This window comes from Ascidiella aspersa, chromosome 6 (assembly GCF_963924565.1).
Source record: "Ascidiella aspersa chromosome 6, kaAscAspe10.2, whole genome shotgun sequence".
In the NCBI taxonomy this organism is placed as follows: Eukaryota; Metazoa; Chordata; class Ascidiacea; order Phlebobranchia; family Ascidiidae; genus Ascidiella; species Ascidiella aspersa.
Genome location: NC_139452.1, coordinates 27363219 through 27424686, shown reverse-complemented (window position 1 = coordinate 27424686; position 61468 = coordinate 27363219). Strand labels below are relative to the sequence as shown.

The 61468-nt window shown below is 35.9% G+C and overlaps 2 protein-coding genes across 2 annotated transcripts; one reads left to right on the top strand and one right to left on the bottom strand.

The window, feature by feature from the left end:
• The first annotated feature begins 2208 nt into the window (after nt 1–2208).
• Nucleotides 2209–7383, top strand: LOC146141065 (tetraspanin-18B-like). Its single transcript, XM_083392801.1, has 8 exons — nt 2209–2271; nt 3027–3224; nt 4010–4084; nt 4248–4343; nt 4702–4950; nt 5994–6089; nt 6872–6943; nt 7327–7383. The coding sequence occupies exons 1-8, from the start codon at nt 2209–2211 to the stop codon at nt 7381–7383; spliced, it is 906 nt and encodes a 301-aa protein (XP_083248927.1).
• Nucleotides 7384–11255: 3872 nt separating this feature from the next.
• LOC146141064 (beta-1,3-galactosyl-O-glycosyl-glycoprotein beta-1,6-N-acetylglucosaminyltransferase-like) lies at nt 11256–26321 on the bottom strand. The gene is made up of 8 exons (XM_083391181.1): nt 26011–26321; nt 25128–25194; nt 24322–24474; nt 21463–21623; nt 17927–18151; nt 16132–16281; nt 15319–15476; nt 11256–12591 (listed from the first exon to the last, which is right to left on the bottom strand). The coding sequence occupies exons 1-8, from the start codon at nt 26178–26180 to the stop codon at nt 12200–12202; spliced, it is 1476 nt and encodes a 491-aa protein (XP_083247307.1). The 5' UTR covers nt 26181–26321; the 3' UTR covers nt 11256–12199.
• Nucleotides 26322–61468: the final 35147 nt, after the last annotated feature.

Below are 61468 nucleotides of genomic sequence, written 5' to 3'. Positions count from 1 at the left end.
AACAACGAACATTATTTTGGTTAGGGTGCCGGTTAGCGTTTGGGTTTGGGTGAGTCCAGTAATAGTGTTAAACAATATTACTTGACCTACCCACACCCAAACACTAACCGACACCCTAACCCACATATTATGCATTGCTTAATAATCATATTCAACACAGTTATGAAATCAACGCACAAAATTTAAGTTAGGTTACGGGTTAGCGTTTGGATGTGGATGGGTCAAGTATTATTCTATTCTTTATTTAATAATAATACTTGACCCACCCTAACCCAAGACGCTAACCCATCAACTAACCCAAATAATGAGCGTTGTGGTAGGATTCTAGACCAGCGCCAAAAAAAGTAGTAGGATTCTAAAACTAGACTAGCGCCAGTACTGAATACTTGACTATTACTCGAGTTTCGGATAGTCAATCAAAGGCATTTTTATGTAAACCTGTTTACAGGTGATTGTTTTTCTATAAGTTTAGTCATACCTTCTAAAATTAAAATTCATAAATTTTCTGAAAAACAGTATTTGACGTAACGCATGCATTCTAAAATTATAAAACAAAATTGCGTAAAAATTAAAAACCCAAACCAGAAAGGCACAACTTTCTGAAAATCATAGAATTGCCGGTAGGAGGCGAAAGAGAGTCTTGGCAAACAAAAAACCAACGATTTTTTTCGGCAAACACACAAACTTTTGTTGTGCCTCTTTTTATATTGCGATTATTTAAACAAAACATTGAATACTTTTAAATATATATTTGACAATGAAAAATGTTAAATAAACTTCTATAAACCTAACATTTCATTTCTACAATAGGTGTATAATAATAACGTACAAACATCCCATTTATGTAAAATTTCTATTAAACTAGTAGAGGATTTTTTTTCGAAAATAGGACTTTTGTTAATCATTATGGTTAACAATCGCTTTGTGCACAGAAAAATTGCCATCTTAGATGACATATTTTTAGTAAGATATTAACGAATAAACATAGCGCATTCTAAAACCAAATGCTATTATAGACTTCAGTCATTCGCTTTTGATTAAAAATTAAACCCCACGAAAACGGTTATTCCCCTTGTAAATCACTTCATAGAATACTAGCCTACTGTTCCAAACTTTTATTCCAAACCAATTGATTGCCTCCTCATACCAGGTTTTGTCACCGAAACTTATTTATTAGGTTTACAAGACAAAAGTGTCAAAAGACACGGAACAGATACCACAAGGCATTTGTACCTCATTCAAAATTTAATAAAAAATCAATGCAACATATTTCGAAAAAGTGGGCAACTGAGCAAAACAGTAAATTGACCTACTCACTTGCTTATTCGTTGCCCAGTTATTTTAGTTGGCTCATTTAGTCCACGGTCCGTCAAAGTGAATCTTTGTCCAAGGCAAGACATTTTTAAACTAAATTGAAATCAAGCCAAGTAGAGCAGTGACTTAATTAATGTACTGGTATTTACGTGCGACTGGAGACGCACATGTGTGGTAAAATGTCATTGAAACCTTTAAAATTTTAACTATTTTAGGCCGTAGACCCATTAAGATTCTTTCCCATTCCGATTGGGCCTAGTCCACTCAATTTAGCTTGCATGGTATATTTTATAGCAGTATGGTTCACAAGTGAATTTGCCAAGATTGTCCTTTGAAATGATGTATAATCCCGTTTTTATCTGCTAAAAAGTTTTAAAATAATTTTCTGCATTTGTTTGTTTTTCGATTAATGTTTTGTTAAGCTTGTAACGCCTCAAAATGCCGCACTTCATTGTCTCTACATCGATTATATTGCCTGGTTAAAGGCTTCCTACGACCTCGGTTAATTTGTCCCTTTTTAGGTCTCCAATCGATCTGGTGACAAATTGGAGAAAACATGAACTAATCAATTGAACTAATTACGTACACGTTGTCAGCGAGTTGCAAGAACATACCGATGACTGCTGTCGAAAAGGAAGCATGCTGAATGTAACTTGTTAAATCTTTAGAACAGCAAGAACAACATAGGCACTACTCTTGATTCTGAAGTGTTATCTCATATTTTTAACTTCAGTGTTATAGGCCGACGTAGTTTCTGAAAACAGTACAAAAGGAAAGGTGAACATCATAGGCTATATACGACCTGTTGCAACTTGCCTTAGTCCTATAGAGAGCTAAAGGACATCTTTAGCTTCAAATAGAGATATTCCGTGCTATACAATTACGGACATCAAAATGGCAGATGGATGTTACCGAATTCTGAAGTTTGTCATGTTCTTCTTCAACTTTTTGTTTTCGGTAAGTGAGCGAGGTATGGCAAAAACTAGTTAATTTAGGTTATACTTGACTCTACAGCGTATAAGAAGAATAAGCACTTAATTTTCGGTTTTGATGGATCAGCTCCAAATATAAGTTTGTTTACAAAAGAAGCATGAGATTTGTTGATGACGCAGATTGTAATTAATTGACCTAAAAATATTAAATAAAAATATTAGCTTAATTCTAGGCTATGTAAGAACAAAACCTGAAAATAGTTACCCGATTATGTAGCCTTTAAAGTTTTTTTTTATCAAGGGGAAATAATTGCTCAAAATATATGGAAAACCGAGTGGATACTAGACAGCAGAAAAAAGAAAGATATAAAAAAACGCTACTATAGTCCTAAAGTACGTTACCCGATACCAGGTCCACGCAATGAACCAGTGTTTCCCAATCTTTCTTGACTTGCGGCTCCCTACAGAAATTATAAATAGTTCGCGGCACCCTTGCTGGTATTTTTGCTGAGTGGTTAACTGTAACGTTACAATAAACGAGATAGAAACAGCACATTAACTGTACAACAAGGTTGATTAAACCTTTTCACTTTTTTGCACTTTTATCGTACACAAAAAACTGTATTAAGAAGCTCACCAATAGTGCAAAAATTGAAATCCTAAATAATTTGAAATATCGGCACCCTTGAGCGGGGGGTTTAAAAATAGCAAATTAGAGTGCCGCGGCACCCCGGTTGAGAACCACTGCAACTAACCAAACAAACCTAAATCGCTTCAAAGTTAGGAGGCGGCGCCTTGCTTGGAGTGGGAACGTGGATCGTTGTGGATGGCTCCAGCTTCCAGCAAATCCTCTCCGTGTCCAACTCGGCCATCTTCTCCGGTGTCTGGATGTTGCTCTTCGTCGGAGGACTCCTCTTCTTCGTGGGTGTCCTGGGATGTTGCGGAGCGCTTAACGACAGCAAGTGCTTGATCATGACGGTAGGCTGGAGGAAATATTCAGATTCCGTCAGATAGCAGCCTAACGACGATTTGTTTGAATGTTTTGATGCACATTAATTTTGTAAGGCCGGGGTAAAACGGCAGGGTTGTAATCCAGTAATTTTAAAAAGTTCCAGTTAAGTCATTTGCATGATAATTGAAGTGAAAGTCAAGTCATTTTCATCAAATAGCAAGTCAAGTCCTAGTTCAAGTCATTAGTTAAATAACTTAAGGCCAATAAAAGTATTTTTGAATATATAGCCTACCAAATCAAGTCCCAAATCAAAATTAAAGCAAGTCATCTCCAAGGCAAATCGCTAATAATAAAATAAAACGATAAACTATTTAAATTGGTAAACTCCTCCGATTATGAGCAATAAGTCAATAAAAAAAAAAAAAAAATCAGCATGTAACAATTCAATTGTTTCAAGTGCAAAACTTGAGATAAGTATAGTTCAATCTGTTCAAATAAAGTTAAATAAAAACACACATTTTTAACCGAATTCGGTCGACTCAATAAAGCTCAATGTTTTTCCGAAAGACGTAACTCAAGTGAAGTCAATTCATTTTACCAGAACGATTCAAGTCAAATCAATTCAATTAAAACACACACTGAAGTGCAGTTAAGTCAATGTATCAGTGTTTTGCTTTAATTTATTTGCAACAGTGTAAATGAGAGTCGAGATATAAAAAAATGGTAAAAAAATACGATATTTTAATAAAGTAACCGAATTTTATTCCTAAAGGTTTTTAAAATCATTTTAGTGCAGACATATTTTTTGTAGTTTTTCTTCGTCGTACTTGGAGCATTGGCAGTTGAGGTCACTGGCGGCATAATGGCTTTTCTCTATTTTCCCAAGGTAATGACTGCCTTTGTTGATTAGAAGATAAGATTTCGATTGATGTTTAAAACAGCCCTTGTTTATAATACAGTATTACCCATAATAACACTCAATTGAGTGTAGATTGACTTTTTTGAAATACCTTTTAGTGTCATATAACGTTACATTTTTGTATGCAAAGGTAGAGAAATTCATGGAAGAGTCGATGGTTGAAAGATATGGAAATCTTAACGGCAATCGTTTGACAACTGACAATTGGGATACCCTTCAATCTCTGGTAGGATTCTATATTTGTTCCTGTTATTTAGGTATATGCTTTCGATGCATTGGCGTTTTTTCGTTCTACTCTTGATGCAATTTTTTATTCAATGTTAAAAAAATGACCATTTGCTAGTATTAGCCCCATACAGTTGTCTATGGGAGTAGGAAGACCTTAATTGTGTTATAAGATTGTTACGCTACGAACAACTAAAAGTTTACCCAACACATACAAATAGTAAACCTTTTTGACTGTTTATTAGCAAACACTGACGCATTATCATAGTTGGCAAGCCGATCGAATTGTTCATCGTTCAAGCTGTTTCCCCATAGGATCCACTTCCCCAGCTGGTAAACTTATATCAACGATTCTGCAGTGGGAATGCTGCGGCATAAATGGGCCACGTGACTGGCGAAAGACAAACTGGGTCAACCAGCACAAGCTCAACACAACGGAAAAAGGTCCATTTCGAACCCGCAACCTATCAATAACGTATCGGGAGATTTGGAATCAATCGGCGGGAATTGCACAACCGATTTCCCGCGGGCAGCTTGCCGCAAGCGATATGTGGCTGGCGATCGCTGATCAACAGAACATACCGACTTCCTGCTGCAAACGGAAATCGGTAGGATTTTGTGTCGTTAATTTTAATTACTAGTATAGAGATGTTCGATAATATCGGATCGGAGCCGATACCCGATAACAAGTCGTTCTCGTCCGATACGAGGGTGGTATCGGTGCCGATTCGATACTAAAGTAATATAGCAATTTCAGCCATAATTTGCTTTTGAACGCAGTAATTTCTACTTGGAAGGTGCCCTCATAAAAAACAATGGTTATTAAATGAACGTCACTAAACTTTTTAAGTCTAAAACGAGTTTTGGCCTGAAAACCTCAAAATAATTACTACTGAACGTTTTATTCATACCCATTTTAAAGGTTTAAAAACAGTAATAACTTCACTTGGTATCGGATCGCGATACCTTTTAACAAAATATCGGGTATCGAAACAAGCTGCCCAGTATCGGACATCGATGCTTACTAATGTAAATTGTTTTTACGTAAAATCTAGCAGGCAAAATGAAACAAGCACAGGTCCATAAGGAGGGATATCTGGTACTGATATTATTTAAGGCAATGAGCAAGAGGCACTACAATCCGTAACTAAATCGATAGGTGCAACGAAATAATCTTGGGTTATTATGGTAGAGATTAATTTTGAGTTAAGGAGTCCATTTATCTTCGATTTGTAATGGAATATTTGAAACAAATCTAACCGTGGATGAAATGCCTAAATTTATTTAATTTCGGATCGATTCCACTTTTTAGCCTAAAACTGGATATATAACTTGGCATCGGGTATCGGCCGATACTATACCAGACATCCCTACTGTTTGGTAGGTTTAAGTGTATCTTTAAGTGTGAAATACATTTTTAAATAACCGAATAAAACAAAAGAAAGGTAAGTATCAGGAAATTTTAATATGGATTTAGGTATAGTTAACTTGATAAAAAGAAACACAAGATACATGTTTATATTACATTTGGTATCGTCATACAATTCACACTATAGTAAGCTATAACAGCATACTTTAAAGAACATTGGTGCGATTGTGATACGGAAACACAAACGTTGTGTGTTGGGATTTGCATTATTTATCTCTGCAGATAATTGACAAAACCGACAACCTGTTGAACGCCACCAAATGCCTCACGTGGAATCCGAATCGTCCAGGAACCAATCTTGAATTCTTGCACAGAAAGGTAAGCAAGTGTGTCAGCTAAAGTCATGAACTCAACAACTTTAAAATGAGCGCAGTAATGGCTTATCATGTTAAATATCATGTTTTAAAGTATTTGGGGTGTTTTGGGAAAACTATTTCCCAAATCAGACCCTTAATCGTTACAAGAAGGCAGCCTGTGTTAAGGTTGGAACTCACGACCTCGTTCAAACCAATCAGTCCATATCAAGCAACAAGCATGCATGTATATCGCCTTTACGACATTTTTCTTAACAATTTATCTTTAAATTAAGGCCATGAAAAGAATAAGCAAGCGCCAGTTAATTGTTTCTTCGCCCCCATTTCTACTATTATTGTTTTAGGTAACATTTTTAAGTCTTATAACCTCGTTGTTTTGTTACATTGTATGGTCACTCATATCCAACTGTTTCGGTTCAAAATCTTTAACTCCTGCCAAGATAAAGTGAATTCTTATCACTTTTACAAAGTTCGCAGTTCGTTCGTTAACGGTGTTGCATTTAAATCAGACGTCCTTTACATTATTGTGCTCCTATGGCCAATAAAAAAATCAAAATTTTTTTTGAAAGACTTGGATTCATTTAAATTAAGGAGGATCCCCGCATAAGCGAAATATATATTCCTTTGAAAAATGTTTGATACTGTGTTAAACTTGTGTTTCTAAGCTTTGAGTTTTTTCATTTTAAAATATGTCAGTCTTTCGACCGCCGCCAGGCCCAATTGATAGCAAGGAAATTACGTTTTAATGCTATAGCGCAAAACACTGTATTTATTGTGTTATTTCAGGGTTGCAAGGACAAGGCTTCAATGTACTTTTGGCTTCTCGGATCAATCATGATTTCTGTCGTTGTCGTAGAGGTAGTTCACTTTTGTTTTTTTTTTACTGGTACATTTTACGTCGCTATACAGTGGAGGTAGAAAGAAAATTTGTTACAGCAATTTAAGATTTGCTGTTTGGTGCCGTAACATTCTGTCAAAGGTATTACAATTACGATTTCAAAACCAAAATACCATGGTCAGATAAGCAATGGCAGTAGGAATAGGTTAACATAGCATATAATCGATAAATTTCTATAGCAATAAACAGATATAATTAATTATTTTCCATAAACGAGGTCTTAATTAACGTCATCCGCTTTGCACCAGAAATCCAAACAGATAAATTATTATATTTTTTAAAAACGGAGCTTTGCATGTGCTTGCTGCAGCACGTTACGCTAATTATGTTTCTTTTATGACAGGTGGTTGGACTGGTTCTTTCGTGTTGCTTGTACAGAGCCGTTGACAAACAAGAGTAACATTCTCAAGTTTTAATGCGGTTTACAGCATTGGCTACGCTTTGCTTAAAGTGCAAATTGTAAACGTTCTCTGTGTCAAATATATTCTGTAGACTTTTGTCTTATGTTGTCTAGATTTTGTTAGCGCATTAATTGAGTGTAAGCTACTGTTTAGTACACCGAAAACCATCACAGACTCAACGAATCTATCGATCAATATTAATAGGCAGGGCGGGCAAGATAAACAACTAGGCTGCAGCGAGGTTCGAACTCACGACCTCCGGTCATACTGGGACCGTTCCTCTACCAAGTGAGCTGCAAAGGCTCGGAGGGGAGCGCGTCGAGAAACAACCATACGCCAATGCCTGCTACATTCTGTTATTACAAACAACTTCATATTGAAGGGGGTCTACAGTACCAGTTCATTCAATTAAAGGTGAAATGCATCTTTCATTAAGCTACTGTAGCTCAAAATTTTATTAAATTTGAAAAAAAGTACGCCATCTAATGGCCCAATGTCCAAACAACAGCGGTGCGGTGGCACCAGCTCCAAGCAAAAACATGAAACTAAGAACCTAGTTTAAATACCAGATGGCGGGTGAAAAAAGACCAGCAAAAATCCCCTCACAAACACTTTACGAAGCTTCGGCGTCGCTTAAACGCACCTGATGAAAAAGCTCCACATAAGTACCTGAAGTACGTTTAAAAAATATTTTACCGTAACGCCATTCCGGTTCAGTTTTACAACTATTTGCGTATAATACCACACACTTGTGTTATTATAATCAAACTCCGAATAAGATTTAAAAGCTGCTAGCGTCTCATTTGAAACGCGTCAAACGGGTTGAGAAGCACTGATTTAGGGGCGTTATGATTTTAATTTTGTAATGGGTTTGTTAGTGTCACAACAGTCAAATTAGTATTAATTCTTAAGAGTTCCGTGATTTTTACAATGTTATCGAATATTTAGCAGGAGTTTTGCTTTAACGGCACTTATTGTGGGATTTGTTTTATTCGAAATTTCGCCAGTTCATATATAAAAAGAAAAATAGCAATAACCTGGTTAAAAGAATAACACGCACTCGCAACATCCAGATGTACTCCGCAAAGTTGAAACAACGCTTACCACCAACAAATTTCAAGAACTGCAATGAAAATGTTGAAACGCGAAAAAGTGCAAAACTGAACACAGGGAAAGATTTACGTTGAAGAAACACGGATAAACAATCGTTGAAAAAAAAATACAAAAAATACATCACAAAAAGTTAAATATAGTTCTAATTAAAAATGCAAAATATTTATTTTTGTCGCTAGTACTAATTCGTAACTTCCAGCAGGAAAAAACATAAGACGTGTTGCACCGGGGAGAAGTTTAAAGCTATTACTTAGTGGTCTGATGAACAAGAACGCATAGCAACAAGTGAGTTTTTAATGTTTTAGAAAAAAGCGTAAAAAAAAAGATTGAGAAGGAGAATGGGATGACAAAAAAAAACACGAAGAGAGAAAAAAGAAAAAAAGTAAAAAAAAACGGGGTAGAGAGAAAAAAGGGACTCCAGCCATAATACCGAAATTAGACATCCACATCGGAACAAAATACAGTTCTGAATAAGACGTTAATAGGTTTAATACCTAACAGTCGCAATAACCTATAAATTGGAATAAGGCCTAAATCCATCAAAATACGACCTAAATGGCCATAAACGGAGCCTGCACAACCTTTTACCTAACCTCTATCACCAACTTCAATCATTTTAACCCTAACCCAATTTCTTATCCGCACCGTTTACCCGCCCCTAATCCCAAACAGGGGCAGACGATCCGGTGCCAGAACGGTGGCGCCGTTTGAACTGGGACGCATAAACATCTACAGCGAGACTGTGGATGCCAGACCGACGGCCCACAATCATTCCATACCTTATCTCCACAGTTTTAGGCGTTATTTTGTCCATTTAGGCCTTATTTTGATTAATTTAGAGGAATTATTCCGACAGGTTAGGTATTATTCTCTCGTGGTTATTACTGCGAATTTGGCTTTACTAGGTCGTTGGTCTTAATGCTACGCTAGTATAGATTATCTTTGCGTTTTAGGTCTTATTGAGTGTTCTAGAGAAAAAAATAATGCCAAAAAATGGGGGGGAAAGGGAGAAATGATCTTAATAACTCAAACATGGTAGTGCCTTTTTAATCAGGGTATGGTCAGTTTTGTTCAGTTCAAGTATATTTGGAATAACGTCAGAAAACAAAAACTTTAAATAGTAAAAAAATCATCGACACATCAATATACCTGGTCATGTAAGTACAATTGACAGTTTACAGAAAACATAAACGCCTACATTCTTAGTGGGAAAGGTTTGACGGCGAAAAATATATTATCAGACACATGACTATAGTATAGAAGTTCATTAAGTTAGATTGAAGTACAGCTTTACCAGAGCAATACTGGCTGAAATACAGAGGACATCAAGCAAGTATGCTGTGCAGAACTGCAGATATATACTGAGAAATAAATGCTAGGACAAAAGAAAATAGCGTAAGGTCATGCACACATTTCACCCTCGCTATACGAAATCAATATCTTCAAGTGTATATATTGCCAGCAAACGCGTTATTGTGACAACAAAAAGCCAAGCCAAAAAGGTCGAGTAAATCGACAGCATCTTGATAGAGACGTTTCGATACGAGCTTGTATCATCTTTAGTTAATGTGACTGAAGTAATTCAAGCATCACTTCTTGAAGGTACGACGGAATTGTTACGTTTTTATCAAGATGGTGTCGAATTACTCAACCTTTTGGGATTTGCAAATCATTATCAAGCTACATTGCAGGTCGTGCATAGTGTACCCAAAAATATCATAAAAAGCCACGTTTGAAAAATTCTGAAATGAAATTAAAAAAATGCTGGTTAGGCAACCGTTAGACAGGGGTAGAATTTCAAAACTTTAATTTTTTTCGAATTTTTGTCGGCTGAAAAAGCCAGAAACAGCTGTTGTAAGTGCAAGAAAATCATTGTGCTTTTGCTGAGATTCACTAAATGCTTGCGTAACTAACGGTCTTCAAATTAAAAAAAGGGGCAAAAATACGGCTTAGTTTTATTCCGAGTTCGACTCAATAAAAAAAAAAAAAATAAAAAATAAAAAAAAATGTTGTTTTAAAGCGAAATACACACCATTGCAGTAACCCTAACTTAAACGACGCAGCGTTTTTACACAAGCGAAAGCGATGAAACGTTCTTAAAAACTAAAAAGTTAAACAGAGGTTCACTGAACGTTTTTAAAAGTGCCGGGTAACTGTCTGAATTGGCGGTAACGGGCTGGATATAAAACTTAGTGTTGAACTTTATTGACCTAAATATTGTTAAACAAAGGAAATATTAAATAACATTTAACAAAAAAATTGTAGCTTAGTTCAAATTTTTAATAACATTTAGTTTTTATTTGCATTCGACAAACATTTTCGTTTATAAATTATAATTTATTTCTGTTTTATTTTTTTGTAAAAACATTCTTCAGGTTCTTTGGCCTAAAAATATTCATTAATAATGATTTGGCCTTTAGTGATCACATTCCCAGCACAAAAAAACAATTTATTGGACCAATTATGCTGCACGGACTTTATAGACTATGCTGTTGCTACCAGGCATGGTATATACTGAAAATAAGTAAAAAAAAATCATTTTTCTACGTTTAGCGTCAGCAAAGCTCGCAGCAATAAATAAATATAGAAGCTGTACAGGCCAGGTGTAAAAACTGAAATCGCGCAAACGTCATGATGAGCATTAAGCAATCATTTTTTACAGAAAGGGGAAAAAGACCCCTAATATTCGTATATGGGGGCCTATAAATGACCGGGAAAAGTTGGCATGGTTTGGGCTGTCATTTCGCTTCAAATAACTTTAGTTTAAATGTTTTGCGGTGACGACCAACTATTCGAGCTTTGAATGAAGTCTACAAGAACTTAAATTGACAGGCAATCCAAATTTAAAAATCGGTTCTTTAACGCATCGTTATAGCCAAGTCTGTGCCAAAAACGTCCTATACCTGGCTTTTACATTCCGATACCGAAACCGACATTTTGGTTTAAGACCGTCCGGTTCCAAACAAAACGGTGCCTTTTTATGAATCAATTTTGCAACATTCGAAAAACAAACGTGCTAATGTAAGGTTTTTCATTTGTCAGTGTTAATTTGCTTCGGCGCTTAAATGGTTGGCAATACATTATTCAAAATGCAAATTTAAAGGTAAAAATACACGCCGCGTTGGCAAAACCGTGGCTGAAAAAAAGCTAAGTAAAAATAGCGGATCGGCGCCCCCCTCCAATATCGGACGAGTTCCGATACCACGACCTTATAGGGTATCGGCTGCGATACGGTATTATCGGACACCAGTAATCTGAAGCACTTAAGGAAGGAAGGAATCTTCCGCAGACAACAAAATATAAAAAAAAATCTTGCTTTTCCATCAGTATAGGTTGAAACTGTTTATAAAAATATAGATTTCCTAAATTTATATTTCGCCTTATGAATAGGCATCATCAGTTTCTTAATTAGAATTAACAAAACTGATGGTGCCTACTTCATAAGGCGAAATATATATTTCGGTAAAACCTTAAGAAATGAATTTACGTTTTATACCTGTTCTTATAAACAGTCTTAACATAATCTGGTACATAAACTGTTAATACCAGGCATAGTAATATAAATAAAAAACAGCTCCTCTGGTAATTGCATTTCTTTACCAACGTTTCGGAAACCTATACAAGTCGCCTTCTTCCTGGCGAAAAGTAACGAAAAACAATTACCAGAGGAGCTGTTTCTTGATTTATATAATCTGGTACACTTCACACAAAACCGTTCTTCAGGTACTTCTGGCCTTGTGAGATGGTCCGGTTGCGCAGCCATTGGTCCAAGCAGTCGGCCGCGAACGGGTCACTAGCGGGATCAAACTTGTTAGCGAATAGGTGATGCTGCTGAAGTAACCAGGACAAGTCGCCCACTCCGTAGACGCAAATACCGCGCGAGAATGATCCTGCGCACTTTGGGTACACCGCGTTATCCAGTCCGCCCCATTTCACCAGTCGAGTGATGGACTGCAGTTCGTTTAGGTCGTACTTCATGTGCGGAGGCTGGCTGCCAGGCATTGAAGGGAACCAGCGCTGTAGAGTGGCCCATATATGCTCGTCCGGAGAGTAGGTGTCCTCGTTCCAACGGAGGAACTTTTCGATCATCGGATCTGGAGATAGACCGATTTTATCGGGATGTTTTGTCGGCCGATATATCGGTATCGGTAAATTTTGACCGATTTTTTTTCAATTTTTATTTAATAGACCGATATATCGTTTGTTTGGACGATATATCGCTAGCGGTTAATTTTGAAGGATATTTACTACAAAACTATGATATAGGTTTTCCAAAAAAAACGAACTGCTTTGTTTTGATTTTAAATAGACATATATATCGTTTTTTTTGCCGATTTATCGCTATCACTAGAGTTGACAGACATTTTACTATGAAAATAGGATGAGTTTCTTCCCCCAAAACAAACAATTCTTTGTATTTTGTTTTAAATAGACACAATGCATAGTTTTTTTGCCGAAATATCGGCATCGGTAGATATTTGGCTACGAGAATATAAATAATATATGTTTTCCGAAAATAAACGAGCAGATTTTTTTTTTCTAAAATAAACGAGCAGAATTTTTTTGGTTTACCCGTGGTAATACAGGCTTGTCACACAGTTTTATTAAAAAAAATTAAATACATTTATAAACGATTTTCGACGGTTTTTTTTTATAATCCAAAAAAAAAGTATAAATGCTATGGTCAACACAATAAGAATAACTTAAACAGGTTATATATAAAAAATAGTTTCCACCAAATACTATAAAGTGCTGTTTGACAAAGTAGCAGTTTTATAAAAGCCGAATTAGAGCACACAAGCAATTAGATTAGAATTAGAATTCGTATTTTGCCCCAAGCATCAAAATTATAAAACAAGATTTATATAGTTGTCCAAGTCTGGTTTCCAGTATTGAGAATTTTCTTTTGTTACTTTAGGATATTCTTCGGTGTATATTAATATCACATTCAGTTACAGCGGGACTTCCCCCACTACGAATGTTATTTTTCTCAATACATTTTAAGAATTTCCCGAGTTACATATGAATTATTTCTCTGGTATATTATACCTTTCTAGCGGTAACTGGAATTTTCCCCGCATCAACCAAGTTTTTTCATTAGAGGAAAAAAAATTCATTCAGTTACAAATTAATTCAAGTTATAACCACTTATGCTTGCTCTGTGTAATATTTGCACTTGTCAAGCTAGTGGATGATATTGTTTGTGCTAAGAAACGCATCAAAGGCCACCAGTGTTGTAAACAAGTCATTTTGCAATGACGAAAGTCCAAGTCAAGTCATTTTGCTCAAAAAACTTAAGTCAAACCAATGACCAGTCATACAACACTGGAGTTCACAGCCAACAAATTCAAAGGCCAGAGTTATTTTAGTTAAATGAAAAAACAATTTTTATCCAGTTACAAATTAATTCTCGTTATATCCACATAAGCTTGCTCTGTGTCATATTTGTACTTGTGGTGCGAGGGATGATATTGCTTTGGCTAAGAATCGCAATTTAATGGCCGTAGCAGAAGTAGGATGATATATCTCACATTTGGAACTACCATGACTAGGGAATCTGAAGATGTCCGATACTTGACATTTCATTCCCATACCCGACATTTTAGACAAAAACTATCGCGATCCGATCAGGAACCAAATGACGTCATTACTATGCGTAAGTAAGCAAAATAGATGAAATTGAAGCGTGTAACTAGAGTTTTGTCAGATTACTAAGCCAAAAATTGCTTAAACTTAAAAAAAGTTCAGTCACTTTCAGTTATAGCGTTTTCTTTTTTCCATAATTTACATTTCAAGGCATAATTGCTGCGTTCCTGTACTAAGTTGGTATAGCGTCGGCACCGATACCATCCTAGTATCGGACAAATACCGATATTACTACTTGATATCAGGTATCGGTTCCGATCCGATATTATCGGACAAACCCAACCATGACTCATTCGAATCGTGTCCCAAAATTGGTCACGTGACAAGAGTGTTAAATTCGCACCTTACTGTGAATTTAATCTAAAAAAAAAACGGTAACGTTTAAGAGATAGTTTAACACAGGGGTGGGCGGGTGGCAATAATAACCGGGAAATTGTTTTTGACCGACGCGCGTATAAACAGCGTTGTTTTGACACGCTTGTATACGTATGGTAGCAATAGTTGATGAGTATTAAAAGTGTAATTTATTAAATAAATATTCTAAAATCAAGGAAAAACACATAAAGCTTAACTCTGCATAAAAATGTTTTATGCTAAACAATCAGATTTGGCGACGGGCTGTAGTGTGTCTAGTTCTGGTTTAACAGCAATTATCCAAATAGGCAAAATTAAATTGTTTACGTCAAAAAAAAAAAACACCTAAAAACCCAAAATTAAAATTAATAATTGTTTTGTTAAACTATTTTTTAGGCATCTAGTTCACATATTACAAACGAAAAAATAAATAACGTCACAGATTAAAACGTGACGTCATACATTAAAACGTGACGTCACAGACCAAAACGTGACGTCAGATACTAAAACGTGATGTCACAAACTAAAACATGACTTCACAGATTAAAACGTGACGTCTCATACTAAAACGTGACGACTTATACTAAAACGTGACGTAACATGAAAACGTGACGTCTCATACTAAAACGTGACGTATCATACTAAAACGTGACATAACATACTAAAACGTGACGTCCCATACTAAAACGTGACGTAACATACTAAAACGTGACGTCACAAACCAAAACGTGAAGTAAAATACTAAAACGTGACGTCACATGCTAAAACAGAAGCCAATTATTTTTTGCATACGCCACATCATATCGGGCTTTAAGACTCACCGGAAAGAATAAAGCGCACCGCTTTGTACTTGAAAATGTAGTAGGCGCTCCCCCCGAACATGGGCGTGTCGAGGGGCGAGGAGGCCTTTGTGACGTCAGTCTTGATCATTGTTGCGTGGTTGTTGTCGTTGTCGGGCAGTTTGTAGTGAAACATGTACCTGGAAAGTTGTAGAGTGTGTGTTGTACGGGAGAGTTTTCTGTTAACAGTCTATAAATTGAGATCATGACCAGATATTTGTATAACTTCAGGTATGTGAGCACAATGTAAGACAAAGAATTCTTCAGCAATTCCACCCGGTTATATAAAACATTATTGTGTGTCAGTTTTACTTTACCACAAACGCGATCTGTTACCCAGTTAAATATTGTGCTGCAAAGAATACAAAGTTACTACTGCCACCAAAGCTTAGCAATACTTTAAAATTTCGCTGTGCGTAACCTCACTTACTATTGGCATAAAGTTGACCTTAAATAACCGACACCAGCACGTTTTATGATGAAATTTTACTTTTACGACTTAACACTTGGCAATATACGTTAGTCGCTCGCCCCATAACGCTTGATTGACACTCAATGACTAGGCAAGGGTTAGCATAAGGTAACTGGTTTCCACCCAAAAAACGCTTACTCCAGACTGCAAGGCTACATTTAAAGCCAGAACTACAAATGTGTTACCGCAGCGACAGGCCTTCATCAAAAACTTTTAGGCGTAACCATACGCGGTAAAACGAATAAATTACATGGGTTTCTATCACCCGAAATAAATGGTGGAGATGGATACAAATATACTTTGAACATCCCTAATAGTCATACCTCTTCATCTTGTGCGAAGGCATGGTGAAGGTTTCTAGGTTGTTGTAGCCTTGAAGGTTCTTAAGTGCGCGCGTAATCTCCAGGTTGGTCTTCAGCGGGAAGTCCTGACCACACAAGTTGATCACGTAGCGCCACGGCACCTCAGAGTGTCTGGGAAACAGGCAAAAAACTTTGTTTTGTTGTCGAGTTTTTTGATTCGGGGTACGAAATAGGGATTTCTGCTATTAGCACAGATTTGGGCAAACTATACGGTCTCGCCACGCAATATAATCCGGCCCGTGGCTCATTTTTAATAAAACTATTTTAGGCAAAAATAAGCCTCAACATTTGTTTTATTTATTTCAGCATATTTTATTGAATACATTACTCTTGTAAAGGCGTCCTTGCCTATTCCTAATCTAACCAGCTTGTTAAAATAAGTGTATTTAAACATTCTTTTAAAAGAAACACACGTTGTATTACGTGTATTCGAGATCCCCTTGTTTCACACGGCCTTCCACGACATTTTCTGTTTGGCATGCAGCCCGCTGTCAAAAACTACTGCCCTTCCCTGTATTAGTGGATCGGATCCTATCGGGCGATTGCAATCGACTAATTTTTTTTAAATCTCACGATCGACCAGTTCGATAATAAAGCGACAGCAACCAACGTAAGAATGTACATTTTTTCTGCGACTCTTGTACTGTAAATAAATTTAGTATTTCCACTTATTAATCATAGTGCGCGGTAATTTCAAAAAGAGGTTATTTTGAGCTTTGAAACAAAACAAGAAACAAATGTTCCACTATTTACTTAGCAATCTTTTATATGGCCGTTTTTGTCTAATTCTAATACAGGAATCAAGTGGCACTGTATAAAGACAAATTGCATTAGATTCTCGACAAGCTTTCGCACAACCGTGCTTCATCAGGTCAAAGTATGTATCAAGTATTCTAATTTGACCTGATGGAGCACGGTTTGTAAATTTCAAGCCAGCGATAAAGTGTAATTTGTTACGTCATAATTCGCTCCCTTAAGCTTGCCCAAAGCCCCAGACACAAGGCAAGTGGTCAATTTAAAGTTCCAGAAGTGTGTGACAGTTACTGTAATGACTTTATCAGTATCTTTCCACATAACGAAACCGTGAGGTAACGACCTGTGTACAAAAACAGTGTTTTTTTTTCGGGCCACATAAATAAACAATTAGGACAAAAAAACTTCTGATTAAAAATAGGCCACAGAATTATTCAAACAAACACAACGGGTGTCCAAAAGTTTTTTTTCGGGACACATAATAATTCGGACAATGCAATGTGTTTTTTTTTTTCCGGCCACAAAAATAAATTCTGGCCACATAAACCAATTATATTAATTTGGAACAAAATACCATGCGTTTAAAAATGTTTTTGTGTGCCTACGGTCTGTTACCAACTATAGTGCAAGTAATGCACTTATTATGCACACATAAATAAATAATAATAATTTGGACGAAAAGAACATGTATCCCCCACCCAAAATTTAAAATATATAACGTATATAAATAATAATATTAATATGCCGCATAAATAAATAAATAAATAATAATAATTAAAACAATAACAAAGGCGTCCGAGAAAAAAAATTCTGGCCACATAAATAAAAAATATTAATTTGTGTGTCCGACACATTAAACAAAGGTTCCTAAGCTGGGGTCAATGGTAAAAATTGAATTGTTTTAAAAGATACAAAATTAACATAGAACTCTTTTGCAATATACATATTTAAGTTTAACATTGGCATATTTAAATTTAACACATTTTTTTCGACTACAAGTTACCTTTTGTTAAGGTCGTGCATACAGTTGATATCGGCCTGTACTCGGCTATAGTGCGAGTAATGAACTTCGGTCAGGTTCGAAGCGACGAACGCGTTATCGAAGCAAGCAGTTAAGCGTCGGATCAGCGCAAGGAATTTCTCGGGCGCCTTTTTGTCCACGTGGATGCAGTAGAGATTCTGCGGCTGGTAAATGGCGCGAAAGAGCTGCTCGAACATGGCTGGGCTCCTGCGAAAGAAAAGTGTTGATAAATTAGCAAAAAAATGTGTGGTGTAAATATATGCTGTTGCTACCAGGCATAGTATGCTGAAAATAAGTTATTCTAGCAAATATTTGTTTTTTCAACGTGTTTGTAATAAAAATGTCTTTGAAATCCCGTGTGCTGTGTTCAAAAATACCTTGCATTTACCTAAAGAAGGCTTTCTGAATAGTTTGCCGTAACGTTGGACAAACAAATATATACTAAAAGAGCTTATTTTAGTAAATGCAAGGTGTTTTGGAACACAGCACACGGGATTTCAAAGACATTTTAGTACAAACATAAAAGGTAAAATCGACACGTTTCAAAAAAATTAAGAAATTGGGTCGAAAAACGTGACATTATTTCGGAACGCTGCGCACAGGTATTTTTCCACGTTTAAAAAAAGTCACAACTACAACTATGTTTTAAAATTAGCAGAAAACCCGTACGTTTTTTTCAACACAGAACGCAAAATTTCAAAGCCATTCTAATCATTCGATCAAAAACAAAAACCTATTATTTCTATTTATAAGGCAAAATGTACATTTCTGTAATATTGTAAGAATAGATTTTATGTGTTGATTTTTTTTATATTTCTTCACGATTATATAGAATCCTTTCGCGAAAAATTTAAACTTATAGTTTTAGTATATGATGATGTTAAAAATGTTTATAAAAACAGGTATAAACATAATTTTTTTTTTTTAATTTATCACAGAAATATGTATTTCACCTTATGAATAAGCATACATGACATGGTACTCATACTGGAAAAATTATCTCTGTAATAATCTTCAGAAATCATTATATGTTTCATACCTGTTTTTACAAACAGTTTAACATCATCTGATACGAAATCAAAAATCTTTCTTTTACATTTTATTGCCTGCGGGAGATTCCTTACTTGCAAAAGTGTGTTTTAGCTCACCATTTTATTACAAACATGAAAGATAGAATCGACACGTTTGAAAATATATTGAGAAATTAGCAAAAAAAAACGTAACATTCTTTTGGAACACTGCACACAGGTAATTTTCCACTTTTTACAAAAAAAGTCACAACTTTCGATAAATTTAACTTTTTTTCTTTTGTCATTCGTTTTTTTATAAATAATGCCTTAATTAGCGCAAAATGTCGAACCGGCTAGAACAATAAAATTATAAAATAGTTAAAAAAATGTAAGGTTATATTTTGGAAAAACTATCTCAGGCATTCGTTGTACATTTGTGATATATAAAGTTCATTTCTGCAACAGAATTTTTTTAGCCGACAATATACTATTTTTCTTTGTGAAATTTCGGTCCACTGGGCTTTAATTTGAAAAACGAGCATATTTATATTCGTATATAAAACGTTAAAGAAAAAGCACTTAAATCTATGGCCGTGTCACAAATATTTGATCAAGACCATTCGTAAGCTTAAATGCCTTTTAAATCGATTTTGAATTGGCAATTACGTACGTCTTCCGTCCTGTGCAACTATATTAAACCTAAAACGGCTTAAACAAAGTTAAAAAGGTGAAATTATATCCTATTTTATTCCATTTTTCACCCTATTTGATGAAATATACGTGGGCGGCAAGACAGGCAAATGTAAATGGGTTTGACGGATCCTCTTTACTTCCGGATCCTTCAGAAATTAGTGCAAGAGTTACCAAAAAGGTCTACGTCAGGGACGTAAGGGGTGTCCAACATGAGGCACGCGTGCCAGACCTAATAAAAATGGCACGCAAGCCCTCAAAAAAATACAGCCAATTGTTAAAAAAGCTAAATTTGTTATACAGCCAATTGTCATTGTTTATTCACGATACAAAACGATCCCCGCAATTACGACAACAAACAATTACTTCTGATATTATGACATTATACTGTTTTTATTTTTTGTATAAAAGCGGTTTTAATATTAGAAAAAAAATTGTTGCCAAAAAAAACTTTGGCACGGGAAGAAGTTATAAGATAAAAATTTGCACGTCGGTATGTTTGAGTTGGACACCCCTGGTCTACGTTAATTAGGGCATCCACAGGATCGAATAGTCTGCCTTTAAGACTTTGAGGTCTTCGGCAAAGCACTAATTTGACTTACATTTAATAATACTTGACTCACCCGAACCCAAACGCTAACCAGCACCCGAACCAAAATGTTGTGCGTTGATTTTAAAATTGAATAAACGATTTAGGCCCTAACTTATACATCAATATGTGACGTAACAATCCTACATACCCTGGACGAAAAATGATCTTATACCCAACCGAGTTTGGGCTTTTTCCCCAGCGTTCAATTAATTTATAACCCCATCCTTTACCCACCACAAACAGGTGCAAACAATTTGGTGCCAAAACAGCGGCGCTCCAAAGGCGCCATTCAAACTAAGGCGCCCAAACGTTGTCAGCAAAACGGCCGATGCCAGACCAACGGTCTCCGATCGTCCCATACCCTCTACCTCCAGTTTTAGGCGTTATTTTGTCATTTAGGCCTCATTGCGATGAATTTAGAACTTATTTCGACAGGTTTAGGTATTATTCAGACGTTTTAGGTCTCAATTCGCCATTAGTACTACTGCATATTTGGATTTTTTGTGCGTTGGGGTTATTACTATGCTTTATGAATAATTTTAATTTAGATATTGTTGCTTTTAGGTCTTATTGTGCGTTTCCCAGCAATTACAGTTTGAATTTACAACGTTTCGACAATCTGTAAAAGGGTTGTTTTTTATCAGGATATACAACAATAATCTCTCTCCATTAATTAGTGTTACGCAAATCAGAAAAACTGGGTTTACATACCTATAGGTGTGTTAGAGCAGTGTTTTGTACAGTTGTGTCTGTTTATTCACAAAATTAGGGAGTAAACAAAATTAATTTTTCACTTTTTAATATTTTGGGTACATTTGTTTTAAATTTCGGAGTCAAAAAAATCCAACTTTACTTTATATATTCTTCAAACATATTTTTCAAAATGTAGCATTGGGTCGTTGATCCATTAGTTTTGCTAGTTGAGCTAATATATATATATATTATGGATACCGGGATTTTCAAGACAACTTAGGCCTAAATTTGGCAAAACATGTGTGATGTTCACTAGCTAAGCCAACACTATTAAAAAAAAGTAAATAGGGTTTGTTATTTTAAGATAAGCTTTATAAGCATCCAGGCAGCTTCAGAATAAAACGAAAACTTGCACATTTTAACAAGCCATGAACTGCCTAAAAACATATTACATTAAACGTTATCTTAATAGTGTTTTGCCAGCATTCCTAGCCAATATATGCGCTAACCAAACAAATAAACCTTGCACATACTTGTGAATTGTTATGATGTAGGCAATCGGATAGGCTTTTTCCTCAATTGACAGTGGTATGGTCACATATTGTCGCTTCTTTCTAAATTCGTGACAATTCTTGACCATCAGTGAAAGCTGTTTCTCCCAGTCTGTAAACCTCTTACCCTTGGTTTGAAAAGCCTGTAACAAAATAAACAGATGCCAGTCACATTACTTACTTAAGATAGAATGGCAATGAAGGCTGATATTTTGCTTCTACTGATAACACTATGGTACTGTTTGTACAAATATGTTATAGTTTTTTTTCTAAAAACCTAATAACTTTTCAATTTTTTTTAACAAAACCAACAGCTGACAGTTATAGAGAAACATTTCTTACTAGAGATAGACCGACATATTGGTTTGCCTATAAAAGACTGATATTTGGTTCCATGTAAATATTCATTGGTATTGCTAAAGGTTGGCCAACATTTCGGCAGATACTTAACTTAGAAAATATGATATAGTCTTTCCTGAAAAACAAATAACTTTTTGAATTTGTTTTTTTAACAAACAGTTGCCAGCTTAATAGAAACATTTCTTACTAGAAATAGATGAATATATTGGGGGTCCGTAAAAGTGATATCGGCCAATCCTTACTTCTTACATTAACAAACATTAAATAAGTTAAACATTACAATAGTTAAATAGCGTGCAGCTGTTTTCAGGTAAAGATAAAATGACAAAATGTGAACATATTCTTTATCTTTATAGTCATGAATTTTTTTTCTCTGCGGTTCTTATTTTTTGTAACTCTGGCACAAAATGATACCAATATTTTTCGGTGTTTATTGCACACAGTGAGTACAACTGCAACGGCCCTACAGAAGTCGAACAGACCAATTGTAACGGCACACATATTATAGTAGACTGGGAGCCTTTGGGAGGGGCAAATCGAAATCAAATGATCAATAAAGAATTTTGTGTAAACAAGACCAAGACAGAAAAACAAATAGACTGTGGTGAGGGGTTTAAACTCATGGCATCCGACCATATGGGATCGTTGTTCTACCTACTGAGCTACACAAGCTCAGAACAGAGCAAGTTAAGAAACAACTGGATAACATTTGCCTGCTGCACCCTGTTCATATGCACAGCTTGAAGTAAAAGGGGATGAACAGTAAACATTTATGGACATGTGTCTCACTCCATTAAGGCCTTCAGAAGCCGTACTGACAAACAGTACAGGCACACATTTGTTTATTGCACATACAACAAAATGGCCAAATCTGTGAGTATATATATTATATATACATAAACAGAATGGTTTCAAAGCACTGATTTTAAGCAAAGGAAAGCAAATGCTTGAATTGTTTCCTGTCATTGATGGGAAACCGATAAACAGTAGACAACATACTTGGAAGTAGGCAACAAGCCATTATACATTGTTAAGGCCTGTTAAAATGTATACTTGGTACTTGGGATGCTTTTCATTTTATACTTTCATTTTATTGTGAAACTGATGCCCAATATTTGCGGCAAAAAGTTTCGCAATCTGACCGGATTACAAATGACAACATTACAATGCTTAAACTAGCCAAAAAATTCAATATAAATGTTTTAAGGTGTTCCTCCAGGTTTTTATGTCACAAAGTTTAGTTACCTCAAGTTGTTAATCTACTATTTTTTCACAAATTTGTTTTTTAACATGCACAGCGATGAATTGCAACCATGGCTGAAACTTCCATATAATTTTGGTTTTGGATTGGCACCGATACCACTCTAATATCGGACTTCATGTGTGGACTATATGTATATACTTAATTCCTAATTTTTTTGGCAACATAATGGGTTTCTGTAAAGGCCTGCAACACCACTAAAACATATTATGCTTACAAAAATTTGACTCTGAGTTGGCTACCCATAATGGTAAGCAAATCACAATGCCTACAAAATCTACAATCAAAGATACTTTTTTGTAGCTCAAAATGCATCATTTTTTATATTTAATTAATTATGATTTTAAACAAGCACTGCGGACTTGTTTTATCACAACAAAGAGATAAGGTAGTACGTTTCTATGAAGTTGGCCTTTGAGGAATTCGGTTCCATTTTTAAGTGAGATAGTTTGTACTGTTTTTGCTTGACCCATTAAAACATTTTTGTTGTTGAAAACAGCCTGTTAATCAAAATCTTACTTTGTTTAAACTATTAGATGAGTGAGAATAGCATCACTAAAAAAACGGCAGCTATTTTAGTTTGATACTTTGCCCATGCTATATTTAACCTCTAAAAAGGTATGAAATTAATTAACTATGAATTTTCCACACTATGTTCATCAAAAAGAATGATATAATTTTGCTATGCATTTTACAAAAACAGAATTTTAGAACTAAGGATGTACAATTTTTAGATAAATTTATCTTTTATATAGAAAATTCAGTGTTGAATCGCAAACCATGGCTCAAATGCTTAAATAAATTTGGCAGTCGATGCCAACCTAGTATCGATGAAGTACTGACACTACCACTTCACAATGGTTAGCAATTAGAATGTCCGATAATATCAGATCGGAGTCAATATCAATTCCAAGCGGTAGTTTCGGTATCCTCCTACACTAGACTGGTATCCGTGCCAAGTTAATACCAAATAAACATAGGAATTTTTTTCATGTCTTACAAATCAAATGCACTTCTACATAAAAATGTAATTACTTATAAACACTCGGTTAAGGAGGTAACTAAACTTCTAAAGCAAATGAGGTTTGCCTAATAACCCAGAAAGATAGCCGTGGAATGATTTATTTTCATCCATTTGCTTGTTTGAGTATAGTGAATGACTCCATTTGGTATCAGATCCGATTATCATACATCCTTAATCAAGTCTAAAAGGTTTGTACCTTTGAATTGAATTCCAGTTTATTCAGCTTAGCAACCTCTATGCTTTCCAAATCGCCTTCGATAACCTTGGAGCATAACGCAAAGGGTGGCAGTTGTGGGTTTGGGTTGAATCGAAGCGACTCCAAGTAATCTTTTGTCACATCCTGTGTGCCCTGTATGTAAAAGTATACAAATATTTATGAGTAATTGTTAATGAGCTTACAAAACTAATGTTTTCTTCAATCATGCAATACAATAGTTTAAAATTGAATATAATTTTTTGGGTAAACCATAATGTTAAGTGATTATACTGTGGCTGCCTGGCATTGCATCAATTGTAAAATTGCTGGATTTTTATTAAATGTACCGACGTTTCTATAACCTACACAAAAAATCTTTATTAGGCCATAATGTTTATATTTTTTTCTTTTAAAATATGTTGTTTTTTAGTGACAGCAGTGCTTTAATACTGCTGGTTTAGACAATTATACTTTTTTCAGGTATATATTACAAGTATTAAATATACAAAAAAACTATGTTTTCCTATCACATAATGATGCCATTTTGGAGTCTAATGGTTGGAGGTTGTAGCAAGAACTTTAAATATATATACTCAGAATCAGTTCTCGCCATGTTGAAAATAAGTAAAGATATAAACGAAATGTTTAAAATGCTACCTACTTTTAAATGGGCTTTGATAGTCTTACTACACCTTAATGATGCCAGCTTTAAAAATAAAGTTAATACATGTTTCTCACTGAGTGAAAAAATGTATATAAACATGATAAATTAAAATGCAGTAATTATTGAAAATTGAAGTACTTACCAGGGCTGTCAATGCTTTTGTAACCTTTTCATCGCTATAATAATCATCCTGGCCAAACGCTTTGAATCTGTTGAAAAAGAAAGCTCTGTGAAACTAAACAGGAAACTAGCCTAGAAAATAGTAGCCAATTAAACATGTGTAACCGTAATCTGTATATTTAAGCAATTTGTAAAGTATGTTTGTTTTGTGTGCTTCAAAATTCTTAATTGTTTTAGTTCTAGTGCTGTTAAGAAATTGAGCTGGTATGAAGTGAGTAACATTATGAAATTATGAATTATTTAAGTACTTTAACAGCCAATCTTTCTTAGTTAACTTCTACTGGCATATACTTTGGACACATGGAACAAGATGCTAAGTACAGCTTTTCAAAGTTGACATTGATTAGTTACCAGTTTAATATAGATAGTGTCAATTCAAACCATTATCCTTAATCTGTGTTAAGTGTGTTATTGTATTGTACAACCCAAAATGTGTTTGCTTGATAACAGTAAGAAGTTATAATATTGCTTTTTATTGCAGGATTTATAGCACTGGTTTACAATCCTACTACTTTTTTTGCAAAAAAGAGTTGCTAAAAGAAATAAATATAATAACAATATTTGACCAACCCAAGCCTAAAAGCTAACTCGAATCTCAACCCAAATAAGGTTAGCAAAATAAACTATCAGACCAAACTGTGGTGGGATTCCAGACCAGCACTATATAAATATGTATTGAATATTAATGTTTTATTATTTTTCATAAACACAATAAACAGTGTTTTTTATATGTGTGAAGTAACACTTAAACATGTTTGTTTTGCTGTTAAAATAGGAGGGGTGCTATTATCTGGCTAGCGTTTGAATGTTAACAGTTGTACAGTAGGTGCTCTGAAAAAACTTACATTATCTTGTAGCTGTTAAAGGCTTCAAATACATTCCGACGTTGTGTTTTGTCGGTTGGCGTTTCCGATGAACGCTTAACAACTTGAAGTAGACAAATTGCAACCACCCAAAGAACAATTAAGATATACAGGAGCGTCAATGAGTTACGTAGGGTGCGTTTCCGTAACATTCTGAAAGAATGGTGATTAATAAACGTTATAAATAACTGATTAAGTTCTGTTGGTCACCGACTACGCTATAGTCTGCTACTACTACTGAACGAATCAGGCTATCTTTCCTGCTGCATTTTTGTTGAAAGGGTATTAGCGAAACTAACCGAAACAATACAGAAAATAGCATCTATTCTTAGAAAAGTAAACAGGTTAACCAGTTTACTACTGCACCACTTAACGAGTTTACTACTGCACCACAGTACGCATAATATTTAGAAAAAGGCGTTATATACAGCTCAATTAAAAAGACAGAACACTTTAGATTAACATAGAACTGCTAATACAACAATCTAACAATAAAAATTGAGGACAAATTTTGCAACTGCATTGTATTGAGAAAACCTTTAAACTGCAGTGTAACACATGTCGGCGCTGGTCTAAAATCCTACCACTCTTTTTACAGTAACCAAACGAGTTGTCAAACTTGACATTGCCAGGGAGAAATAAATATGGTAGAATAAATCTAATATTAGTAATACTTAACCCACTCTAACCCAAACGCTACATCTCACCTAACACAAACAATGTACGTTCAACAAATAGCTGTGTGGTAGGATTCTAGACCAGCGCCCAACCTTCCTTTAACCGTGCGTTATTTTTCTAAGCAAAACACGCTCATCGCACGCGCTCATATAGCTCGTACCCAGTAGTAGCTCATGTGTTTACGGTGACGTAATGACGTACGCTAAGATAGCGGCAAAACAAATAGGATGTGATCTTAAGGCTTTCGCGCGAGTAGAAAAATCTGACCGCATCAAGCAATGCTATTATCTACCAGCCGATTAGCTGGATTAGTAAAGCCAATCAAGGACTGTATACAAATTTCAGCTTATTAGCGGTACAACTTTCGGAGATATTGCTCAAAAACAATCTCGGCGCGCCAAATTCGCCCAGGTCCCATCATAGGTGGCCCCTAATACAAAAAAGGGTTATTGTTACGTCATCCGGGAACTGTATTTGCCGATTGTCTTGCGACAATTACGGATGTTACGCCACACGTTTGCTGCTGCTAATGCTGCAGTTTGTTTTTTATTGTTATCTACTTGTTTTGCTGGCTAATTTAGTAGTTTCGTCAAGGAATAATTCTATTTGAAAAGATTAGAGTGTTTAAAATGTTAAAATAATAATAAGTACGCCACTGATCCTATAATTAAGTTCGGTAAGTTGAATTTGTAGATTGTTGACTGTATTGTTTCATTGGTTTATTGACTTCGTTGGTATTTAGAAACCGCATTCGCTTTAAAAGTCGGACGATTGACATCTTGACTGAAAGCGAGTTTACTAAGTTAGGACAGCAGAAAGAGCTACACGTGTTACGGCATGGGCACCAATTAACAGCAGAGTCCAACGTGCGCACGCCAATAGGCTACGAAATTTTGAAACTGATATGGCCGTCAACTGTAAATTGTAAAGATGGAATAGCATATGGTGGATATTATTCAAATCACGTATTGTGTGTGAATTAATTATACGACACCCGTATAAGTGGTTTGCTGAATATCCGCCTTAAATTAGGTACGTAAGAGTGAAACACAGGTTTTATAATCGGAGCAAAGCTGCCAGCTGGGGACTTGATGAAATCGTACATTTGGCCTGAGTCGGACTCGGGAGTCCGACTTGGATTTATTTTGGCCGGAGTCGGACTCTGCAGCCCTGCTCAACATATAGGAACACCATTCTAGTCAGTAGAGCTTTGTGCCTTTTGAGCTCGTCTATGGTTTTTAACATAGCATAGAAATCACATTTTCCGCTGCTCCTGGTAACACTTAATCAAATGGCGTGAGGTTATTTTACCTGTTAAACGCCGACCTTAGACTCTGGGTGCTTCCAACTTCTGCTGTGTTCGCTTCGTTGGTTGTTTGTTGCATCTTCTTAACCGTTTTCTTTTGGATTTGGACAACAAATGTTTCCAAATAAACACAAGGCTAGCTTAAATTGCAATTAACCTTAAACAAGCAAAAATATTTCACGTTTTACTCAAAGGGAAACGAAAATATTGATGTACAATTGGTATACTAGGTTTTGTGGCAATTACTGAAAATTATTGGCCTTTTAAGATATAGAGGAAGTAGCTATAGCTTTCAACTATTTTTTTAACAAGTCATTAGTTTAATTACTGACTAAGTGCCTTTAATTTAAACTACGAAAACGTATACATTTGTTGCCGGAGATGTTGTCAATATACATCTTGTTAGAACATTGGTCCTCAAACATTTTAGCTTGCTGCACAATAAAAACAACCAAAATATATTCGCAGTACAGTTTTTTAACCTTAACATTGTAATGTTTTTTAACCCTAATTTTTAATGGACAATATGGATTCAAGTCTCATCTGCTATAGCTTGCTCACATGTTTGTAATAAAAAAGGTTATTTTTCAAAATAAAAAAAGGTAAGCGGCAGACTTGAAAAGCGGTAAACACAGTTTAAAAATCACAGTCTCACAGTGTTAGTTCTATCGCTCCGGAGGCGTTCCGAACCTCATAAAATATTCAGGACAGTATACTTTATATTTATGATATAACTAAGCGACCTACTGCCTCAACGAGCTTTACTATACCAATAACGCTAAACGCTTTAACAAAATAATTTCTGTTGCTACCAAGCATGATATACAAAAAGGAAGCTCTTTCGACACTAAGTTATTTTATTGGACGTTTGGGCTACTTATACAAGATGCCTTTTTCAGGAAAGGCCTAAATGTGAACATGATTAAAGGCCAACAAAATTACGACGCTCTTTTTATTTTTTTTTATTAACAATACCACCAACAAATTTTTCGTTTAAACCATCCAACGTGAATGTTACGCAACTATATATATGCTCGAATAAAATCTATTATAAACCTGCTGCAAACACAACTTCTCTTCGCGCTTTCAAGCGATTTCGCGGTAGCTTTGTGCCTTCGGTGCGAAAGTCAACAGGATTCTTTGTCAAAAGTCGGCCCGTAAAATGAATTTACAGCATATTTGCCTAATTACCACAACACAACATTTGCCCTTATTGTTCCCTCGAATGTAAAATAGGTTCGATCTAATCTGGAAGACAAATAGTTTTTCAATCTCACCACAATCTGGTGTTTGACTCGATTTTGGCTTTGGCGGTCGATTTATATATAGCTGCCGATTGCGTAACAGCACGACAATAAAAAAGAAAGAGAGAAAGTGCTGGAAAGCCCTAAACGAGGCTACGGTTTTATGCGGTTAGCAATGAAAATAGCACAAAGTCTGATGCTTAAAACCATTCGTGAAGATAGATTGTTGCGCTAATGCACTTATACAATGAGGTTTAACGGCTTTGTTTGCTACGGTGCTTATAGAAATTTCTAGACCTGTCGGCTTTATCATACATGTTTTATTCTTGCGTATTAATGGGAGTTGTTAAATGACTGACTTTGAATACAATATTTGTACTAAAAAAGTAAATAAAATACCCTTTAAAAGAGCTGTAATATTGCATTTGTGCCATACAGCAAAATTGGGCGCTAGTCTGGAATCCTATATACAGCTTATTTCTAGAAACAGTACCGGTAACTCATACCTAACCCAAATAATCTGTGTGATTTAATAATTGTTTTAACGCCGTGATGTGATTTTAGTCCAGTGAAACAGACTGGACAACTAGATAGTTCTAGTTTTGCAATTCATTGAATAAGATTATAATGCAGCTAATATTAATTCTAATCTATTTGTGGAGTTGCTTGTGTGCTCTAAATCTAGTTTTAACTTCATTCGGATTTTACTGAAAATGCCATTTTTTTATTCTCTCAGTCGAAATCAAAAATTTAAATTATTAATCTTCGGCCGTAAAGACTTGTTGGTTTTTTTTCTAGTTTGAAAAGCATAACATATGCAAAATGATTTAAAAACGTCTAGTTGTCCAAGTCTGAGCTGTGTTCATCATTCAAACTGGTATAGCCTATTTCCATCTTCCCTGCTAATTGTCCGACTCTTTTAACACCTGACATAAATTATTTAAGTGTTGAAATCTTTATCCTGAAACCAGCAGTCACATACTTTGAACTGTGTAGTCGGTTGTCTTCGTTTTCGGAGACAAAATTCATAATCTTTATCGTTAAAAACAACCGTGAGTGCCGATTTACGATTTGTTCATTGCAACAACCCTTCTTCCATTAAGGTCACACCCACTCACTAACACAGTCAACAAATGCGACATAAGAACAAGAAGAGTATAGTTACTGGTAACCTGCATTCCGCTAAATCGGTGCTGAAAACTGATTACTCTGTTCAGAAATAAAATGTCCAAATCCTACTAGCAGGCCTATGCCTTGAGTGAAAATCTTACAGGAAGTGTAGGCGACACATTTGAACCGGAAAAGAACAAACGGCGACAAAGCGTAGGCACGTCACTGTGTGGATTAGGTTTTTGCTAGCACACCAGTTGACAATACCTTTCGAATAGAACCAGGCATTTTGAAGATGCTATTTGGGGCATTTTTCTTTACAAGAGGTTAAAGTTGGGGCTATGAAATCGGTGAAAAATAAACTCGAATACAACTCCGGCCAAAAAAAAGAATCCGAGTAAAATTGGAAAAGCACTGAACTATTTTAGTGCTAACTTTGTCGCTTAAGTCTTTATTACGCTATTTTAAGTTTTACTTCTTTCTTAGCATAATGATATCATTATTGTCAACAGAATGAACGCATTGTCTGCAAAGTGTAAACTAACGTTTGTCATTTTATTGCGAGTTTCTACTATTCTAATGAACCATTTTTTTACCTGAATGTCCGTCGCTTTTTGTTTTCAATACAATATCTCTAAGCAAAGTGGCAAAAATTTTCCGTGCAAACACAATTTTATATAACATAAAAATGTTGTGGTATAGCAAACGATGTGTGCAAACAGTAGGGTTGCCCAAATTTCGGATTTATCGAAACGTAAAGTGTGTAAATGCTTTCCAACTATACGGCCAAAACAATAAACCCATTACGTAAACAAAAATATAAATAAAGCAATTCTTTGCACCGGGACACAAAATAAAAAAACTCGTAGCCTCACCAAAGGCTACAATGAATACACACCGTTGTACGGCTATCAGGCGGCCAACAACTACGTAATGTTGCAAAAATATTAAAGGAATAGTTCGATGTCCACTGAAAGTGGCTAAAAGACCAACATTTAGGCCGCGGCTCACAGTTTGTCGACCACTGTTGTATAGTATGTATATAAGACCATACTTAAAACAAGATCAATGTCAGAAAAAACAGAGTTCTGAGTAAAATAGGACCAATATCTAATAGTTGTAAAACTGTCTAATTCGTATTGAGTCCTAAATTCGAAGGAATCTGACCTAAATTGCCAGAATCAGGCCTACACAACACTTTAACTAACCCCAAACCCAACCCCCAAGTACATCACTAACTACCTAATATTTTTAACCCATTCCCCCATTAAACCTAAATAGAGACAAACAATTCGGTGCAAAAACACCGACGCTCTAACGGCGGTGGTCAAACTAAGCCTTCCTAGCTTCAAAACCAAAACAGCCGATACAAGACCCTTGGCCTCGATCGCCCCATGCCCCTCAGTTTCAGGCGTTATTTTGTCCATTGATGCTTTATCGTGTTGAATTTCGAACTTCTGACAGAATTAGGTCTAATTCAGACGATTTAGATACTATTCCGTGGTGGACATTACTGTGTATTTGGCTTTACTATGTCGTTGGTCTTCTTATTATGGAATTATAGAATATATTATTCTGCTTTAGATATATTGTTGCTTTGTAGGGTTTATGGTAAGTTCTCGCTACATCCTGTTTAATCGAATAATTGAATTTCTTTTATGTCGCAAACTATAATTTTTTCCCCCGAATTCCTGCTTTCAAAAGTATCGTACCAGTATTTGTTTCATTAATTTTAGTGGCACCTCACCTTATATTTACCATTTTGAATACAGGTGGGCTGCCAAGTAAGACAGGTTGAGAGGCAATGGTGCAGAATGTCCAAATATTGCCAACTTAGTGCGGGCTTCTCTGGGGCGACATTAACTGCATGTTGTTTAAGCGCTGTAAATTATTTTCGAACCAGTGTTTGCAAGTAGTTCATTAGTAAAGGCGCTGTAGCTTGGCCGCACTCAACGCAAACAATACTCTTTACGAGGGTAGAGAACATTCACAATGCAACAGGCAAATTTGTGAACACCGCGTAATTCAGTGATAAAGCAGATTACTTGAGAGTTACATGGTAATTAGTGCTTGTAAAGAGTTATGGCAAATCCGATTTTTATGAGCTGGATTTGTGGCGTTAAATAGAAGTATAGGCTACTACTTTAAAATGATGTAAGGATGGGTGGAAAAACTGTTTAACTTTGAGGCCTTTCTAGCTTGATAATGAATTGCAAAGCCAAAAGGTCGAGGAGATCGACATAATCTTAATTAAGCCGTTTAGATAACTACTTGTATTATCTTCAGTTAATGTGTCACGAGATTATGTCGATCTACTCGACCTTTAAAGCTTTGCAATTCAATAGAAAGCTACATTAAAGATCCGTTCTATATTTGTCAAATAGTTTTTAGATTAAGTTCGGATTTAAACGTTTGCTTACGCAAAGTGGTGCAAGGTCGGTCGCAGAGTATTATTGAAGGGAAACAGCATAGGCCTATAGAAAAAAAAATCTTAAACTGATATTCATGGGCCAACTTAACAGAGCTTAAATAAATGGCTGGGTTGGCTGGTGATAGCAGCGATAGCAAAGTCCTTAAAATGCCTGCAAGCTTTTCAACACCGATTGATGGTAAGCAATTTGTTACATCGATGTTGTATTCTGCAAATTCGTTTGTTTTTGAAAGTGAGGAAATGCGGAGTGCTTTAATGACTTAGTTCAAAAACTTAACTTAAGTGCACTTGGCTTGATTTCAATCGTTTGGGCAAAATAACTTGACTTCACTTAAATCTTTTAAACAAGTGACTGGGCTTGAACTTAGGTCTTTTGGACGAATGACTTGCGTAAAAATGAAGTGTTTTCATTTAGCAACTTTTATAAAATTGGCCTATTTATCGTAGTTTTTGTCCGTAAAACAATGTGCTTTATGGTATTTTTTACTTGAGATTACCAGTTTTAATGGTTCAAAGTTTTTGTCATGACAAGAACTTGGCTTAAAGTCGACTTGTTTTAATACGGACTTGACTTGGACTTGGGCAACCGGTGACTTGGACTGGAAATTGACTTGTTATCCTATTAAGTGTTGTAAACCAGTCTGGTAAGAATTAAGTCACAGTTTAAGTTAAATTTAAGATCGGGGCAATTTTAACGAATAGTAATATTTTTTCATTTGCCTTAAGATATGAAATCCAAGTCAGATAAACTCATTAGCATAAAAAAATTAATACAACACATGAACTCGTTGGATTAAAGGCACTATAGTTCGCATAATAAAAACTTGTTTTACGCATGAAAACAAAATGCGAAATAACTTAATTTTGGCAAAAACGTGTGATCTGTAGTGGCAAGCTTCTATTTTGTCAGCGTGTTCTGATGAATGATACCAGTTGCCACGTGCGCAACAAGCAAACACCAAAGCACACGAAAAAGGCAAATGCGAACACGTACGTAAAAATGCCCAAGACAAGCTTCGGTTAACATGCTGCAGGGGCACAGATCGACATTTTGCTCTAACGCAGTGGTTCCCAAAGTTTGTTTGTATTCCTCAAGTCCAAAAACTTTTCAAAGTAAATTCCTCCTTCCCACAAAAAACACAAAGTATTTTACCATATTATCATTCATTACTTCGATGTATAACTGTGACAGAAAATAACCGCAAAAAACAATAGAAGTAGATTATGGGCAAATATTAGACGTTTTACAATATCAATCATTGCAGTTAAATAAGCTTTTCATTGCCTTTTAACAATTATATAACTTTTTTTAATCCATTTTTCCTTCCCAATTCCTCCCTGAAGAAAATTTCCTTTCAAAATCTAAAAATTCCTTCCTAAGGTGCCAAGTGGCTCCCTTTGAGAACCACTGCCCTAACGGCTTCGAAAATATTTGGCTTAAGTGCACTTTTATTTTGTTGTACATTATATTTATTTTTTAGGTCAGGTTGTTCAAATCACAAAGGATGACTTTCACAAGGAACAAAAAATATTGGTGGTGGACGAGGAGGCAATGGAGAAAGTATTTGGCAAAAAGGAAATTGCGAACAGTCCAGTTGCAATTTATTGCATTGCTGGAATGCTGAGAAGGGGAAAATCATTTTTTCTTGACTTGGTCATTCGTTATTTGAAATTTAAAATTGAACTTAAGGTAGGGTTTGATGGTTACATGTAAAATGGTTTTAACATGTAAAAGTGGACTACATGTAATATATAGATCAGTGGTTCTTTTACATTTTTTACCGCGGACCCCTAAAATTTTCTTTCATTTCGCGTGGACCACTGTAAGCAAAAAAATTAAAAAAATGACGTCATAAATTCACGTTACAGTACAAATAGACTTCATAAATTTGCTGATTTCGGTCCAAAAATGTGAAAGTGAAATGGAATCGAAATACATTCAGTGCAAAACTTTTTTTTTTTAATTAAATTGTTTTCTTTATTAAATTTATTACTTCTTAAATACACTAATATTTCATTTTGACATTCATGGACCCCCTAAAACTAGTTCACGCAACCCAAAGGGGTTCATGGACCCTTGGTTAAGAACCCCTGATATATATATTGATAGATATAATTTTATTTGTAACATCAAAAAAAGGAAAACTGACGAAATTAAAATTCTTAGTAATATTTGACGTTCCCAGGGAACAGCGAAAAACCATTCGGTTTATCGAGTCAACTGTCTTCTGGTATGAATTTAGTTCACGAAAACAATGTACTGTGAATTAAAACGCTAAATTTAAATTACATAATGGTTGGAGGTTGTAGTAAGACATAATAAGAATATCAAAGCCCATACAGAAGTAGGTAGCATTTTGAACGTTTCTAATAACTCTTTATTTATTTTCAACGATGTTTGAGCCTCGCAATTCGTACTAGGGGTAATTATTTTTTGGCCGGAGTCGGGTTATTTTTAACCAACTCCACAGCCCTGCCAAAAATATGTTATACCAACGAGTGGATCCGGGCCAGGGCGCGTGGCCATAGAACCCTCAAACGTTTTGAAGGCCACTTTAACTAGGTTTATACAAAAAAAATCATTTTGGCGCAACCCCGGATAACGTTTCTAGTATGTATTACTCCATTTTGATAAACGTGTTTTAGCCCGAACGTGTCAACATTTACACTGCATTTAATTAGTTAAGCTCTGATTTTCATTGCACTAGTATCTGTTTAAGCACAAATAGGAGGCGTTTAGTTACTTCAATAAACAAAGTTACATTAAAAGAAGCATTTTTCTTTAGGTATTTTTTTATCATTTTTTTCTTCAAGCATATAGCCTACTCGTGGCGTTAAAACTGTTAACTATTTCTTATACATATTTTTAAGTTATACAGGATGAGAAATGTTTAGGTCATTAAGGTTTTGCCGAACAGTCAAAAAATCCGGGTATGATTTAAAAGCAATGTTGTCAAAGAACAAATATTGACGCACATAAACCTAAGCACACATTCTGGAAACACGAAAAGTTGGCCATAATCTAAACAGGTAACAATTCCCCTTTTAGGCTGCCGAAAACATGCTGTTATAAATTTGTGGTTGTATATTTAGCTTATAGCATCGTTGCTGCTTAACATACGGAAAAAGCAACCTACCCTGCAGTTTAAAAAATATCGCTAAAATCAACCCATAACACCTTATTGTTTAGTCCCGGTAGGGCCGAAGGTCGTGAGTTCGAACCTCATTGCAGGTTGATTGTTTTATGGTATGTTGCTTGCATCACTGATCGACAGATTCGGTGAGTCGTTACTGTTGATCAAAAAGCAGCTTCACAAGGGTTGGATCGCACTTGTTGAACAACATATGTGTGTGTATCTTTCACATTATTGTGATATAGTTAAAATATAGGCAGAAACGCTTTTCAGAAATTTATCTATTCTACAGTTTATTGACTGCTTTTTAAAGCTCATGTTGTAAATCTTGCGTGATTCTTAAAATGGCCCGTCTTAATTTATTTGCAAATGTCAATCTGCTTGATTTGGAATTGCCTTGTGTAGAATGACTCGTGGTTGGACGACAAGACAGCAAAAATAAACGAAGGTTTTGAATGGAGAGGAGGTTCAGTTGCCCACACAAAGGGAGTCTTAATCTGGAGTGAACCTTTCTGGATTGAAACTGCACAACACGGCAAGGTAAACGATAGAGAAAAAGTGGATGACAATATACAAGTTCTTAAATGTTTACAAAAGTAGAAGCAAAAATGTAAACACTATAAAGACACTATTGTGCTTTAGATTCAGAAATAGTGCGCGTTAATAATCGCCACCATTTTTGAAAAAAATATGGGTGATATTTTAACAACCATGTAATAAATAGGCCCTGCCTCTAACTTTTGTAGCATAAATATTATGGTCTACCTATTTTAATACCTAATTACAAAAATCAATTGATTCCTATTTCGGCTAAATGGGGATATAGTTATACAGGTCAACGTGTTTAATTCTAGGTTGCTGTTTTTCTTATGGATACCCAAGGTGTTGGCGACGACAGCTCTTCTCCCAGAACTGATGCCAATTTATTTTCCTTGGCTAGTTTACTCAGTTCGTACCTAATCTTTAACATGAAGGATGTTATGAATAGGAATGACCTTAATCAGTTGAAGGTACAACATCTCGTAAAACATAACTTCTTTCGACTTAAGAACTTGTTTTATTGAAATTGATATTTTGTATGATGTGTTGCTGTTTTAGACTTTTACAGATTTCGGGGAAAAGTTGAAAATGAAAAAGCAAGAAATAGACCAGGTAATTCAGGCTAGCATTGCTTTATTTGTTTTAGCCTGTGAAGTAAATGGCTTGGACTTAAGTTTTAGAAATTCTTTCATCGAATAAAGACTACCATTTCGAAAATTGCAAATGTGATGCTTAAACTTTTTTTTGACAAAAAAGACAAACTATAAAGGATTGCCTTGCTACGTACCCAGTTTTAAAATTGCAATCACTGGTGTGTCTTTGCAGCGAAAAGTCTAATAAGTTAACGTGCAGCTAGTTAACAATGATTTTAATGTAGTGCTAATTGAAAACTTAAATATACCATTGGTCGCTGGTGAGACACGAATGCTCCTCAACCGACCAATCTACAGAATAAATAAATACATTTGTGTTGTAGACGTTGCTCTTTTTGATGAGAGATTGGCAGGACCCGGAATTTGACTATGGCTTTGTTGGTGGAAAGGGACATTTAGAGAAAACGTTTGAAGAAGCGACAGGGGCGTCTGCACATTACAAACTCCTCTGTGAAAACATTAAGAGGTCTTTTAAGGAGGTGAAATGTGCCCTATTGCCACACCCAGGAAAGAAGTTTGTGCGAATGAAAACAACCCCTACTTTGGCAGGTTAGGAAACGGCAACCAACAAACAGATATTGAAATGGAACCTATAAGTATAAATAGCCAAATTAGGAACTAGATAATAATAGTAATTTATTCACACAAAAGTGCCTGAGTGTACCGTTAAGCACACGTCATATGTTCGTATTATCTAAGCAAATGTTGCGTTTAGAACAGGCATAGTACTATAGAATCCACTGTCACTAGTATTGGAAACTGTCAAACATATTAAATTTTGTGTTTTACCAACCAATATAATGCTCGAACTATCACTGACTTACACAATCCTATCTAAAAAAATTAACAAATAACAATCCCTGATTTTTATGAACCGATGCTGTTACAATTCACTAGGCTCTTGATTAACCAGTTATCTTTCGAATGAAACTGTTTTCTACAGGCTTATAATTTCTTACACCAAAGCAGTTATCTTTTAAACGGTTAAATCTTTTCGGTGATTCACAAAAAAATTTGTTATTTAAGATGTCGACACTGATTTTTTGGATGAGGTTGACAACTTGCTGAACGATATGTTTAGCAATCTTTGCGTGAAGAGAATTGGGAAAAATCCACTTAACGGTACAGATGTTATCAATCAGGCAGTTACGTTTTCCAAACACATGAAAAATGTCGTTGATGCAGACATACTGTTTGAAGTGAGTTAATGAAATAATAATAATATTATTATTATTAGTTTTGTTAATATCGGGATCTAAGCCTGCTCCGACATTTCTAGTTGTTGATCTTTTTTTACAACCTTGTGGTTTTGTTTGTTTGGAGTGAGCGTTTTCTTAAATAAGTTCACTAAAAACGCTTACAGTACTAATAAATGTTTTTAAAGATTCTTTGTCAAAGTATTTTGGCCAACCTCATTGGACAATGTGAAGAGAAATTTGCAGAAGGAACGAGGGTTAGTGCCAAAAGTTTTTTTTTTTTAATTTGCAAGAATCAATTTGTTTATAATTGTTACACTTACATAACTCGCTTAACGTATCATTAATAAAACATTTGCTTGCTTTATGTGGAATTTCGAGTTATTTTGCTGTAGAAGAGTTACTGCTCATAATCGGACTGCTTAATCAATTTTAATAGTTTAAAGCAGGGGTCGGCAACCTACGGCCCGGGGGCCGGATCCAAATTCATCCGGCTCGCCGCCTCGAGTCTTTTTCACATTCTTTTTTACTATTTTAACTATACGTAAGAGCAAAAAATTTTCGCGCTTCGCGCGAATGACCATTCTACGTCCGGTTTGTTTACGTTTTCATGCTGTCTTTTGAACTAGATTAGCTCTTTATTATCGTTGCGCCGTGGAAGGTTGCCAAGTGCGTCGCGGAAAACGGAAAACGTACTTATTCTAAAATATTGGACATATATTTTTCAACATTTTATTTATTTTTCATTCGTTGCACGGATGACGACGTGTGAACTCTAATTTTAAACCAAACAAACGCTTTTTTTCGCGCTTTTCGTCAACACTTTACTGCCTCCTTAAATGTAATTAAACACGTTTTAAAGTGCAAAAAAAGATCCGAGGCCCGCCTGATTAAAAGTTGTTCTAACTTGGTAATAACACATTAATTAATTAGTTAACTTTTTGTGCGGCCCGCAGAGACCTTTCTGAGTTTGGTTTTGGCCCGCGACTAGAAAAAGGTTGCCGACCCCTGGTTTAAAGTTTAGTTTTTGTGACAAAGACTTGACTAAAAATGGACTTGCTCTAATTATAACTTGACTGGGACTTGACCTATATGTTATATTATTCAAAATGACTTGGCTTGGACTTAAGTAATTTCGAAATAACTTGTTTACAACATTTCTATTTACTCATGAGTATAATTACTTTGTAACATCAAAGTACAACAAATATAGGGTTTAATTGTTTTGAACAAATTTTATTATAGAGGTTAGGTAAAGAATATCGTACGAACGGCCAGCTGCGCGAATTCCACAAAAATCTAGTTGATGAGGTTATAACGCACTACGATAAACGGTCAAATGTGGCACCCGAAGAAAAAATGGCGGAATGTCGCGACCAACTTCATAAATCGCTTCAAGAAAGGTTTTTCGTTTTAGAAAACAAGAATGAAGTCAATGAGGTAACTACAATAAATAAGCTGTTGCTGCCAGGCATTGTTTCAATTGTACAAATGTTCTTCCGGCAAAATTTTATTTAAGTGCCAACGTTTTGACCACCCATTCTGTTCGTCAAAACGTTGCCACTTTAATAAAATATGCCGGACGAACATTTGTACAAATGAGGTAACTACAATAATCACGTATGCTGTTGACAAAGTTCGCAAAAGTTATATTTTTATGATTTAAATTTTTTTTTGCAGCAAGATGTACAGCTGCTTTACCGATCAGTGGTCAACGGCGCTCTAGTAAACTTTGAAAAGGATCGTTTGGTAAGTTTAGCATGGTACAGATTTCCCCTTTTAACGTCTAAAATATCTTTCAACATGCAGATCTGCTTAGAAGTAAAGACAGAAAAATATTTTTTAAACGAAAACGAATTAGAAGACAAAACAAAACAATATGTTGAGCTTGCAATTAATTACTTTGAAGACACTGTTAAAAAGAAAATATTATCTTTGGAAGTATTCAAACAATATCACCAAAAACTTGAAAATGAATTAAATGTCCAGAAAAAACTTTGGAAGTTAGTCAATTTCGTGTTTTCGGTAAGAATGTAATAGTCGGGCGATTTGCAAAACCTCAACTTATTTAATTTCGATTCTAATATTTAGTACGAAGTGCACAAAGAAATTTTGAAGGCTGACCTTGATGCAACTGACTACTACAAGGAACAGTTTAAAAAGGTTTGTTAAACGTTTAAACCTAACTATTTACGCAAGAGGATCTCATACTGATTTTTAAAAGGCGTTTGAAAAAGTTTGCTGGGACGACGCAATCGGCAATTGTAATTTTACTAATTTTTACTGAAATTCGTAAAGCAAAGCCAATATTTTTATTGTTCAAAAAAAAAAATATATATATATACATATATATATCTATATGTATTCATTGCGGCGGTTGTATTGTATTAATAAGTTCAAATGCAAATCTCAGAGGATAATATTTACACAATGGTAACAATTTCACTTCATGTCTAAACTCTATATGGCCACAATAAAGTTTATACACCAATTGCAATCGCTGTGGGAGAAGTTTGAGCCTCCGTTCTAATTGTGCATTGTATTAAATCTAGCAAAGCAATTCGGTTCAATCGTTGCTTTCAAATTTGTAGGGAGGATATCCACAGGAGGAATATGATGAGTGGTTTATAAAACTTGAAGAGGAGTCCCTGAACAAATATGAGACTGCCAATGTCAATAAAAGTTTGCCTGAATTTGAAAGCGGCAAGATTAAGTTGAAGACGAAACTGTCTGAGCTTGCACTGATTTACAAAGAAGCAATCGAAATAGAACGGGTAGGTTAGAGTGACTTAAGGCGAGTCATTTGCTTTTGTAATGACTTGACTTGACTTAAGTCGTTTTGGTAAAATTACTTGACTTGACTTAAGTCTTTCAAACAAACAAAATTTGACCTGGACTTAAATCATTGAGTCAAATGACTTTGGTTGAAATCAAGTGTTTTAATTTACAATTTTATTATAAAAGTTTTGCACGTTAAACGATCAGATACCCACATGTTTTTTTAGTTTAAACATTGCTTTTAATTGGAAAGTTTACCAGTTAAAATAGTTTATCGTTTTACTATTAATTAGTGATTTGACTTGGAGATGACTTGCTGTAATAATGACCTAACTGACAACTGAAGACTTGGACTGGAACTTGACTTCTTATTGTTTTTGAAAAACTTGACTTGGACTTAAGTTAATTCAAAATTTACGCTGACCAAATAAATTTATTTCTTTTACTGTGAAATATAATAAAGTATATTCATTGATTCAACCTTTTTAATAAAATCGTTTCCAATCGATAATGACGTTATGCTATTCTTTTCGAAGTCAGCGAAAGACGCTGCGGACGTTGTGGTTCAAATGACAAACAAGACGAAGAATGAATTTGAAGAAAAAACTGCAATGGTATGAATGAACTAACTTAGCAGTTCCCAAACTGTATTTCTCTCGGCTTTCTCTCGCTCGTATGAAGTGTATGTTTCAATCAATTAGAATATTGTTTCAACTTAAGTCACTTTTTGGTAGACTATATGCACTGTCTCTAATGTAGCTTGAAAATGAATTACAAATGTGAAAAGGTCGAGTAAATCAACATCATTTTAATTATTACGTTTCGACATTAACTTGTATCATCTTTAGTTAATATTAACACATTTAGCCTTGGGACCAAAACGGTTTTACCTTTGAATAAATATGTTTAAAAGTGTTTCTTTAATAGGTGTTTTTTTTAAACTTTGCATTGTAGGCACGTAGGCACATTAGGTGCTAACATAAGAGCATCGTCTGACTATGGTCTTAGGCCTGGACCATTTAGAGAGTTTTTCATTTTTCCGAATCGTTCGCCAAAGTTATAACATGTAATAACACCAAAGGAAGGCACTCAGCTCGAAATTTCATCCTATAATATCCCCAGGAGTAAACAAGATATCGATCAAAAATATTTACACATTAAAAATATAAAAATAATATAAATATTTATTAATACTGACTTATATTGGGCCTTAACATTTAGGCGTGCCAAAAGTGACCTACATAGTCGGACACGAGTCTACTCTTTAAAGAGCCATGACTCCACGGCCAGTTATCCAGAATAGGGTAGGCCTATTAATATTTGTTCAAAAGTTCATAAACCGGGTGTCAACAAACGCTGTGTCTGGGGTGCGGCACACTCCTTAAACACGTTATTCGTTTTTTTAGGACTCTATGGTTGACCTTTCAAAAGAAGAGAGGGGGCGAAAATACAAAAACATCAAAGACGATATGCTAGTGGAAATTACCAGTGATTTAAAAACTGACTGTGAAGGGACAATTTCTGATCTGTTTGACAATCTAAAATCTGAAAAAGAATTCGAGCTCCAGGTTTTGCAGGTAAACTGCTACACAGTTATTGGTTTATGGCTAAACATGAAAATAGGTGCCAAAAAATGTCAAATTCCAGAGGAAGCAGCATGGGACGGCATTAATGAGCCGAACGGAAAGTAATTTTGCTGATAGTATTATAAGGTTAATGTTCATGTTGTACTTTAAAGGCACGAAACATCTTACTTAATAGTGTATTTGTGTGGATGGGGTATACTTTTTTGCAACCTATATTTAAAAATATTTTTTCAAAGTGTCCCTATATTACCATAGAATTAAAACAATAAAAAAACACTGAAATTGTTAACATTTGAATCTCAGCTGTTACGGTTTGCCATTTTGTAGATGTAAACTAATGTGCTAATTTTTATTGGCAATAATAATCGGATTTCCATACTTATTAACTTTTGCTTTGTATATATCTATTTTTTAAGGACAAATTTCTGTTGGAACTGCTGACCATTAAAGTTGAAGTCGCAAAGAACATAAACGTAAATCTCACAGTCGAAAGAAGACGATCGATTTGGGAACGGGTAACAGTTTTCGCAGCGCGTGATTAATTTACAACATAATGCTGTTCTCGGGCAAATTGGCGGCGGCTATAACACATAATCATGCATAGCTCGGCTCTGTGAATGATGCAATCTTTCCGATAAGCCGTTCTTCGGCATAAGAACACGTGTCCTGTTTTCTGTGGTTTAAGTGCATTACTTAAACAATAGTGATAATTCAGGAAGCGTAATATCGCCTTTAGTATACGTTTTCGCAGCGCGTGACAGTATAAGAACATTTACTCGCGTACGCCTTCTGGATTTTTTTAGCAAAATAATCTTAAACTTAGGCTGTTACAGAACGAATGTTACATAATAGTATTACAAACCTCAAAAGCAATTTTTTCCGAAATCCTGAAATTATTTATAAAAAAATGCTTGAAAAGGAATACAACACCAGTGTATAACACAGGCCTGTACAATTCAAAATGGTACAAGGGTTTGCTATTAAAAAACCTTTTTTTCGCGGGCCACATATAGCGGTGATGTTACCATTGTATAGAATGCGTATTTCTTTTTTAGCTACTAGATTCGTGGAAGCTATAGTTTCCATTTAAGTGTTTTTATGTGAAGGCTATATACATACAATATACAATTTATCAAAGGAATTTGCTAATTTGACAAAACGCTTACTAGAAACTTTTAGGAATATTTATACAGCGCGTGACTCATCATATGATAATCATATATGACAGGAACCTGGAAATTTATTTAAATAATACCCTTTTCTTATCAGGTGTGTGAAACAAGCATACTCACGTTTTTTTATTTTTAGTTTATTTTTTGTTTGTGAGAACTAGTTTAAGCATTCCGGTGAAAGTGCTTCCCAAATGTCTTGCCTTACTTAAGCTCAGTGGTCGGCAAACTGTGGGCCGCAGAGCCATTTTTAGTGGGCTGCGAGTTGGTGTGGCATAGAATTTTTAAATTGGCTCAGCTTGTAAAGGCCTACGTGCCAAATGTGGTCATAAGAGCTTGTCGAATTATATTTTTTTGCAAATTTAAACTGTATATAATTGAAAAATTTTCGCGCTTTGCGCGTATATTCTTGGCAGTGTTTCGGCCACCAAGGCCCATGTTTCACCTTAAAATCAAATATCCTGAATCCGCACTTTTTCGTAATGCTTTTACGTAGTGGACCTTCAATAGCTCTGAAAAGAGTACTTTGGGCCGCGACAAAAAAAGTTTGCCGACCACTGCTTTAGCTAAAAACGTCGATTTCGTGTTGTAAGATAACTTGAAGTTTGCCCACGGCGTACAATAACAATAAATCTGTAATACACCCAGATCACCTTCGCTAAGGCTGGAACAAGACTTGATCAGCTTAACAATGAAAAAGATAAGTCGATGGAGTTATTCAGTGAAGCTGCTATTGGCACAGAAGGTTTTCGCCGGCACTTGGTTTCGGCAACCAAAAAAAGTTTGAACGATTTTTCCAATCTTGCAAAAGAAATTGCAAAAGCGCAAATCGAAGTGCAAAATGTAAGCCTGGTGTAATCAATATGAAAAAAAAACATTCGCTAAAATGATATTTTTGTTTAAAATGCCTTATGTAGGTTTTCAACATGGAAGCGGCGAATTATATGCAGAAGACTTTGATTATGCGCTTCACTGAAGAAATGAACGAGGTCGGTTTTTTAGAAATTTTGATTTATAGCGGCATCCGGGCGTAAAGTTACGCATGGTGTGATGCATCCACCTACATGCTACTCTTTTTTTTGAAATGTGGTGCTTAAAAACGTTTCTGTCGAAAATGGAAACAATGGCATGCATATTTGTTCATAGTCTCCAATTAGAAGAGTGGTTCTTAAGCAGGGTTCGATTGAACCCTGTTTCAGGGGTTAGCAAAGCTGTTTAAGGAGTTCGGCGAGAACGTACCCTGTACCATTACCACACAGCCTATAGTTGTCTTTTTTAAATAGGCCTTGTCGTCTCCCAAACCATGTTTGTTGCCAAATTTAACACTTTTACCCTCGAACCCTTTTAACTATTTTTTATGTTAGTTTTTTTTTTCGTTAAAAACCAGTCAGCCCATAAGAGGCTATGCATATTATGTCATGTTGTGCAGCAGTGTTGTAATGACTTAAGTCAATAACTTGACTTGAGTGCACTTAAGTCACAGTTTTTCAAATAAGTTGACTTAAGTCACTGTTTTCAAATGACTTTACTTAAGTGTACTTCCTGTTAAGTTAAACCAGCATTTTTACCCTATGCGCGGTCACGTCTTACCGTAATATACCGAGACGTAATATGACATTGCTTGTATTGTTTGATAGAATTGAGTTATTTTACTTTTTTCACTTTAAGTAGTTTGCTTTACGTTGGGTTTGTGTCGTTTGTCATTAAAATAATTGCTCCAATTGTGTAAAAACTTTTATTTCATTGTATTTCACTTGCGTTGCTTTCATTACCTTGCAGATGCTGAAAAATACCAGAGTCAGAAAATCAAAGAGAGAAGACTTTTCTCATCACTATTTAAAAATGTTTAAAGCCAATATGGAAAAGAAGTTTGAAAGTAGTACGACTGTAAAGGATGCTGTTAACACGTGGAAAGAAAAAATGGAAGAAGATTTGCCGAAATGGCGCAGTGTAAATAAGTTTCACAAGAAGTACTATCCAAGACAAATGGGCAGGTTGACTGAAAAGTTCCTGTCATTAAAGAATACATTACGGGGATTGTTTGAGTCAGTAACACCCAAGACACCAAATGTTCCATCAGAGTGGGGTTTGTCGGCTGAATTTGATGAACAGCCCGCTGAGTCCTTTAACCGAGAGACGACCATAAGATACAGTAAAAAAGATGATGTTTTGCTTGGTTTGACACGCTAATATTTTTGTGATTTATTATTTTCTTGCAATTGTATTTTGCAATCCTTTAAAATGAGCTAGATTTGGAAATTAAAATCGCACTTTGATGCAGTATTTACAGTCTACTTCTCAGTGAACTGCTTTGTGTAAAATTGCTTCTTGTTTGCTAATTTAATTTACTATTGAGCTTTTTATCTGAAATAAAACATTCATCATGTGAGACGGTAAACTTTTCGCCGGAAATTACTGTTTGTTTGACAGCCCGCAGGGTTAAGATTAGTGGTGGGATATTTTGCATCGGCCTGTCATGATTTTTCACGGTTAAAACTATTATTTTATATATATTTTTTTAATATCAATCGGTGACGAATTGGTATAATACAGGGGTCGGCAACCTTTTTCTAGTCGCGGGCCAAAACCAAACTCAGAAAGGTCTCTGCGGGCCGGGTTGAGTGAGTGAGTAAACTTTATCGGAAAGGTTAAACTTACATACTACTTTAACCTTTCCGATAAAGTTCTTTTTACAAAAGGAAATTATGGTTCTCCTACAGCCAAGAATGGCGCAAACACAAAAAAATGTTTGCGGCCACGCCCTCTAGATTGGCTTAAAATGGTACCAAAAATGTTTTAACAAATGTCAACCATGTCATTTTACGAATATTTTTGCATTTTTCCGTAGCTCAAGCCCTACTCCTTCTTTTGTTCTATTGTTCTCTTTTTTCTAAACAATAGAAAATTTAAGAAACTTTTAGTACTCGGCTTGAGCCAAGTTTCTTATAAAAAAAAGGCGTGTACAACACTGCTTTATGGATTCCGTCGCATAATATTTAACGTTGTGAATGCAATATATCATTTTTCATGAAGAGGGCACTTTTGCCCCCCCCCCCCTAGCAAAGGGCAGGAGGGGCGCTTGCCCCCTCCCCCCCGCCCCCCCCCCCTCTCCGGCGTCCCTGTTTTCCGACCACTGTCCTAAACCTTTTTTTTACCTAACAACGTCTTACCTAACCCCAAACCCCATCCCCAGGTATATAACTGTTGTGTTCTTAGATTAACTGAGTGCGTTTACTTTCGAGTGCAAGTGTAACAAGTAACGAGTCAAAGCGAGCACGTTTTAGGTAGCGCCACAATTGCAAAACAACAATCAATGGCGCGATAACACATAATCACGGAAGCGTAAAAGTACGTGGTGAACAACGATAAATAATAATACATAACAGTACTTAACTGCCCAATAATTTGAACCCCACCCATTATCCACCAATAACCCTAAACACGGCCAAAATACCCGGTGCCAAAACAGCGGCGCCCTGTCGGCGCCATTCAAACTACGGCGCCCAAACGGCCGATACCAGGCACATGTCCCCGATTGTCCCATACGCTCTCCCTACAGTTTTGGGCCTTATTCCGATAAATTTAGGACTTATTCCGGCGAATTTATGTCTTCTTCAGACGATTAAGTTTTTATTCTCTCATGGATATTCCTGCTTATTTGGTATTATTATGTCGTTGGTTTTAACGGTAACTATATGGTTTTACAGAATTTTCTGCTTTAGTCAATGTTGCTTTGTATGTACGGTCTATCAAATGGAGCCAACTTTTACGTTAGTCGCGAGGCCAAGAAAGGTCTCCGCGGGCCATTGAACTTTAACCGACAATTAGCCTATTTTGTTAAAATGTGTATAGTTTTTTGGCCTGAGAATATTTCCTGTCGAAAATACTTTTGCATTTACCTAGTCAAAATACCCAACTAATGTGAGAAATAGCCCCGCGCCTGGTTTGCAAAAGAGGTGGCGGGACAACTAAATTACATCGGCGGGCCGTAGTTTGCCCACCCCAGGTTTATCAGAAAAATGGTGTCCATATTCCAACAGACATAACCAACGAAATTTAGGTCATAGATGGCTGATAACAAAGTAGGCTGTTAATGTTCCCCAACACCGGTGTTTAATTTACGATTATGCAATACAGCATCACCTTTGTAAATTTTGTGCTGTCATTTGAAAACATGATTTTGTAATAAAGCATGGGGAAAAAGAGGATTGTAGGTATACAGTGAAGTATCTTGTAAAGTTTTTTAAAAAGCACGGTGATACTGATTTGTTTAGGAATATTTTAACACAGGTGTTACGCCCTACCGCGACTTGTGTACTGGGGCCTGACACCTAACCCCATACAGTTGCCCGGCAGGACGCAACCGAGTGAGTTTTATTTGGTTGGCGAAGGTTTCTGGTCAGATATGCTACCTGTCATAACCACAACTGAAATACCCATCAAAAGCATATTGTTACAATGTGAATTAAAACGTTATCAAAAGCATTAGTGAACGTAGATTTGTTTACAAGTTAACGTAAGACAGACAGCCACCGCCTATTGCAGCGACTGTCGGCTAAACCCTTCGCAGACTGCGCAAAAGACTGCACGAACGGCTGCGTCCAAAGCCGCTAAGAAACGACATGTATATAGCCAATACGTAGGAAGAAAACGAACACGAAAGTTACGTCATATTTGACTCTAAAAATTTGGCTTATGGCAATTAATTAATCTGTGTGTTTAACAGTGTTGATAAACACGTAACAACAGGCAAACAGTACATTTCAACGTATAGTCACTTTTTAGATGGGATATGTCAGAGGCGTGCAACATACGGCCCGCTGCCTTTTTACGTGGCCCACACAGACTTGGTCAAGTAGTCCATTTATTTTTAATACTTTTCACTGTTTAAAAAGTTATTTGTAACGGAATCATTGGCATTTTTCAATTTGTATTACAGTACGTCACACTGACGGAACCTCCAGTTTATGGGTGTAGTGTTTTAAATATATATTAATATTTCACAATTTTTTAATAAAAAATGTAAATGGGGTGTTCAATTGTCTGGCCCGCAGCACCATCATAACTATACATTATAGCCCGTTGCGATAAATAGTTGCAGGTTTCTGAGATACGCTATTTTCGTTCATGCAGGTATTTTATTTTCAAGTTCTGCTTATTATTTAACCACATCATCCTAACTGCCTCTAAGAGACATCGCCACCGACTACGAAAGCACGTTTTGTTTCATCGCTGTAAATTATTCCCAAGTCAGTGTTTGCGAGTATAGTTAATTTGGAAAGTGCACGTAGCTTGGTCGCACTCAATGCAAACAACAATATTTACGAGGGTCGACAAACTGCACGAAGCAATGGGGCAAAATTTGTGAACACAACGTATTTAAGCAATACAACAAAGATTTCCCAAAATAAAGCAGGTGGAGTTTTTTGATGGTTTAGTGTGGCAAAAGGGCGTAAAGCTTATCCTGTATATCTAAGGATTTAAATTCGCTCTTTTGTCACAAGCGTCTTACCAACTTTAAGGTAAATTGATAGCACCTTAATATGGGGTCACGTAGACCAGTGGTCTCCACCGTTTGGGTCGTGACCCCAAGTGGGGTCGCCTAAAATTTTTCTGGGGTTGCCATACCTCATCATATTCCTACTGTCTTAGTACGATTTATGTATTTTGTTTTATTTGCAAATAAGTCACACCAATAAATGTAAGTGGGTACATAGGAATGATAAGCTTTTGTTTTTTCTATACATAAAATATGTTTTGTAGCTCTCAAAAGCTGCTGGTTTACAAAGATTTCAACAAATAAATATTTACTTTTCGACTTTTATGCAATTCACTTACCTGACTCCGTCCAATTTTGTGAGTTAACTACCGTACTCTTTCCGTTTTCAACCACATGGCTTTGTTTAACGAAATTTAGCGCACTGAGCATAATAAAAATGAAACGTCGTAAATCTCTTGAAAGTGGAGCATGACCGTTATGCAGATGCAAAGTGGAGCCGCGTTTTAAAAAATTTGGTGGACAATATGCAGACGCAACCATCGCACTTGATGTTAAAAAAAATTGAATTTTTGCAAAATGCTCGTGTGGTAAATATAAATTCATAATCTAAATAAAACCTCTACCCAAAATAAATGATTTTGGTGCAGATATATGGGCACAGTTCTCTGAAAATGTGTATAATTTACACATATTTGCTCGTGTTACTTAGTTCCTGCATTATTATATATATGGTTTATTCCTATTTAAAAAAATGGGGTCGCAATGCAAATTCTGATTTAACTTTATTTAAATTGGGGTCGCTTATTTAAAAGGTTGGAGCACACTGGCGTAGAAACACTTTGCTGTGCAGAAAAAAACAATTTTTTTACTGTTTTTCAGGATTTAGCTTACTAAGTGTGTCAGTTCAACTAAAAACATCATTATTCGGTATCGGCGTCGATCCAATACTTATTTTTGACGTCTTTTCAAGAAAACATAAGATTTCAAGCAAACATCAGAGGTGTTCTTACACGAAACGGTGTGCAAATAAAATTAACCAATAGTAAACGCGCGAAACGAAATAAAATTGCGTTTATTAAGATGGCGCGAAAAAATTTAGTTGTTTTTTCTTCGATCAGCCTTAGTTTATTGTATTGATTTACTCACCTAAGCAAAGTCAACTTCAATGGCGGTTAACGTTTTACCAACCACTTCTGGTAATCTCTTTATCCGTTCACGCTTGATCACTTAATATTTGTTTAAACATTTTTGTCGTAAGCTTTACATGGAACAAATACACACATGTTTAAACATTTAGGATTTGCTACAATAACACAGTTATGTAGTTTTGGATGTCCTAAACTTTGCACAACTGACAGAAATGGTTCAGGATTTTGTGATATTACGCTGTTTGCGACTTTTAACATTTGGCTGTCTTTTGTGTTTAGCCTATGCATTCACTATAACCGAAGAATCCACTATAAGTGCTGTGCGCGCATTTGCCTGGGGATGGGTAACAAACAAGAACAAGAGATTTTTGGGCTGCGGAAAATGATGACTGAACTGCCGTTATCCAAACGAGTTATTGGTTTTTCAAGGCAGAGCGTAATAAATTACTTTTATCACTTTGGATGCAGACGGTTTTAACGATGGTAAAACTGGATCATTCCAGCAATTTCTTTCAGTCCGTTGATGGTGAATGGTACTGGAAATTGCTTGATGATTGCAACTATTTGAGGAACTGGTGCAACTCCATTCTTGTCAATTTCTGCTACTCGAAATGTGAAATTATTTGCGTTATTAACTAATTCATGATTAACTAAACGACGAAATAGTTGCTTCCTATGCGCAAATGCTGTTTATGCTCTTGGACAGATGAGCTGGCCAAAAGTATTTCGTAAATTATCGATAAGACGATGAAAATACTGCGCTGCGTTCTTGAGTCCAAAAGGCATTCGTAGGAATTCAAATAAGCATAATGGGGTTATGATTGCGGTCTAAGGAATATCTTTCTGTGCCACTGAAATTTGGTGATAAAATCCTAAATATGAGGAATTGCGTAGCGATCTGGTTCTGTGACTGCATAAGTCGACGATAATCGCCACAAGGGCGCCATCCGCCAAACGATTTTGGCAGCATATGCAAGGGTGATGACCAACAGCTTGCGGAACGCCGAATAATGCCCATTTCCAACATTTTGCCGAATTCAGCTTTTGCGAGTTGTAAATTTTCTGGTGACAGCCTTTCGGCTTATCTCGCAGTTTCTGCAGTAAGAATATGCTTCGGCGAGATTTAAGAAACGCTTACGTATGGCGTGGCTTGGGAACGCCCAGACGAGTCGAGAATATATAAAAAGACGAGTGAAAGACGCGCGCCTTCTCCTGTAGCGCGGTTTTCTATTAAGAAATCAAAGGGCGTTAACAAAAAATCAACACATGTAAACACTAACACATATACACACCAGCTATCTGTCCTATTGCCAGAAAACAAGTTGGTTTTTGTATAATTAAATCAGTCGCAAATCGCTCCAATCAAAAATCAAATACTCAAACTTGACAACTCAAAAATAAGCTAGACCGGGGCCCTGTAGCATAGCAACGTCACACAGTTAACTTTAGCGATGAGAGGTGTGTAGTTACCAGTAAGAAAGACGAGAGCCAACGGCTGCCTAAGTCGCTTACACGTTCTCAGTCAAGACTGACTCCAAAGAACGGGCGCTTAATCATCTGTCCTTAACTTTTGGAACTCTTTGCCAATGTCACTTCACTCAGTGAAAATTGCTCGTTGAGTATATTCACAAATCGCAGAAATACACGATATAATAACGCGGTGATTCAGGCCGCTAGTCAATACGCCGTTTACAGTAGAATAGCATCAAGTAGAATCAATCGCAAAACCATGATATACTTTCGCATTCATATCTCTTTATTCATTTCCAACATTATTATTTCATAAAGATGCTATAAATTTTTTTAAATTATTTCATATCGATGTTTAGAAAAAAAAACCTTTTCAGATCGCGACCCACTTTTCATGCAAGTTTTATTGTACGATCCACGATGAAATATTACCATAACACTAAACGTGCATCTACTACTGGCGAACGTACTGAAATAAGTAATACAACACAACACATCTAATTGGTACGTATTTGTTCCGTTGTTCCATAAATGTTACGTAAAGATAATTTAATAATTTCCCAATCTGATAAAGAACTGTAACATTTAGAAACGCTTCGCGACCTACCTGAAATAGCTTCCGCGACCCACTGGTTCGGAAGAACTGATCTAAAGTGTTGTATAGCCTGATTCAGGCCGTTTAGGTTTTATTCTGACGGATTTTTTCTGATGAGGTAAAGCATTGTATTCATTTAAAGCTCTTGCTTATAAAGTTTAGAAGAGAATCAAAATGGAAAAGCAATATAGGCAGTATGATATATTACGCAATCAACAGTTATATTATTCTAATACAGGGGTTCTTAAACTTTGTTTACCGCGGACCCCTAAACTTTTTATTTTGGCCTCGCGTGGACCACGGTAGGCAAAAAAAAACTAAAAAGACGTCATGAATTTACGTCACAATACAAATAGACTTCATAAGTCTGGTGATTTCGGTCCAAAAATGTGAAAGGGTAATGGAGTCTTAATGCATTTAGTGCAATACCGTTTTATTTTTAATTAAGCTGTTGTGTTTGATAAATTGATTACTCTCAATTCCTAAATATACACTAATATTTCAATTAGGCTTTCATGGACCCCCTAAAGCTAGCTGACGGATCCCTAAGGGGTCCATAGACCCCAGTTTAAGAACTCCTGTTCTAATATATTACGTAGGCATATCACGTGATAAGGGCGCAGCAACTAACGCTTTCCTGACTCTCTTTTCTACACGGAAATTTATAATCCTCATCCAAATATGGCTTAAACAACAGCTACCGTAAGCAAAAATTGCCGCAGTGAGCAAATTGCTACCACGTTCCCTTTGGTTGTCCTGTGCCTTGTTCCACCCCCTTTGTATTTAAAGAGCACCAAATGGGGCAGAAATAAGGGATGAAAAATCTACAGTGCTGTTGTTAGGTATTAAGTACGATAAGCATTTTTTGATCAACAGCATCATTTGTAATGCAATAAAAATTTGTTTTATTTTATTCATATGCAAAAAAAGAAACATGTAACTCTAGTTGCGGAAGAAATGTGAAAAATACTTTTAATATGTAAAGTCACAAAAAAGTAAACAATGCAGATTTAAATGTAGAAATTTTTGTCTAAGACAATGTAGAAGTTTGGCTTTTACGGAATACGGGATTTGTGCAGGGTAGCATAATTGCCATGATTACTAACGCATTCTCAATTCCATAGATAAAGAATCTCATGTATTTGTGTTACAAGCTGGAGTGATAATATTTATAAAGCTATATTGAGGATTATTTTTACTTTTTTTTGTCTATTATTCTAGAAGTAACTGATTATTACTTATAAATATAGTTTCAATTATTACAATCTATGGCAGAGGTACTTAAACTGGGGTCTATGGACTACTTTTGGGTCCGTGGAGTAGTTTTAGGGGTACAATGGAGGCGTTGTTATAATTTAAGTGCATTATTTGAAAAAATGCTAAATTTTTCAAAGAGTTTAATTAAAAACAAAATGTATTTGCACTGAATTTTTTGGACCAAAAAAAACAACACATTTCTGATGTCTATACGATAAATTATGACGCCATCTTTAAAAACTCATGCCGACTCTGATCCACGAGAAGCAAAAACAATTTGGGGTTCCGCAGTAAAAAAGTTCAAGAACCCCTGATCTTGCCTATCATATGATTTTTTGCAAGCGGATGTTTTGCATTTGTTGACGGAACTTCAATGCAAAACAGGTTGGTTGTAACACTTGTGTCTAGCACCGCTTGTTTAACCAGCATAAATCACGCCAGAGTTATGGTGTTTGCGAAAGAGTACACCTTTGTTTGCGAATTGGCCAAAAAAAACGCGAGGTATCAAGCTTTATGCATGACCAGAGGTCAATAACCTTATGCAGCAACCAGAACATTACGGACGTAATATAGGGTCAGCGCTACAGATTGCCTACCAAATTTAAAGTGTTAAAGCAGAGTTTGTCAACCAGGGGATAATTCTTCCAAGGAGAAGCGATGATTATGAATCAGACACAGAAAATGACTTATTTTGTAATTGGTTCTTATCTTCAGTTAAACGTAAAACTAACTAACACATTTTGGTATTGTGTTACTGCGTTATTAATTACTTGTATAAAAATAAAATTACAATGGTTTTGTTCTTTAAGCCATTCTAGAAAGTGGGGCGAGAATTGGTTGGTGATTGGAAAGTTTTAAAGCTAGGAAAAAAATTAAGAACCACGGTGTTAAAAGAAGGAAATGAAACACATCATATAGTTTTGAAACGATTTTGAGTTTGATAACTTTGTTGAAAGCGAAGAAGCAGACTTGTTCTTGAGAAACAAACAGAATGCGAAGAATGTCTATTAAGACCACAAGGTTTCTACCAACAAGTGGTGGTGAGTAATAAATTATAAGCTAACCGCAAATTGTAAGTTTAATCGTTTTAATGTTTTCAATATTTCACTGAAAGCAATCATTTGGAAACACGCACTTTTATTCGGTTTAGGGTCGCTTAAATTCGATTCGGTGCTAACCATTGTACAAATTTGTCAGAGCCAACTTATCATGCTAATGGCCAGGGTTGCGTAGTCGAAGCCGGTTTTGGGACTCGACGGAGTCAGTTTATTTGGCTGGAGTCGGATTTGGGGCTCGAGCAAGACCACATAGAGTATGTTTTAAAACGGACCTAATTTCCTGATGACAATAGTTCTCAAAATACTTGTTAAGCTTGGAACCTAAAGTATACGCAATGCGTATCCGACGAGCGCATTACTAAAATTCGAAACTGATAAGGCAGCAAACTTAACTAAGATGCAATAGCGAATAGAGTAGTATTTTCCAACCATCTATTGTGGGTGCATGATTATATAGCACCTTTATGAATGGATTGCTGTAAGTTAGTTTGGTAAACATAGGTAAAATACACAAACTGTGAAGTCTCGACGAAATCTCACATTTGGCCGGACGCGAGCACGGGTTAGGCTATTATTAACTCACTACGTAGCCCTGGTTATGGCATCTGTGGCCCGACTGAACGCAGTGTTCAGTGACCCTCAAACGTGTTCAGTTTGTGGTGCAATAGGACAACAAATTTGCGGTACTATCATCATCATGCATAATAAACATATACGGTTGTAACTTAAAAATCTGTTTTATTATAGAAAATATATAGGAATAAAATAAACGCGCCATTTCTGCAATGTGTTGAAACTGGCAAAAAGAAAAATAAATAACTTTATACAATTACGTTGCATTTGTATTGTTGGCATTTAATTGCAGTATAAACTCATTTATTTAGAATTTTCCGAAAAATAGTCGAATAGCCCTTTGGAGCTTAGTTTTGCATAATTTCGAATATTACCAAAACGCCAAAGCTTTTTATTTATTAAAAGCAACATTTTTCCCCAGATAAAAAAGTTCCATTGGCCCAGTTCATACTGCAGGCTGTTATACTCACTTCAATCGACGAAATGTAACAAAATACCGAATAAAGTCATGTCTTTTAGGGGCGGTTGTTGAAATCACAAAGGATGTCGTTGGCGATGATAACAAGCCAAGGTTGGTGGTGGACACAAAAGCGGTGGAAAAGATCTTTGACAAAAAGGTTTTGAACTGTCCAGTTGCAATTTATTGCATTGCTGGAATGTTAAGAAGGGGTAAATCGTTTTTTCTCAACTTGGTTATGCGATATCTGAAGTTTAAAGTTGGACATAAGACAACAGTAAGTCATATTCCGTTTTCAGTGTGTTGTTCACCTGTTGCAATCAAGTTCATTGTAATGTTATTAGAAGGCAATGCTTTTAAAAAATACTACAAATTCATGCAACTATATACATACTTGGTCAGTTAAGTTAAACTTTTTTATACATTTGGCGGATCTTGAGGGGTTAATCATGTAACAACATTTCACGCACTATACTGATTTGATTAAATTAATACAATTACTGTGTAAACTTGCAATCTTATAAAAAATTCGAAACTTTTATTTCTGTATTCAAATTGACACACGTTACATGTGTGCTATATAGGATAGTTTTCCGCAACTGTTTTTACTTGCAAAACACCAACAGAGCTTAAAAAAAGCTCAGTGGCACGCCAACAAGATATCTGTCGATCTACAAAAGACCAAATAAGCAAATATTCAAGGCTACCAAGAGTAAAAGGAGGTTTTCATTATTGTACGCGCATAAGGCTCCAAAATTTAACGTATTAAATTGCTTTCTTAACCGGTTGAAGACCTGAAAATTAAACTCCCGTGCCATTGCGGTTTAAACCACTTTAAAGGCTTTTCATAGTATTCGGAGAATGAAATTTTTTGACATCCCTTCCATTGAGTTTTTTTTATCTTTTAGAACAGCGTCCAAGTTTAGTTTACACAATGCGAAACGAGCAGATAACTATAGACGAAAACTGTCAATAGTTTTAAAATGCTACTTCATGTTAAAGGAAAATGAAACTCTCTCTCTTTTCGCTTTAAAACGTATATTCAACCTTGTTGTATATTTCAGGCACACTAATCACACCGTAGTTTAGTTTGTTAAAAAAATCTTTTCAAAATTTGACATTCCAGAGCATATTTAAATCCAAGATGAAAAATTTCCAGGGTTTTAAAAAATGCCCGCCTTGATGAAACTTTCGTGTTAATTGTAACTACATTTATTAAATGATCGAAGCTATAGTACAATTCCCCTCCGAATGGTTTAATTATTTACGCTTAGACCGGCTCGTGGTTGGACGACAAGACAGCAAAAATAAACGAAGGTTTTGAATGGAGGGGAGGTGCAGCTGCCCACACAAAGGGAATATTAATCTGGAGTGAACCATTCTGGATTAAAACTGCACAACACGGCAAGGTGAACGATAGAGATAGTGGATCACAAAATATAACTCAAAGGATTCGATGTTTCGTAGAAAATACGAAACATCGAATCCTTTATACGTAGAAATAAATGTTTAGCACTATAAAAATGCTGTTGTGGATTAGATTTTGAAGCGCTTTAAAAATTGTTGTAGTGTTTCTAAAATATGAATATTAGTGCCATGACTACGAGAAATAAGTTATTCTCGAGCAAACACCTGTATTTCACCCAGCTACTGCCCGTACTTCACACATTTAAACTAAATTAAGGTGGATATTCAGCAATGCGTTCATAAGGTTGCCATATTATTCATCCACCTACATTTCATGGTTGTAAAATATTTTACAATATGCTACTCCACCTTTGCAATTTACAGTTGGTGGCCATATTAGTAACGAAATTGGGTATTTCTTATCTTTGTTCCAAGTTAGACTCTAGAAAAATAAACCGACTCTGTTGAGGCCGGAGTCGACGCAGCCCTGGTGTTCATTATTCAATTATTCGCACGTTAACGATTTACAAAATCTCATTTAACTTAACGACATGCGTTTGTGGTTTGCCGAACTGAAAAGTTATCACGGGTTTTGTTTTCCAGTGGCAGGCTTTTTACGTGATTTTACGGCCTATGTACTGCAGGGCTGCGGAGTCGGTTAAAAATAACCCGAGTACCAGCCCCGAGTCCGACTCAGGCTTAATGTGCGATTTCGTCGAACCCCGCATCCGGCACTACAGCATGTATTTCAGCAATCTATACGTAACTCAATTAAGGTGGATATTCAGCAATCCACGCATAAGGGTAGCATGAAGTTTACTCAAAATACATGGCTGGAAAATATTCCACCATTTTCTATTACTTTTACAAATTACAGTTGGCGGCAATATCTGTTTTAAATTTGGAACTGCGTATAAGCACGTCGGACACGGGACTCGGGTAGTTTTACGTGGTCTTTCCCGAGTCCAACTGCAGCTAAAATAACCCACTCCGTGGCCTCCCGAGTCCGACTACGCAACCCTGGTTTACCGTAGTTTAAACATTTAATGTTGGTTTAAACATCTAATGTTAAGCCTACGTGACATCACGTTGCATGTCCTGCTTGAAATCGCACACATGTTGGAACATTAAAGTTTTTCTTATTTTGTCATCTATCGAACATTTTTTTCACACAAAATAGTAAAAAGTTATTTTGTAAGTAAAATAAATGTTACGCTATATTTTACCAAATCAAAATACTTTTTATTTTTACTCAGTCTCAGAAAGTGTCCTTGAGTGGATTGAATTACAAAAATCAGAGAGATCAAGTTTTGAATCGCACTAATCCAAACTTCGTATCCCTAATTTTGTAAAAATTCTATGGAAGTTTATTTTCCGGAGCTACAAACAATACAATTTATTTATTTCGATAAATATTTTAACCGTTTTATGATATGCGAATAGTTGTCTAAAGCGAGCAAACATTTTAAATAGCATTCATATAAACCTGCAAATTTAAGGTTGCTGTATTTCTGATGGATACCCAAGGTATTGGCGACGAAACTTCCTCCCCGGAAACAGATGCTAATTTGTTTTCTTTGAGTGCTTTGCTCAGTTCTTACCACATTTACAACATGACGGGTGTTCTGAACACGAGAGATCTCGACCAGTTAAAGGTATAGGGTTATGTTTTCAGTTTAATTTTAACGTGCAAATTAAACATATATTTCCTTGTGTCAATAGTACACTAAAAGCAATGGCATACTACCCGAATCTGACGATCAATGTTTTAAGCAAGGCAGGTCTGCAGTGAGGTTCGAACACATAACCTCCGGCCATACTAGGACCGTCGCTCTGGCAACTGACCTACACAGGCTCAGAGGGGATCGAGTCGAGAAAGAATCATGGCGTCAATGCTTGCTACATTATGTTAGAACCTCTCAACCTGGGTAGCTCAGTTGGTAGAGCGACGGTCCCGGTATGGCCGGAGGTAGGCTAGTTGATTTTCCAGCCTGGCTTGCTTGCATCATTGATCGACAGATTTGGTGAGTCTGCGATGGATTTCAGGGTACTATTGATACATACGTACGCCGTAATCTTTATTCAAAAAGCAGTTTCAGAAGGGCTATAGATCACAGTTGTTAACACATGTGTGTGTATCTTTCATTAAATGATAGGGTATTCCCTTCAATGTGAAGTTGCTTGTAGGTCTACTAACAGAATGTAGCAAGCATTAGCGTATGGCTGTTTATCAACTCGCTCCTCTGTAAGCCTGTGTAGCCCAGTTGTTAGTTCGACGGTCCCGGTATGGCCAAAGGTCGTAAGTTCGAACCTCACTGCAGTCTAAAGTCGTTTTTCCAGTCTGCCTTTCGGTGTTCCACGGTAAAAAAGAATTGGTCTTACATGTACCTATGTTGAAAATGAATTAAGAGTTATTCAAAACGTTTAAAGTGATACCTACTTCTTTATGGGCTTTGATATTCTTATTACGTCTTACTACAACCTGTAACCATTATGCTAAAAAACGTTAAATGAATTTGTCTATCGTTGGAACAAACACTCATAAGTCTCATTTATTGAAGAATATTGTTTTACAGACTTTCACGGAATTTACCAAAAAGATGAAAAATAAATACGAAGATGGTTTAAATCAGGTGACAACAGTTTATATTTGTTTTAATTTTAAATAGAGAACGCTAGTTGGATATACCATCACTATAAAACACCAAAATATTTAATCATCCAATATGGTTTATGCTAGTCTGTAGGAACAAACAGCGGTCGTGCGCGGATCCAGGATTTTTGCATGGAGGGTTGCATGAATTGTTTTTAGAGATGACGTCACAAAGTGACGTCACAAACTTCCGTCAAAACGTGACGTCACAAACTTAATCTAAAAATGACGTCATAAAGAAGTAACCTTTAGAAGACTACGTAATTCGTTCATTTGTTAAAGTTCTAGGTTGGTTAGTTTTTACTTTTAATACAAAAGCTATACTACAAAGATGTTTTCGATTGGCTGAAAACGAACAATAACAACTTTTATATCGTTGAACTTGACAAAATTATCATTTTTAATGGTGTGATAAGACGCCTTAATGCTAAAACAAATATGTCAAACATAGTTTGGGGGGAGGCATGGCCACGTTACCCCCTGGATCCGCCCTTCGCTTTTGTGACCGTTCATATGTTTTACGAGAGATTAAAAATGTAGAACCATAAAGATAAGTTTCTGTATAGGAAAAGACAAGGGTGTAGGCGATATCACGTGTATTTTGATCATAATATCAAAAATAAAACGGTGGTTTTTGTTCTTTGATCAAATCGGGTAAACACATTGAAACTTGTTTGTATTGCAACAAAACTTGTCTGAATTGCAGACCTTGCTTTTTTTGATGAGGGATTGGCAAGATCCGGAATTTGATTTCGGGTTTGACGGCGGGAGTGAATACTTGCAAAAATCATTTACGGAAGTATCAGGAACGTCTGAGCATTACAAAGAACTTTGCGACAATATCAAGACTTCGTTCAAAGAGGTTAAATGCGCTCTTTTGCCGCATCCAGGAAAGAAAATTGTGCGTACGAAGAATCCCACGTTTGAAGGTGTGTTTTTCTCTTGCAGCAAACAAGCATTGACGTTTTTCAAAATGCTCGTTAAAATAACACAACGCCTCTTTATCCTAAAATGGAAAAATGCTGTAACAGAACCCCATAAACATAGTATAGTTTACAACAGAAAATAAACGCTAAACGACAGGCGCGTTGAAACACAACTTTAAATTTGATAACGTATGTATAGCGGCTTACCATACATGTCGAGTAGAACCACTAAAGAAGACAAAACGATACGCAGCAAAAACACGGGTGTAGGCCTACCTCGGCGTGAAAAACTTTTCTAGTTTGAAATTTAATAAACCAGGTTATTTTTATGAATTTTATAAATCTATAAGCTAATAGAATAAGCTGTGCAAACACTTGCGAAAACCTAAAAGAACTAAAATTGATGCAATGTACCTCTAGCGTTAAGGGTGTTTTGCAACAGGTAAGTAAGGTGCTGGCCAGTTAGGCAAGGGCCGATTACTGCCTAAGTCTCTTACACGGTATAAACATAACATAAAAACATGTACCAGTATTAAATAAAACTAAGTGTCATAGACTCATAGTGTCTTAC

Coding starts and splice junctions, on each gene's coding strand:
- LOC146141064 (XM_083391181.1), bottom strand. CDS start 26,180: ATGTTACGGAAACGCACCCTACGTAACTCATTGACGCTCCTGTATATC. Junction 25,195..26,010: donor TTTAACAGCTACAAGATAAT/GTAAGTTTTTTC, acceptor CTTTTTCAACAG/ATTCAAAGCGTTTGGCCAGG. Junction 18,152..21,462: donor TACATCATAACAATTCACAA/GTATGTGCAAGG, acceptor TTTCTTTCGCAG/GAGCCCAGCCATGTTCGAGC.
- LOC146141065 (XM_083392801.1), top strand. CDS start 2,209: ATGGCAGATGGATGTTACCGAATTCTGAAGTTTGTCATGTTCTTCTTC. Junction 4,085..4,247: donor CTTTTCTCTATTTTCCCAAG/GTAATGACTGCC, acceptor TTGTATGCAAAG/GTAGAGAAATTCATGGAAGA. Junction 4,344..4,701: donor GGGATACCCTTCAATCTCTG/GTAGGATTCTAT, acceptor ACGATTCTGCAG/TGGGAATGCTGCGGCATAAA.